The 52,378-nt window shown below is 35.2% G+C and overlaps 1 protein-coding gene and 1 non-coding gene across 2 annotated transcripts; both read left to right on the plus strand.

Annotated features, from left to right (window-relative positions):
- The first annotated feature begins 4,689 nt into the window (after nt 1–4,689).
- Nucleotides 4,690–4,761, plus strand: TRNAA-UGC (transfer RNA alanine (anticodon UGC)). Its single transcript has one exon. It is a non-coding gene; the product is annotated as a tRNA-Ala (tRNA).
- Nucleotides 4,762–6,929: 2,168 nt separating this feature from the next.
- On the plus strand, nt 6,930–47,634 carry Impbeta11 (importin beta11). The gene is made up of 26 exons (XM_089240147.1): nt 6,930–7,308; nt 11,280–11,380; nt 11,512–11,584; nt 12,928–13,131; nt 13,271–13,400; nt 13,638–13,745; nt 13,847–13,917; nt 15,366–15,465; nt 16,551–16,643; nt 18,406–18,561; nt 18,756–18,796; nt 18,917–19,052; nt 19,845–19,950; nt 24,928–25,091; nt 26,567–26,613; nt 27,018–27,083; nt 31,049–31,213; nt 31,502–31,694; nt 31,986–32,065; nt 32,606–32,686; nt 34,003–34,098; nt 37,080–37,193; nt 41,626–41,747; nt 43,155–43,259; nt 43,350–43,434; nt 47,029–47,634. Exons 1-26 carry the CDS (start codon nt 7,174–7,176, stop codon nt 47,188–47,190), a joined length of 2,934 nt encoding a protein of 977 aa, XP_089096273.1. The 5' UTR covers nt 6,930–7,173; the 3' UTR covers nt 47,191–47,634.
- Nucleotides 47,635–52,378: the final 4,744 nt, after the last annotated feature.

The following is a 52,378-nucleotide window of genomic DNA, read 5'->3' on the forward strand; positions in this document are numbered from 1 at the left end:
TCGGTTCCTCTTCCCCATAATTTTGGCACCCCACTTCCAGTGCCGTCTTAAAGCATGGTCCTACCCGGGCGCCTCAAGGAAAGAAGAGGCCTGACAAAAATTAAATATGGTTGAAATTTTCGAGAATTTGCCTGGTAGGGCCTCAGAAATATCACTTGGCCCGGGGACCCCATGATGCTCTTAAGACGGCCCTGCCCACTTTCCCATAATTTTTGACGTAGAAGTGTAAACTCAGTGCCCTTCCTGGTTCATCATGCTGGGCATTGGACCCTCCCCTCCCCCGACTTGCTCTTTCTTAGTTGCAGCCCTGTACATCAGAAAGAACACAAACCTCTCGGTGAGTGTCTAAACCCCCAAAATGAAATAGCTCAGACCTGAAGATATCATAATAACGCGTCTTCGGAGAAAGGAAAGCAAATCCTATCGAATTTCTTAACTAATAAACACGATTGTATATTTTAATTGGTGCTGCCATCTATAATTGAATTTTTCACCTTCCAAAGAAATATGCAGCCCTCATTTTGATTCCTGAAATTGATCTCGATACTATTCGTTATACATTTTTTTCTAGGTGTGGCTGGATGCTCTTCAAACTTCTCTGATTATGAATACTGTATTATCAGGGCTTGATATAGGCAAGTGTGAAGGGTAAGGGTGCAGCCGCACCGGGCCGCAAAACAGCATAAAATACTTTGATTACATTTTGACATTCTCAACGTTTCACTGACTTGACATCAAGGCCGTAGCGTGCCTTCTCGGGAGGGGCCCCGCGGGCCGGCATTTTCTTGGGGCACTCTTGAAAGGGTAATTATTATGAAAAATAAGTGTACATTATTTTGTGAAGCCCCATCGGGCCCTGGTGGGTTCTCCTGTTGCTCAGTCTAGTTACGGGCTCACTTGACATTAAAAAAAAACAAATAGCTCTTAAAATTTTGTCCAAACCTGTAAAATCCAGACATCGAACCACAGGCGGAGATAGACTTGGAAGTCTGGGGGGGGGGGGGACACACGATGTATATATACATATATACATTAGATCGGTCGATTCCACCTTTGACGATGGGGGGAGGGCAATGTCCCCCACGCCCCCCCCCCCGTATCTCCGTCCATGCATCGAACACTCTGGCCTTGAGTTTTCACAGAACCCTGCTCCCCAAGCCAAATCAAGAGAATGCTGGTGGATATAGTGCCCCGAGCGTTGGACCAGTGAGGGCGCTAAATTCATTTTTTTTAAGTTATTCAAAATTACACGAGGGAGGCATAAAGCAGGCTTGTCCGGCTGATGAAAGAGTATTTAGTTGCGGCCTTAGTTCTCTAGTCTCGACAGTCACCCCAACCTTTAAGTGATCTGGTGCATGGCCCTCCATAAGGTCGGGACAGACAGCGCTCCCCATAAGGATGAGGCTGATGCATGGCCCCCCACAAAGGGGGGGGGCTGACAGGGCTCTAGTCCTGGGGCTCGGGACAGTTCTGATCATTTTTTGCTTTTTCACGCTATAAATTAACTACAGAAGGGCTAGTGAAAAGTCTAACCGGGGGGCAGAGTGCCGTCTTAAGGCATGGGCCCACCTGGACACGGCCCGGGAGCCTCAAGAGAAAAGGGGGCCTCACAAACATTAGATCTGGTTGAAATTTTCAAAAATTTTCCTGATAGGGCCTCAGAAAAATCACTTCGCCCGAGGGCTCATGATGCTCATAAGACGGTCCTGCCGGGGGACCCGAGAAAGATCCCAGCCTAGGGGCCTCGCTCCAGGATGTGGGGACCATGGCTGGAACGCTCGTGAAAAGTATTGTGAAAAAAATTCTCTTCATTTTTTGGATTTTCCCGCGTTCATTTCGATCAAATAATACATATGCTGCCATCTATACATATATTATGCACTTGAAAACTCTTATGTTTTGTAGTCGTGTCACTAGATAGCAGCAGCACCCGTGAAGATCTTTCTGTGTCAATCATTTTCGTAACTGCTTGAAAAGTTTCGATTTTTTGTTATCACGGAACAGCGAAAGTCTGGCTATAAACTCAGAGAATGAACTAACTGACCATATATAGTACAGAAAATTACGGGACATTGAAATCCCAAAAACGATTAAGTTCAAAACATCGCTAATTAACACTAAAAAAAAGGTGCCAATTGTGCTCAAAAATACTAAAAAATTAGCCAATGGGCGATAAATAGAGAGCTCCACGAATCACGCAGCGATAATCCCGAGAATACGTCAAACAAGACGAATATGTGAGAGCACTGCAACGGAGTAATGATATTTACAGTTGTTGTCATCATAATATTATTGATAATTTAACCCTTTATAGGTCTCTGAGAAAATAATTTCCCACCATTGAAAATTAAAGTAATTATTGTGAAATTTATTATTTTTTCTTGTGAAGTTGGATGAATTTGGGAATGTTCTTAAAAGTAGGAAGATTTTATTGATATGAGATGCATTTCCCGCCTATAATGAAGTTTTTTCATGAAAGTGCAAAGTATATTTCCAGCACCTCCTAGAGATAGGCCTCCACACGCTGGTCGTGATGCCAGCAAGTAGTCCACCCTCACTCAGAATATTCAGAGAAAGAAATTCCGCTACACGTGCCAGTATCATCGTTGTACGGTAAAGAAACGATCGGGCTCAGAATTGGCGATTTCTATTCCCCCACATCCAATCATGCGGTATTTGTGAGCCAACCAGGAAGATTCTACGCCAAAATAAGAAGAAACTAAATAGGATGCTGTGGTTCAAAATGTGGCAAACTTGCTAGGTAGTCATAATGACGTTACATATGAACTTGGCAACCCGTGCGGAGGCCTTCTATATAGAACAGTGGTTCCCAACCTTGTTTAGGCCCCGTCCCACCTCCAAAGCATTTCTGAAATCCTGATGTCCCCTTTTGTCGGGGGGTCCCCCACCCTGTGGTAAAACTTCATAGGCTCCATAACAAAGTTTTTTTTCCAAATGTAAGAAACGTCACTTTTTGCTTTGGCCTCCTTAAATTTTAAAACCACGGGGTCTTCACTGCAGGGGCGTAGCCATATATTTCGTTCGGGGGGGGGGGGGAAGACCAAAGTGACAGAACAATGGATTTGGCCATCTTTTTCCCTTTTTTCGGTCATTTTCTCACATTTCGGGGGAAGACCAGACCCCCAAGTCCTCCCCCTTCGCGACGCCCTTGCTTCACCGCCCTATTTCTGTCTACTTTTACTTAGGTCGGGATTATAATATAAAAGTTTGGTACACAACTTGTTACATTTGGTCGACTGTTATCGATACATTTATTGGTTGCATTTTTAAGTTTTATAAAAGAACTTTTCTAAAACTTCTATATAGTGTAATCCGGCCTAAGTCAAAAGCAATGGGCCTTAATCAGGGGGTCCTCGGAGGGACTTCGGGGAAGAGGGGGCACTCCTTGAGCATTTTACTCATTGTTTCTGCATTATTGCTGTATACAGAATATTATTTTTTTAAAGGAGTTCTTGGAGTTAATTTTTCTTCATTTTATTCGCGCGGGGGGCGGGTCCATATACTTAACCTAACTGACACAAATTTTCATGGGCGGAGATGCGGGGAGGCATTGCCCCCCCCTCCCCCCTCAGCTAATGAGTGAGGGGGGTTAGTGACCATATGAATAGTTGAGTAAGTGACCATATGAATGATCGAGCGAGTGACCATATGAATGATCGAGTGACTGAGTGGGTGAATTACAAAGTGAATGAGCAATTCCGTGAGTGACCGTGACTCACTCATTTGCTCACCTGCTCAATCACCACCTAACTCACTTGATCAATCACTTACTGATACCCTCACCTGCTCACGTTCCATCACTCATATGTCACGTTGCCGATAAATTGTTTGACGGTGAATTTTTCTAGCGATGAATCGTTGTGTCAGTGAATTGCGAGGTGGCGAATTTTCTTCTCGGTGAATAGCGTGGCGGTGACTTGTTAGCGATGAATTTTTCTTCATAGGTTTTCTTCATATCGAACGTAGAAGTTTCTGTATTATGGGACTTTATCCGCGTGTCTTGATGTAGTTAGCGTGTTTCAGAGTGTGTAAGCAGGACGTTCATGCCAATGTTAGTCTGCTGCATTTGCACAGGATGGGTTGCATAAATCATGTGAGTGTCAGACGGAAAGGAGTTTGGACATTTCAAATGGTAGAGATAGTGTTAATGAAGTTACTCACATGTCACACAGCACTCTCAAGAGTATTTATTGGCAATAAAGGTGAACACATTTATCATCAAACAGATTGAAATTACGGTCTAAAGGCAAATCTTCACAGACATCACCAAGTATAGTACCTAACTAGCGCATCGAAACCATGGGCGGAGATACGGGGGGGGGGTGACGTGAGGGGCAATGCCGCGCCCCCCCCCCAGTGTCAAAGGTGGAGTCGACTGATCTAATGTATATATATGACATGAATGTCGCTCTCCACTTGTTAATACAAGATATACAGAAGACTGGATGTTGTGAAGATATTTATTATTTCAGATGTTAATTTTTTAAGGAAGGAAAAAACTCATCTCTGCCTCTACCGGGAGTCGAACCCGGGTCCCTCGATACGTTCGGCATATATACGCTCTAGCGAAGGAAAATCCCTATCTCCTCTGTAGCTTAGTGGTCAGAGCACTCGTCCGGCATTTTTTCGTTCGGCATATATACGCTCTAGCGAAGGAAAATCCCTATCTCCTCTGTAGCTTAGTGGTCAGAGCACTCGTCTTGCAATCGAGGGACCCGGGTTCGACTCCCGGTAGAGGCAGAGATGAGTTTTTTCCTTCCTTAAAAAATTAACATCTGAAATAATAAATATCTTCACAACATCCAGTCTTCTGTATATCTTGTAATGTATATATGAATATATGAGCTGACATCATCATCATCGTGCCCCCCCCAGACTTCCAAGTCAATCTCCGCCTATGCATATTTTCCATGGAACACAAAACATTAAGAACCCTTGGTCCAACCCCTTACACTTAAATAGAAAAATAAAAGAAATCATCAAGAAACTATAAAAATCAAAAATTTGAACTGATATAAAAAATGAAGGGGGAGTTCTGAAGTTTTCAAGCCTTCATAGAAAAACTCAAAATGCCCCCCTAGTGTTCTCCTGAAAGAGTGAGTGAGCAAATGAGCAAGTGAGTGTGCAGCACATCACTCACTCAATCGCTCAATCATTCAATTGCTCACCCACTGACTCGGTGGTTACTCATCCACTCTGTCATTCAACCACACACTTGATTATTCATACTTCAGTAGCACACTGGTATAGAACGACGTAGAAACGGCATTCATTGGTCGACGTAGTTCGACGTAAAGAGAAATTTGGATCATTTCAAAAGAGACTAATTATCGTACAAGATATTTTCCTTCGAAACGAAATGCTCTAAAAATCAGAGTAAAACCATTTTAAAAGAAAAAAGAAAATATTTTGGCGTTGATTGAGTGAATAAAGTTTTACTATATTCTTCGCTATCGGATACGTAAAAATTTCCAACCTCTTTCCGACGTTCCGACGTCGGACCGATATCGATACAATATCCTAACGATATCGTTGCGCTACTAGGGTTGATCAGTCATACAGTCACTCACCCGTTCACTCATGCGGTCACTACTCTCTCTCAGTCAATCGGAAAGTTAATCACTCACTAGTTTATTCACTAGGTGATTCACCAACTCATTCGGTCGCTCCAGTGCCATCTTAACGCATGGGCCCCACCGGGCACTGCACGGGGCCTCAGAAAAACGAGAAGAACTTTAATTTTTCGAGAATTTGTCAGGTAGGGTCTCGAAAAAATCACTTGGCCCGGGAGCCCATGATGCTCTTAAGACAGCCCCGGGTCGCTCTCTCGTTCATACATCCAGTGACTTGCCCAATCACTCCGTCACCAGCACACTGATGATGAACTGTTGTCGGTGAATTTTTTCAGTGGTAATTTTTCCGTCAGTGGATTGTTTGTCGGTGATTTTTCCGCAGGTGGATTGATTGTCGGTGATTTTCCGTCGTTTGATAGTTTGTCGGCTAGTTTTCCCTCGGTCGATTTTTTGTCGGTGATTTTCCGTCGTTTGATTGTTTGTTGGCGAATTTTCCCTTGGTGGATTGTTTGTCGGGGATTTTTCCGCAGGTTGATTGATTTTTGTCATTTGATTATTTGTCGGCGAGTTTTCCCTCGGTGGATTGTTTGTTGGCGAATTTTTCCTCGGTGGATTGTTTGTCGGGGATTTTTCCGCAGGTGGATTGATTGTCGGTGATTTTCGTCATTTGATTGTTTGTCGGGGATTTTTCCGCAGGTGGATTGATTGTCGGTGATTTTCGTCATTTGATTGTTTGTCGGCGAGTTTTCCCTCGGTGGATTGTTTGTCGGGGATTTTTCCGCAGGTGGATTGATTGTCGGTGATTTTCGTCATTTGATTGTTCGTCGGCGAGTTTTCCCTCGGTGGATTGTTTGTTGGCGAATTTTTCCTCGGTGGATTGTTTGCCGGGGATTTTTCCGCAGGTGGATTGATTGTCGGTGATTTTCGTCATCTGATTGTTTGTCGGCGAGTTTTCCCTCGGTGGATTATTTGTCGGGGATTTCTCCACAGGTGGATTGATTGTCTGTGATTTTCGTCATTTGATTCTTTGTCGGCAAGTTTTCCCTCGGTCGATTTTTTGTCGGTGATTTTCCGTCGTTTGATTATTTGTCGGCGAATTTCCACTTGGTGGTTTGTTTGGCGGTGATGTTCTGTCGTTTGATTGTTTGTCGGCGAGTTTTCCCTCGGTGGATTGTTTGTCGGCAAATTTTCTGTCGTTTGATTGTTTGTCGGTGATTTTACGTTGACATATATATCACTTATATCGTCAGGACGATAATATCAATTCCCTGTCCTTCTGATAACTTTCTTCAGGAATGAAACCACGATCACATCACATCCTCATCAGCAAAACCCAAACCGGGATTATAGAAAGTAAATAAAAAACCGCTAGAATAATATATATTTACGTTTGTTAATTTTTTTTTTCCACCCCCGTGCGTCGTGAATAAAAATGAAAGAAAGGAAAAAATAATATCACAATTGATGAATTACGCGATAAATTAATTGATTCATAGTTTGTACATTTTTTGTTTTGGACTCTCGAGATTGTCATTGTTTTTTTGTTTTTTTGTTTGATTGTTTCTCGGGACTCGTAGGCATGGATAGGTATTACTTGCTGGTAGTGGATGCCTTGACCAAAGCCTCCAGTCAAAATCCGGAGTTGATAAAGTCGGCCGAGGAGCAGCTCAAGTGTTTGGAGGCGGAGAGCGGAGGCTATTACTCCACTCTTATGGTGAGTGAGTGACACTCGAGTGATCTAAAATTCTCTTTGAGAATGCTAGCCATGTGTGTGCGGGGTTCGAGTACCAGCATGGGTATTTAATAGCCCTTCCCCCCCCTCCCTTCTACGTTTAAATGGCTCCCCTTACAAATGGGGAATGGTCATAATGTGTGATTATGATTGTGTCCGTGGCTGTAACGGATATACATACGTTGATCTAACTGGTGATCACTTTTACGATAATGTATATACTGATGTGGGTACCGACATCATTATATTGCATATTATTATATATCAAATTATTGTGAAGGGAAACTCCCAACAACAGCCACTAATGGGGGTGCCGTTATTGGGAGGTGGCTGTCATTGGGAATGACCGTTTAATTTCTGGTTAAGAAAAACAACTAAAATTTATGATCTGTATAATATGTAAAATGATAATACATTCTGTAATTGAGTACTATAATTATATAATTGATTATATTAGAAAACGTGGTTATAATTCTGGGATATAATAATTGCGTGATCAAGGACAGGGCCGTGACTAAAGGGGAATCAGTCAGGGCTGGTGCACCGGATACAGGACCAGAGAAGAGTGCGAATGAAAACATCAGTTCTTTAACATCACAAATTGGGGGCTCCATAATGTGTGTTTGCTCCGGCTGACCAAGCATCTAGTTGTAGTCCTGTTAATTGATCTACAGCGCTATTTTGGCATCCTGAAATTTAGGCTTGCAGTGCGGAGATAGAACACAACAGAAATGACTTGGCGAGCAAAACTGATGTGGACCAAGACATTGTACCCTGAAAATAGTTCTTTATTCCCACCCACGGTCAACTCAACCATACAGGCTCAATCCATGACACATGGGCCCTCAGAGTCATCTGATGTGGCCTGAGATCTCAAACCTAATTTTGTAAGAATGAACTAAAGCGGCACATTCTCAGATCACTTCAGTGAGCCGCAACGCATTTATAGATCACTCAAGTAACCTAGAAGCACTGTTCTAGATCATTGAAGTGATCCATAGCACATTACCACCAATGGTATTTACCATTGATGGGTTTTCACCGTCATAGTAAAAACATAGTAAGAACTTTTTGAATTTTTTTACCCAAAGAAAAAGGGCCAAAATAATATTTTTTGACTTTTTCTAGGCATAGTTACCCTCTTTCATGTTGGCAGATATGTTGCGATAAATTCCAAATATTTTGTGCTGCTCTCAGCCTGCAATTCAGTTACTATACAAAGAAAATGTTGGACACCAATACCTATTTCTTAATTGCCTTGGCAACCTGTCGTCTGGAATTTGTTCAGCCCTGGTTCACCCATGACAGTAATGAACATATATATATATGTTTATTTAATCAGTGTGTGTGTGTGCACTCAAATTATAGTTGAAATAATACACAGGGATCATAATTAAAGTAGTTTGGAACTTTGAGGCGAGAATTCGAGGCAGTCTTCATTCAAAGAAGTCTCTCTGCAGAGAAATTTCAACAAGATGCTGTAGCTTGATGCAAAAATGGATGAGATATCATTAGGTAACAAAAACATTTGATAACAGAAGACATGGTGTTTAAATTGCATTCACACGAGTAAAAAAATACACTGCAAGCACATGAACCACACATGGCCACCTTGGTCAGCTATTCACGGCAAACGCTCCGAAAAACATGTGAATTTCTCTTTCCTCCATTTTAGATGATAGTTCATTCTCGCAGTTCCATCAGTGTCTTAAAATATTATAATACTTACACAACATGAAAATTCAGGCATTTGCAATCTTTGTTTAATAATATCTTATTTTATTATGGAAGAATGAATACAGATAGAACCTTTCTCTTTAGTGTTTCTTTCAAAGTAAGTACCCTGTGCAGTTATGCATTTTTGCCATTGTTCATACAAAGATGTAAATGCAGATTGCAACTTTTGTTTTGTCACATCCTCCAGTGCCTTTGTCGCTGTTCTTCTTCAGAACCTTAGAGTTGTTGCCCTTTAAGCAAATTTTTTACCTGAGGAAAAAGGAAAATGTTACATGGAGCAAGGTCAGGGAAAATGCGATGTTTTGACAAGTAATCTGACACAAGGAAGGACCTGTGAGTCCTTAAATGTCTGATTCAGTGAGATGCAAGTGACCAGATCTTTCGAAGGCCAAGTCGTGCCTTCACGTTCAGCGCATTGTCATCAGGACAATGCACTGGCTCACAGGTCTTGTCTGGTATCAGATTATTTGTCAAAACATCACATTCCAATACTTCCACAACAAGCTTATTTCCCAGATCTTGCTCCATGTGAACTTTTCCCCACATGAAGAACTAGTTTAAAGGAGCAACTAATCTCAGGTTCTGAAGAAGTGCAGCAAGCAATGACAAAGGCACTCACATGGGTGTGACAAAAAAAAAAAAAACTTGCAATCCGCATTTGCATCTTTGTATGAACTATGACAAAAACCACATAACTGCATAGAGTAGTTACTTTGAAAGAAACACCAAATACAATAACATACTTATAAACAGGTTGTACTTGTATTCATTCTCTTCAATAAAATAAGTTGCTGAACTTTTTGAAGATAGCGGTATGTTGATCTGATTGTGTGATCATTTTTGGAATAATGGATATATGGAATAATGGTGATCAAATTATTTATCTCTAGTGCAATAATAGACACCAGGATTGTAAACAAACTAGTTGTGAACTTTAAGTTGTATATACGAGCCGGTCTGTCAGGAAAAAAAAGTCTTTCCACAGAGAGCAAGCAAACATTCAACAATATACAGTAAAACTCATTATAGCAAATTAACAGGAGCTGTGAAAGTCGTCCGTTTTAATGAAAGTCCATTTTATAATAAATAATTCTTTTTAGGATGTAATGGAACAGGCTATACATCAATTGAAGTACAGTAGTTAGGCATTAAAAGTGTTTATAGGCCTATTACATACAGTAGAGTCTCAATAATCTGAGGTGAACAGGACTGAGACTACCTTGGATTACTGAAATTTATCTTCGGGGGGGGGGGGGTTGCTTTAGGCCTTTATATTCTTACCTGTTTTGTTCTTAATTCAATGTCGTAGTTAATTAAGATTGGCTAATATTGTCAATTATTGAGAAATTACTTTAATGAAAATGACACTAGTGAAGAGCAAACTTGGGGGGGGGGGAAAGGATTCCCTTTCATTGTTCTGCAGGAAGATGAAAAATAATGCTAAAAAAATATGATAATATGCCTTAAATTCTGAAAATCATGGAAAAAGTTTCAAAATTACTTAAAAATCATGAAAAAAAAAAGCTCTATCACGTAAAAATTGAGAAATACAAAAAATCATAAAAAATATGCAAAGTCATAAAAATCCGAGCCTTACTAATAAGAATTGCATGTTGGGGGTTCCATGTGACTAAATCACCTAACTATAAATGTTACACTAGTCCCACATTTTCCAATTGGGTTAGTGGGTGCCCTGAAAATTATGAGACAAGCAACGATTTGGTCGCTCAAGAGTTCTGATGTCGGTGCGTCAATAAGATTTGCCTCATGCCTTCTAAATCATACTTGGTGTCAAGTTGTGTGTGCCTGTGAGGGCAATGAACCAAAATTTCGACATGGGGATTTTGTCTGGTTATCTATCTCTTTGATGGTGGCAAGCTGTGGTGCAGCAGTGTCAGTGCATTATTAAAGAAGAGGGGACATAAGTCATTGTCATTAGTGGATGAGTGATGAATCTTTCCAGGAAGAAAGTCCAGCTTTGGGTTGTGTGGATACACTTTCCCATAGTAGGAAGGAAAATCTTGGATCAAAATATCCAGTGACTACAATCAAGTAATCTGGGACGTTTTGACCATTCCTATGATGGGCCCTCTAAAATCCTATGTCTAATTCAAAATGCAGTTTAACCATATTCAGAATTAATTTGAAAGAAATAACATACGTAGGCTCAAATTTTCATCGTGTTTTCATTTCTGGCTGTTTTAAAATTATTTCAGAATGTTGTTCTAGACAAATCTGTTGATGTAAATATTCGATGGCTGGCATCTGTCTGTCTGAAGAATGGTGTGGATCGTTTCTGGAGGCCCAGTGCTCCAAAGTAAATATAAACATCTCTCATTGTTCAAACTTGTGATTTATCAGATTAATTTTATTGTGTTATTTTATACTTTTTATTCTGTCCAGAATATTCTGAATATTAATAATCATATTTTTTTGTTGTATTTATAGCTCTATATCAGTTGATGAAAAAAGAATTATCAAAGAAAAACTATTGACATGCTTCTACGAACCAGTTAATCAGGTATGTTATTAATGTGTCCTTGCATTCACACTATGCATCTTCATGAATTATCATTTTTCTTTTATATAGACTTTTACTTTATTGAACCAGGTGTTTTTCCCCGTTCACTGTGAATTTGGTTAGTTTCAGAATATATATTACACAGTTCCCCCCTCCCCACGTTCCTATCCTTTCTTATCTACTCTGAGTTTCAATTGCATCATCGAACAAATTAGATTAATTAGAATACTACCATTACAGACATGCTTCCATAACATGAAACCGAAGCGATAAATTCCATTATCTCCACTAACAAAATTTCAAGTTATGAACTTGAAATATGAAATTTGGAGGGTGGGTATGGGGGACTGTGCCCCCCTCCAAAAAGATCAAAAATTAAAAATATTTTTGCAGAAAATTAAATTATATTGGAGGGAAAAAATAACTTCTTATACTATCTGTTAATTTCAAATTGTTTTTGAGTGTTGGCGACCCAAACTTTCTGTGAAGAGTTAGATCCTTGTCCCCTCCAAAAGCCGATTCTGCATACACACCTGTGATTTTCACAATGTGAAACGGTGGCTACCGCATAGCAACTAAATGACAAAACTGTGGATATTCAATGTAGAGTTTTTACAAATTCAGGGGTTTTTTTTTCTCAACGATCAAGGGAAAATTTAAAAAATTTGAATGGGTATTCCAGTCCTTTACAATTTTTCAAAAAATGTGCATTCACAATCTTGTAGGAACAAATCGAATTTATGACATGTAGATGCTGTCTTTGAATGGCGGTAGATAGCCAGGAAAGTACATAATTTCCGGTATGTAATCAGGGGGAAAAAACCCACAGGGGAATACAACTCTGAAATTTGAAAATTTGATATATGGCCTCTAATTCAAAGACTCAACCAGATATGAATTATCTTATTCTTCAAGAACCTGCATGTATATCAATACAATACAGTACAGTAAAATGCTTCATTTGTACTTTAAACTAGTAAAACAACTTTTTCAATGTTGCACGATCATAATAGATGGTAGAAAGGAAAAAAAAGGGGAAAAGAGTTGGGATAGGATTTTTCTTTCCGCTTTTTTCTTCTTCGAACTAAGAAAGGACGCGTTCCGAGGGACGGATGAACCAAATTTTTATGCGTCCTTTTCCGAAATTCCGGGTATTTGACGCTGATACTAGCACGTGAGTGCCATCTCTGTCTATGCTATTGTCATAGGCTCTTCTATATAGAAAAGGCTGCTACTACAATGTTGCTTGACTGCCATTTTAAGCTAGTGTTTTAGGTAACTGCTGTAAATGTTTTTTTTTCGACATGTGATAGTAACTATCAATGCATCTGTAAATTCTACAGGTGGCAGCACAGATAGCTCTTATTATTTCCAAAGTTGCCAGAATCGATTGTCCTGATAATTGGCCAGAGCTTTTCCAATCATTGTCGACCGTACTCCAGTTGCCGGAAGATCTACCCCAACAGCGCGGTTTGTTGGTGATGCATCATGTTGTGAAGACACTATCAAGTAAACGACTTCCGAATGATAGGAGAACTTTCCAGATGGTGACTTGAATATTTTTCTTTTATCATAAGTCTATTTTTTTATTGCTTAGTATTCCAATAGTAATGTGCTTTTTTCGATAGGTGAATTATATTTTGACACTATACAAACTACAATATTATTATTATTCTTTTTACACAGTTGACAGGAAATATATTCTCAAATGCCCTGCAACTGTGGATCAATTATAGCACAGTCTTTCTACAAGAAGCAAAAAATGTGCACACAAATCATAAGCTTCTTTTGGAAAAGTGCTTCTTCTGTCTCAAAAGTATGTTTTTTATTTTTAAAAAGTATGATTACTTAATGAAGGAAAATTTTTTTTCTATGTTATGTAAAAAGTAATCTTTTCACAAATGACGATATATATTAGCTGAATTTAGCAAAATTGATCACCATTATTACAATTGATTACATTTTGTCACTCGTATGCCAGAAACATGAAAGTGCAAATTATGAACATTTATGAAACTGGAGTGTGCTTGCACTCATCATTTTATTTTTGCAGTACTTAGAAAACTTGTGGTTTATGGTTTCAAGGATCCCTCAAAGGAACAAGATGCTGTGAATTTTTTATCATTAATTTTTCAACAGTTCAGGCCGTTTTTAGAATGTAGTAAGTGGTGTCATTTTTCAAAAAACAAAGTTATTGATTTTTTTCGATTCTTATGCATTGGTTAATATAAATTTTCTAAATAATTTTGTTCTTCTTTTCAGGAAGACATATGTTAGAACAAGAGAGTTTGCTAGAAACATGTGAAAAGTATCTGATACTCCTTGCAAAAGTGGTAGGTACTAGAAATTCAATAACAATATTAAAAAAATTCTTTGCATTCCAATGCACGGAAACACCAATTTATCTGAAGTTCGTGACCATGCTTCAAGAACACAAAAAGCCATATTTGAAATTAATTTTCTGGGTTCCATGCTTATTCTTTTGTGTTTTAAATGTAATTTAAAACAAGGAATGTTATTATGGTGTCGTCTTAATCCTTACTTTTCAGTCAGGATTTCGCTGGCATGATTATGCAATGCAAAAACTTAACAAACTTCAAAGAAATGAACATTTTTGGGAAATAGACATTTTTTGGGCATTTTGCAGGCATGAACTCATAAAGAAAAGCCATCTGGTCTCTATTGGGGGATCAAACCTAGCTCCTTTTGCAAACCAGGCAAGCATGCTACCATGTACATTGTACACAACTGAAGACATTGTACATCACGCAGGACACAATGACCCTGCCTTCTTTATTTCATGCATTGTTTCCTGAAATAAAGAAGGCAGGGTCTTCGGTGGTGAAAATGGTGATGCGCGCGCACACACACACAACTTTTTTTCTTTCTGAGTCCACCTCGGCGGCATAAGATCTAAAAGAATGTCTATTTCTTTGATGTATTGGGCTGAAAAAAAGCTGTCTCAATGAACATTTGGTTTTTAGAGGTTCATTATAGTATATCTAATCGTATAAGAAAACATCCTATGGGATAAGGTAAAAAAAATTTTGTTCAGTTTATCTAGAAGTTCATTGTAAGTAAAGGTTGCTATAGCTGGGTTTGACTATCAGCTACATCATAACATTGAGACCTGATACATAAGCATCACCATTCCCTGATTTAATAAATACCTTATATAGAATTCCTGAAACCCACTCTATGCAGTTTCTTGTGTTATACAATAGATATATTTTTCTTCTCTCCACTCAACTTGATTTCTCAGGCTTTCATATTTTTTGAGCATGTGGGAAACAAAGAAAATTATTTTATTTAGCCTTGTACAGTCAATGCTTAATTTCACGAACCTTCAACTTAGGAACTAGTTTTCTGGTCCCAAACAATGTACCATTCTTTTGAACGTCTTTCTTATTTATGAACTAATTATCCAAGTCTGTATGGGTTTATAGAAACCAGCATTGACTGTATTTACAATCAAGTTGTTGTATGTTTTTGATAGAAAGAACCACCTTTGTAGACATTTTATTCATGTTTGGGTTAGAGTTTTACAAAAGCTTATAAAGAAATGTACTATTTGAGAACACATACAATTGCATATTTGTGTATGCGCACATTTGTGATTGTAAACATAAATTTTCTGCATGTGGGAACTTTGAAATAATTTAAAAAATATGCATATTCACATACACATCAATTTTTTTTCTACAATATTCATGCATGTTTTGACTATTTAATTCCTTAACACTAAGCTGATATAAAATTGAGTTTTTTTTTTCTCATCAAGCTGAGAGATGTTCTAGAATTGCATCCATTTGCTTTTGTGCAGTTCATCAGATCTACCTTAGAGTGTGCTGTAACATTCTGCTTCACGGAAGAATGGAAAGGTAAGTATAATATATTATCTTGCTGACCAGTTTTTTCATCTATGCATATTTATTTTCCAAGATAAAATCAAGAAAATTTTTCCCTCATTGATTTAGCTTTGCATCAATGTTTGATTTTATTCTGGCTTTTTTGGGAAAAGAAAGGGTTAGGAATAGCAAATATTTGATTATGTTGGTAAAAAAAATTGTCCAAAATACTGGTGATAGGATTCTTACATAATGGTTTCTTCACAAAGTTCTGAAGATATTAGATTCAGTGAAGCTTGAGCACATGAAATAAGAAAATAGCATTTATCTAAAATAGAAATATAGTATTGTATATATTAACTAATATACAAGGTGTCCTGTATGTGCTAATGCACAGCCTTTATCTCATGAACCACTCATCATAGAGGTGTGATTCAATTCAAAATAATAAAAATATGTTAAAAAATCACCCAGTACTAGTTTCATAGAGTAGGAATACACCATGTCACAAAATTAAAACTCAAAATTTTTATACTGTCTCCTTGTCCTCTAACTTTTAATTAGAAAGTTGTTGCCCTGTTTCTTCTGAGCACAACAACAAAAATCCTATGCTTTTAAGTACAATATTGGCTGAGATATTCAAATTCAAAAATCAGAAAAAAGTTGGGGAAAAAACAAGAACATCATAAATGGGTGAAGGAAGAGTTGTCTGTTAGTTTTTGCTGTTTTTTCTGAACTTTTCTCAAAATTTTTAATTCAAATATCTTAGTGAATATTGCTGTTAAAAACATAGAATTATTTTTGCTAGCCTCAGAAAAGACAGAACAACAAATTTCTAATTAAAAATTAAAGGATGGGGGCATATAAAAATTTAGATTTTTTTAAATTTTGTGACATACCGTATTTCAACTCTCAAAACTGGAACAAGGTAACTTTGAATGCATTTTGAACATTTATGCAACTGGAATCATATGTCTATGACAGATGGATCATGAGATAAAGGCTGCATTAGTACTTGCAGACATCCTGTATAATAACTATATGTAATCTACGAATTCTCTAGAAGTTTCCTTATTATTTGGTCATTAAGTTTTTTTGTTTACGTAATTTCTTAACAGAAGCGATGTTCGAACGTCTGGCGGTCCAGCTTTTAAATCTCATTAAAGCAATTTTATTATGCCAAGAGTACAGGATTCCTTACAGAAATGAAAGTAAGTACTCATATCATCATTACTGCCTGTTATTTCCACTTATAATTGTAAAAAAAAAGTATTTATGCGTAGAAATAATTGGATACACACTCAAGTGTCCATACTTGACAAGTTAATTTTTGTTAAATTAAGCACAGCTACCCCTAACTTGGTACAGTATAGTTCTTGTGTGTTGTCTCATGTTTAAGTGTCTTACTTTAAACTTTGGGACAGGCTGAATCTTTTTCTTTTTTTTGTAAAGTTATAGTCCAATACTAGACTGAAAACAGTTCTAAGGGAAATTCTTTTTAATCATCAAAAATAACTTCACAACCTTCATGAAAAAATTCATGAAGTTCTCTGGTAAGAAAGTCTCACACATTCTAAAAAAGAGCAAACGAACTTAGAAAGTAGAAAACTCTTGAAAACTTGAAGAATATTAATGTGTGTAGCGATTTTGGCTGACACAAATGAACAGAGAACAAAATATTTAAATGTTTGAAAAAAAAAGTTTTTATATACTGAGGAATTGGATTATACATGATGTACGACATGTAAATATCAAAAAAAAAAAAAAATCATTTTCCATCTTTGAACAACAGTGTCGAACATGAGACTGTCCAAAGTTTAAGCAAACTTGATTTTTTCTACTCAAGCTAGACTGTACTTAATAATAATGGCAATAAAAATTGAATGAACATTCTATAGGGAAAACCTTACCTAACATTGTCCTAAATAAGAGAAACCCAATGTCCAAACTTAACTGGTGCAAATCTTAGTAGTTCACTAAAAAAATTTACAGATTTTCAGGAAAACACACGCAAAACTTTCTCTCAACCAAAACATGTTTTACACTACTGAAACTATCATTAAAATTTAACACAACAACAAACAAACGTGATGACCTGCTTTAAACGTAACCTGCAGCAACCGTCAGGGCTACCAACTTATTAAAACAAAAAGTCCCAAATTTTCCCAAGTAAGGCTGCTGTCCCAAGTATTGAAACCTGACTGTACCTTGTTTCAAATTTTACTTCAATTGAGTTTTCAGAGAGAAAACAATATTGCACCATATGTTCTGTTTCGATCATATAATTATAAGCTGCAATATTAATGAATATAAAATTGTCTGAGCTAATTAATGAGTAGAAGATTTTTGCACAGAAAAAATACAGAACTAACCCGATCCATCTTGAAATACTGTGGTAATTTAAATTTTTCATCTTGTATTTTAAATACAAGTAGGAGATGTATTTGTAGTCAAGACCAAAATATAGGGTCAAACACTGCCATAGCAAACTCTGTATATAACAGACCTCCAGACGTGATGTTTAAAAAATTTTGCCTTGTCTCATGGGGTGTTCCCCTGTTAAACAGAATAAAACAAACCTCTGGACATTAAACTCAGTTTTTGGTCTCTTAAAGTTATTTAAAATTTTGATGGGTTTTGACAGTAGTAGGAAAGATATTCAGCGGAGACTCTGTGTAACAAAATAACTTTGCTCCCGCAATAAATTTGTTGGATAAAAAATTTTTTTCCAACATATAATTAGTAAATTAACGAAATCTTGTTAAAAGAAAAATTTGTTTATCAATATCTGTTATCTACTTATATGGTAGAGTAGAACTATTTTGTATATATATATATATACATCTACTGTATATTCATTGAAAATTCTCATGTTTATATTTATCTATATTTTTATAGTATCAAATATTTCATTAATCAGCAATTAGATGAGATATAAAAAAAATTAATTCAAAATTTTTTTTTTCGAAATAGATATAAAAAACCCATTATCATTAGAAGCTTACACCATAACTGCAGAGTTCTTCTCAAATCCAGTACTCAAAGAAATATCTCACCTACTTGTGACTCGTTATTTTGTGTTATCTGATGAAGATATCAAGAACTGGGAAGAAAACCCCGAAGAATTTGGTAATTTTTTAATGAATTACAAATGAATCACTGAAGTTGAATTTGAATGTTTGTCTTGTTCATGATACATCATTTTTTCCTTTTAATTGCCCAATCGCCTTGGAAATGTATTTTTTTAAGTAAAATCCTATCCATTTTGTGAACGCTCCTATTATATTACAGTAATCTATTTTCTTACATCCCACTTTTTGCAGCTACTGATGAAGTTGGGGAATCATGGAAGTTCAGCCTTAGGGTGAGTTTTGAATATTTTTGTAATTGGGAATTTTTCAGTCGTAAAAAATAGTAAAAACATATAAAATGTATTAAAACCATTGAAGATATATATATATATATATATTGGGTTTTTTTTCAGCCCTGTACCGAGGTTCTTTTCGTGTCCCTCTGTCGTAAATTTAAAGCCACAATGTGTGCACTCATAATGGATATGATTCGGGAAATGGAGAGCTATAAATCTGTAGATTTCTCAACTATTCTCAAGAAGGAAGCCAGTATGTATTCATTTATATTTCTATAAGGTGTAGACCTAGTCTTGGAATCAGAAAAATTAAATCTTAAAAATTATAAATTCTAATACGCGCATGTATATATTATCCATATGTGGCTAAAAGCTGGACCTTAGGAAACTCAGTAGCTTTGCACTATAGGAGCTCGATGTGAGTACATGTGGGTGCAGAGTTTGTTTTATATGTATGTCACACATTTGAGGTTACAGCAGACATTCATATTTTGTACTGTGCCCAAAACCATCAAGCATTCTATTCAAGCCAAATTTCATACCTTGCAGATAATGTATACAAAGATATTTATGCATTGATAAGTCAATAAAAAAGAAACAAGTCAATTTTATTTATTTTGAAATTGAGTATTACATATATATGTTACGGCCAAAGCCCAAAATTGGCCAATTCGCGACAAGGCTGGCCACTTCGTGAATTGGCCAATTTTGTTAAATATTGACTCATCAATGTGTCTGAATCATTTCTGCAATTCAGACTTTGGCCAAAACTCTTGACCGCACTTCGGGCTCTGGCAGCAATGTATACCAAAACTACTCAGACCTATGTAGCATCTGTTCTGGTAGACATATTCCATTGAAACTTGGTATACATGCTATATGGACCATGGGGAAATGTAAAATGCAATTTCACTTGGCAGTCGGAAATTGAAATATTAGATATTTTAATAACAATTCAAGAATAAATTTCTATCTTATTAATAACTGCTTGAATGTGAGAAAACGTGTAATTGCTGAAATTCGATATTTTTTTAATATAATTCAGTATACAATGCTGTGGGATTAGGATCATTTGAGCTGTATGACGATATCGATTTTGATAAATGGTTCACCGATGTGCTGATTCCAGAGCTAAGGCTTAATGAAAGAAAGTAGGTGTTTTTCCCCTTCCTGTAATTTTTATTAGATTGTATTTACTCTGTTTTCTGTGTGTACATATTCAAGAGGTTAAAAAAAAAAGAGGTCAAATGCTAGAAATTCATGTTTCATTAATCTCTTGTATAAGAGAACTTTTCACTTTTTCTGTTGTCTGAGTGTTATAAGATGAGTTATGAGTATTAATCAAAGGTGAAACTTTGAACTTTTCCACCATTTGGCTCTTAGAAGGTTGAAGAAAGAACTTTCTCTGTTTATAAATTTACACTAAATATTTTATTGTTTTTTTAATATTTACAGTTGGCAATTTTTTTAGTATTAATGTATAGTAACTACAATAACATTAATTTGTACCCAAAATCTAAGATTTACCTGTACACATAAACTATTTTTTGCATATTATGCCAAGGTGAACTTGGGAAAAAATTTATATTTTCTCTACAGGGAGTCAAACCAAGGACTTCTTGCTGACCGGGCAAGTGTGCTGACCATTATACCATGGAAATTATGATACATCGACTTGGTAGCTGTCTTAATGTAGAGAATGACTTGAGTGATTTGATTTGATACTTGCCAGCACTGGGAGGGGGGGGGGGACACTGCTATAAATCTTTGCTAAATTTTTCCGACGCACCCCTGCCTCATTTGAGGTAATGGAAGTAAGTTGCTTTTTGCATCAGTCCAGGGTTGTGAGTGGTTCTATCTATCTACCATGGAGATGAGATTGTCCCCCCCCCCCCCCTGAAAAATACAGATCAGCATGAATTGCTGAGTAGAGACATTGCAGCCTCTCTTAACTCAGTGAATGGCCCCCAGGTGGCAGCAGTAAAGATGGATAATGATTTTTTTTCTGCCGACAATACATCAAATCATGTTGATATGCATTGTTCAAGGGGGGAAAAGACCTTGTCTCCGTAGTATGATGATTGGTGTGCTTTCCTGGTTAGCATGAGGTCCTGGGCTCAATTCTCAGTAGAGACAACAGAACTTTTTCCCCAAGTTCACCCCGTCATAATATCCAAAAAGTGTACTGATTTAATGTATTGTGGGCAGAGAAAAAATCATTATCCTTAAACTCTTTTATTCTCTAACTCAGCATTCTATTTGACCCTCATAGAAACCTTGTACAACCTTAGTTCAATAACTTCGGATTAGAAGTAACTCGGTTTACAAGTGATTCACAATAGAAGCAAAATTTTTCACACAAATTTTGACTTCATAAACAAGCAATGTCTTGCAAGACAAGCAAAAATTTTGAACTGATTTTAACTCCACAAACAAGATATTTTTACTAATATGAGTAGTAGAGATACCAAAATCTCCTAGATGAGGACTAGTCTATAAAATGCTTTGTGTATTAGCATTGTCTGTCTTAACAAGTCAGGGGTGAGCCCAAGCAAAGTTAAACATTCCAGCAGGAATTTCAAAGTAAAGCCCTGTTTCTTTGTACCACTCTGAAAATTACTCGAGCCTTCAGTATGAGATAAATAAAATAAAACCCCTCTCGCTCTTTTGTGGACACCAGTATGACAAAAAAAATTGTCCATGAAAGAGGGGTGACCTTAATCAGGGGTTTGAGAAACATAGCTTTGTTATACACAGGGAAAATTATTATTCTGTCATAAAAAAAGGAATGACCACATTTGAGAAGTGTCCATTTAAGAGAGGTTTTACTGTATTTAAAATAAATCAACCAGCACTTTATCTTCTAAAAGAAATTGTGATAGGAGTAAGGGAGACAGATGTGGGACAAATTGAGTTCCCATCGAAAGGATAGACTACTTATGGAAAAGTTTGCTTCAATATGCAGTTTTTTAATTTATGATCACATTTACAGAATAACAGTGCTCATAAAATTATGCTCTAAGTTTCCCTGTAATGAATATTACTGTGAAACTTTGGTTTAAAACTTTGGTTTAAAACTTTGGTAATATTATAATATTCATATCCTACAGGTAAACAGATTTAAACTTCAACTCCATTGCAACATTTATATAATAATATGATACAGACACTTGACACTTTCATGTGGTACAGTAAAATCCCTCTCAATGGTCACCCCCTGTTTTATGACCAAGTAAAAATATCCCAGCAAAAATCCTGTTTAAATAAAGTATTTTGAACCCCTGCTTAACGGTCCACCCTCAGATATGGTCACATACACAATTTTCATCATTCATTCCATTGGACTAAAACTCCTGCATGGACACCAGTAGTTGCAATTTTGGTTCAAATTATGCTCACTAAATGGCAGTGCACGTTACGATATTTTATTCACTTTTTTGCTACTTTCCAATGCAATTTTGACTTGAACTTTGTTAATTTTTGGCAACGCTGAAATGAATCTGGTGGTTGTGCTTCTAAAGTCTATATCAGCAGTTCTCAATCTTTTTTGACTCGCAGAGCCCTTTTCAGTACATAATTTTTATATCGGAGCCCTATTTGATTCCTTTTTGTATATAATTTTTATGGCGGAACCCCATAGGCCACTTTTTTTCATTTATCTGTCAAATTTACTTAGTTATTTTATTTTCCTTGAGTCACAGCGGAGCCCCTGGGAAGTGCACACGAAGTACCGGTTGAAAATCGCTGGTCTATATGATTTCACACTATTTAATATTGTCAGCTCTAGCAGTTGTCGCTCTTTACCACTGAGAGGAGAGATTTCGAAGAAAAACAAATTTTTGTCATTGAATGCAATGAAAAACATAAAATGAGAGTTTGTGCTCTTGCAAATGAACTCAATGTTGGGAGAATACAGATATGTTCCATTTTGAAACAAAAGAAACAGTGGCAAGAAGAATGACTGGGGAATGGAAATCAAGCTTGGGAAAATAAAATCTGAAGACAGAAAAACTTGCCATAGACACAGTTCTGTATGATTGGTTTGTTTCAGCAAAAACAAGAATTTACCTGTCTCCACTAAGCTATAAGGAAAGTGGAGTGAGGACTTGGCGAGCTGTTCCTATGCGACCACATCACACCCTTATGGAGCAAAGCGGGCAAAACATTTCCTGAATGTGTTAACGCAATGGGGAAATTCCAAATACGAGACCTATACATTCCATTTTTTTTTTCACTTTTTGGCCAATAATTATGCATTCTTCATCTTATAAAAATTAATCAAAATGAATACTTACTTTTGTACAAGAAAAATACTTTTTTAAAAGCTTAAGAGGAACTATTTTTTTTTAAATAAAAAAAACCATACATTTCTAACATTATGTTTTGTAATTTGGTGAAGGCTTCCACTTTGAAAATTTGTAGAAGTGAATATTTCTGCAAATTAACTTCTGAAAAAGAACTTTTAATGCAAGAAATGAAATAAAAATTGGAGAAAAAATGTCTTTAATATTTTTTTCCAACATTAATTATATACAACAATGTACATATACAAGTTTTTCAATAAACAATTTACAAACAGATCCACAGAGCATAATTTGGAACATTAGAATCACAATTCACTTATATGCTTGCTATCAAATAATTACTTAGTTACAATGCAAACCTTTGTCTAGTATTTTATACAAATTGTAAATTTGAAGGGATTTTTTTCCCTCCAACATATGCATATGAGAAATCATTTAACATTTTCATTAGATTTATTTTCATTACTCGACAACTGTCATGTTTTCTTTCTTTCCTACAACTGTCCTTTGTTTCTTTGATTTACATGGGATAATTTTAGTTCTTTAAGGCATTATCAGTTTTTTAGGACATACATCCAATTTTTAATGAAGCACATTTGGTCAGTTTTTCCGTCATAAAAATTCTAACCAAATAAGCAATTTCTACAAGATTTCAAAAAATATTTACGAAGTTTAAAATTCATGTGAAATTGATTTGTTATTTTGAATTATGCTCATTAAACATAAATTGAATGTGAAATGTAAACTACATGCATTCAATTTTACAATTGTAGTATAAAAATCAATGCATCTTTTTATATAAAACCATGTGCACTTACCTATGAAACTGAAGTTTATTTCTATCTTCCTTTAATTTTCCCCACCGGTTGGTGCAATTAGAGGCAGAACACGATATCGCTATTTGTGTACGGGCAGTTGGACTACTAATGCAATTATATGAAAACAACTGAAAAAAATTTTGAAGACGTAAGTTTTCCCATAGTTTAAATGCTGGAATGCTCAATGTTTTGCCCGGCTCACTCCATCACGCCCACTTTTTTATTCCTCCTCGTTGGCTCATGCACATCTTTGTTATTGTATCGGGAGTCTTACTCCAGTTTCCCTATAGTTCAGTGTCTATCTCCAACCAAATTCTATAAGAAAAAGCTCGAGAAGCTGTAGAACTCGGACTCAACTTCAAAGCTTTAATGCATCGTTGGATCGTTTTTGGGTGCATCTCACAAAACTGTAAAGGGACTGTGTGATGAATCTGCTGATATCAGTAATAAAGTGTGTGACGAATGGAGTAAAAAATTGCCAAAAATTATCAAGAAATATTCAGTCAATGCTTTATACCAGGGTTGGCTGACAGCTGGCCCACAGGCCACGTGTTACCAATCTTTGAGGAGGAGATAGAATGCTCAGCAAAACCCATCAAATATTGATTGATCAGTTTTCCAAAGGGTGTATATTCAGTATATAAACTTTGTACAATATTTCTTTTGTAATTTTAATTGTTCATCATTGCAATAATTATATACTTTTGTGAATTCAAGCGCATCTTATGTTGTCAGAATTTTGTTCATTTGCAAACAAAGAGCCATTTCAGTTATTGTTTATACTGTATTTTACCATTTCAACAGGAACCCCCTCTGATGCTGTTAAACCCTCTTTTATGTGTCTGCAAAAGAGAAGTTTTATACTGTATTTACCTTCAATAAAATTTCATGAATGAGATCATTATAATTAATGCATGTGTTCAAAATATTTTTGTTGCTAGGAAAACTGTTAAAATTTAAAAATAGCATGTGTTATATATGTTTTTTATTTTCATTATTATTGCAGCTATTATATAATTCGAAGAAGGGTCATGTGGGTGATTGGTCAGTGGGTTGGGGAGAAAATGTCTGCTGAATTCAGGACTATACTTTATGAGCTAATTCTTCAAATGTTAAGAACTGAAGAGAACTTAGTAGTACGACTGGCAGCAGCTAATACCTTGAAGTGTGATATCCTTTTCATCTAATTTGTAGGATTATGTATTTTCTTTTACTATTTTCTCTCCAACAGTTACCTAATGGTTGAAAGACAAATTATATTTCTGATAGAGGGGAAAAAATTGCTAAAGAGTGTTATAATTTTAGTCAAACCCAGTTATAAGGACATTAAAGATTCAATGATATTTTGTTATTATAACAGAGATGTTAAAAATGAAGCTATAATGTTTTCAAGAACTTTTTCAAGTATGAAAAATATAATCAGATGCAATTAAATATTATATTACGCAGTCAAAGTTTCATTACAATTAGGATGACCATAATATACCAAAACATAAAACATAAACAAACCATAGGAAATTGCTTATTGTCAGCAAAATCGCTTGTTATTGCTTTTAGCAGCTTTAGCACCGATAGAGTGCTAAATCAAGTCTACGGTGAACTAAAACGTATTGACACGAAAATAATATTTAACATGACACATTTGTTTGATGAATGTTTGTGTCTATGCATAGTCAAATGCATTATAATGCAACTTATAAATCATGCAAATTATCTTTGTCCCTAATTTTAGTGAAGATTATAAATTATAAAATATGCTTTGTTGAAAAAAAACTCCCAAAAATGGGACATTTTTATTTTAAAAAGTCAGAAGGAGCAAAAATACAGGATTTCCCTGTTCACACGGGTCATATCAATGTCAAAGCATGACAAATAATTAATCTTTTTTTCATTGTTAGGTATCAATAGAATGACAAACACAAACATTCCCTGAATGCAATCAGAAATTCAAAACTAACTCTAGGAATTTCTCAAGCAAATGCCATAGAAACAGAAGCAAAAGTAACATAAAAATACAAATACAAAGCCACAACAGGCAAAATACTCAACAAGATGAAAAAAATACACGATGGTTTAAATGTATCACTATATGTGAGGTTGTTACATTTTTATCAACATTATAAGCAAAGTTCATTAACATTAATTTCTATGGGAATCAGCTGCAACCGCCACTTATTGATCTTATAGCCGAGGTGTCATTACAGCTGAGGTTGTTACAACCGAGTTTTACTGTATTTGATCTCTATTATTATGCAAATCAACTGGAAAAATATTTATCCATTTTTTTTTTTGTATTAACTTTTTCACCAGTGGTTGATGAAAGGTGAATAAATTATTTACTGGTCGTAAATTTCCAACAAGTTTGAAAAATTTCATGATTTATTGTGTTGGGATGAAAAATAATTTATCATATTATTTGTCATTTAACTGATTTCATGAAATTTTTATTTCTTCATAATCTTGATGCATGTTTCAACCCCTGCAAAACTTATCATGAATACTTGAATATCTTGAGACATATCAACTCAATTATGTCAATTTTTTTACTTGGTATTGATTGTACCATTGTGGGCTGCTACAGGAATCTATTTTTTGAGTATCACTGCTATATATATTTTAATTTGTTTTCCTTGACCTTTATTCACCTGTTTATGTTGAAGATTCCGAATTTAATATAGATAGTTTTCTGCCGGTGAGTTTTCAGTTTTTCTTTTTGTTTTGAATTTATAAACATCTGGCACTCTGTCATTCAATAAATTTATTTTACCGATTTCATTTTCTCATATTCCAAATTACCTCTGTATTGACCACTCAGGAGATCGTTTTACGCTATTATATAATCAAGAATTTGACTTCTTAAATTTACAAATTATGTATAGTATTACTTCTCTCTCGTATTTGACATGCAAGTACATCAATCGGAAAAATCAATTAAGATATATCAATCGGAATTGGATGAAATTGAAAAATATGCTCTTTTAGCATTAAACATTTTGATAATTTTCCGAGTTCATTTTGCATTTATTCCTTATGTTTCCAAATCCCACAAGACTTTTCTTCATTGATATGTTGACTAATTTTTCATTTAATTCTTAGTTTCTTGGAGGATGTTACACGGAACTGTTTAATTTACTAAAAGAAGTCAAAGAATGTGATTTAAAAGTGAGTGAAATTAACATTGTTTCCTATTCCAACAGGTTCATCTTGATTAAAATTCCATTTTAGATATGGTTGTATTTATCCAATTCTTTAAAATCAGGGTGTGCTCTGCTTGGTGCAACATTTTTTGAACATAGTTTAGCATTGTAACAGGGTTTGGTGTAACTGGCTTTGAGAATAATTAAATTAGTTTGTGCCCTGAAGCTCATGATATGACTGTAATGGCACAAAATGAACAAAAATTAATAATTTTTTTTTCATTAGTTTTTTCCTAAACAGTACCATTCCATAAACAAATTTTATGGAATTATTATTGTATATACTAAAAATTGCTCAAAATTTTCAGCTTTTATAATTTTGATTCTTACAATCTATAATGTCATACTGATTATATCCAATGTTTTAATTTCCATCTTTCAAATAATATACACTGCTGGCCACCGTAAATGCAACACCCTGAAGGAAGCATGCAAATAATATGAAATTTACAACATGCATTAGCGGAAGTGAGATATGCAAATGATTAGAATTTCAGCGCAGACGCACATCACGCGCGCCTGTGGCGCCACTTCAAAGCGCTATTTAAGGCTTGGAGATTTCGACGATTTGAAGTACGCAATTGTGTTTTTCTTGTGGTTTTTTCAAAAAAACGATCAATTATGCCTCGTAGAAAACAGCGATCATCTTTTGATCAAGTATCCGAGTTCGACAGAGGAAGGATAGCGGCCTACAGAGATTGTGGATTATCTTTCAGGGAAATCGGTAGTCGTGTTGGACGAAACCAAACAACTGTAATGCGGATATGTGATTGTTGGATGCAGGAGGATACGACGAACCGACGTGTTCGATCGCATCCACCTCAGTGCACCACTTCACGTGATGACAGGCGTATTGTGCGTATGGCAGTGACGGATCGCTCAGCCACATCACGAACCATAGCACAGCACATTCAGTCTCTACCGCATCATCCAGTGTCTGCGCGTACCATTCGACACCGTTTACAGCAGAGTGGTCTGTCCGCAAGACGTCCATTGCTTCGTCTACCCTTGACGCAGAACCACAGACGTCTCCGCCGCCAATGGTGCGATGAAAGAAGGATGTGGACAGCACAATGGAATGAAATTGTCTTTACTGACGAGTCACTCTTCTGTCTGCAACACCACGATGGTCGGATTCGAGTCTGGAGACACCGTGGAGAGAGGATGCTGAACAGCTGCGTTATGCACCGCCACACTGGTCCTGCACCGGGTATTATGGTATGGGGCAGTATTGGATATCACTCTCGCACTCCTCTAGTACGCATTGCCGGTACTTTAAAAAACCAGCGCTACATCTCCGAGGTGTTGGAGCCAGTTGTCCTTCCTTACCTTCAGGGCTTGCCGACAGCCATATTTCAACAGGATAATGCGCGACCACACGTGGCACGCATTATCCAAAGGTTCTTCGTCAATCGCCAGATTGAATTGCTTCCCTGGCCAGCTCGCTCTCCGGATCTTTCGCCGATAGAAAACATGTGGTCCATGGTTGCTCAACGATTGACCCAGATTACATCCCCAGCTGCCACACCAGATCAACTTTGGCAACGTGTGGAAGCTGCTTGGTCTGCTGTACCCCAAGAACACATCCAAAGTCTCTTTGAATCAATGCCGAGGCGTGTGGCAGCAGTGATCTCCAACAATGGCGGCTACTCTGGCCACTGATTTTGGCAGGAACCACACTTCACAGAAGTCTATAAATTTAATCATTTGATGCTTGGTCAACATGTTATCTACAAAATAAATATTGTTGCGATATCTCTTGTCTTTCTTGGTGTTGCAATTTGGGTGGCCAGCAGTGTATTTCATGTGCTTAAGACACTTTTTTTTTTCTTTTAAAAATAAATTATTCTACTATTTAATTTTTCTATGGAATTTTTTGACATACAAATTATCTCATAATTCTTTAGAAATATCTCATTGCTTAGGCACTTTGTGTCATATACAACAATTACTTTGTCTTTCTTTACTTCATTTTAATCTGTAAATTACATGTCACTGTGAAATATCTTTTTGAATCTTATTGTTTTTTCCTTTTATATCATATATATATATCACGATAAATGTGATATCGTAATACGATATTGCTATATTGATAATTGGTTATTATGCACAATCACCAATCATCCCAGTAAATTTAATAAATTTATCACTGTAACTGAGGATTATGCATAATTCTCAAGCATCATTGGTGAATTTGATAAATACTAAAGAATTATCACTTTTATATATATATCTCTGAGGTTTATGCATAATATTCAAGTGTTATTGGTAAATTTGGTAAATGCCAAAAAAATTATATGTGATGATATATATATATATAATTTCATGAAACGATACATAATATCAAGGTTCAATCATAGAATTTACCAAATAGGGATAAAGTATATCAGGTCCGATTGTAAAATCTGTTAAATGGAGATAAATTACAACCTCTGACAATAAAGTTTGGTGAATAGTCCTGTAACATTAACGTAGATGAAATGTTAACGAAAGTTACCTTACTGTCCTTCAAAATAGTCACCTCCCATTACTATGCACCGCTGAGATCTCCTATACATGTCCTGGAAACTTTGCAGGAAGTCTTCTTTTGGGATGCAGTTCAAAAGCCTCGTCACGTTTCGTTGGATGTCAGGAATATCGTCAAATCTCTTTTCTTTCAAAGCAAGTTTGAGTCGTGGGAATAGGAAGAAGTCTGGAGGATTGAGATCTGGCGAGTATGGTAGATGTTAAATTTTCACCGCCCCCCTTTTTTGCCAGGAACTGTTTGACGATATTCGCTGTGTGAGGGCGAGCATTGTCGTGAACAAGAAACCATGAACCTTGTTGTGCGTACTGAGGTCATACCCTGCGTAGACATTTCATGAAACAGGTCAAAATTTCAATGTACCTTGCAGCATTCATCATCGTTCCCTCAGGTAGAAATTCCTTGTGGATAATGCTTTGACTATCAAAAAAGGTGATTAGCATCATTTTGATGCGTGATATTTCTGCTCTGACCTTTTTCCGACAAGGTGATGCAGAAGAACGCCATTCCATGCTTTGCCGTTTCGTTTCAGGGTCGTACCTGAGACACCAGGAATCATCCTCAGTGATCTTTTGTTTGTTCATTTTCCTGTTCTCAGTTAAGAACCAACGCACTAAACAAGCACTTTGTAAAACAAGTCTTTCACGGAACACAAACGACGCTCAACTGAACAACGGTGGCGGCGGATGGTCAACACCTGCTGCTACACATGTGCAGCATTTTGCTTCACAAGTGTTGCCAGATCGGCCGTTCTGACTTCATTCACCGAACTTTATTGCCAGAGGTTGTATATTAAGTCCAATTGTAAAATTCATTAAATAGGAGTTATATTGGGGTCTGATTGTGTATGCACAAAAGTTTGTTAAATGGAAGAATTTATTGAATACAAGTTCGTTATATCAGGGTATGATCTTAGAATTTGTTAAATAGGAATTTGTTATATTGAGGTGTGATTTCAGAATTTGTTGAATTCAGAGTTATTTCGGAAATGTTCGAAAAAATTTGTTAAATCAAAATTCATTATATCTGGTTCAGACACTGGCTCACAAGTATGGTCATCTAAATCAGTGATCTGATCACAGTAATGGGACCAATTAATCATGTTTACCAATGCAAAGTAGGGATTATGCATGCTAACCAGCAAATGTGATAAATTGAGTAGAATTTATCATGTTTACCAATGGTTCTTAAGTATTATACATAATCGCCAGTGAAAGTGATAATTTTTTTATAATTTGTTAAATTTTTTCCAATGATGCGTAATTGTTGCAAAAAGCATTGTTTTGGGTAATTTATCAAACTTACCAAAATGGCTGGCAGTTATGTATATTCACTGGTTAATATGCATAATAACCAGATTGTCCACATTTACCTTAGTATATATTTATTTTCAATTTAATTTTCAGATGTCTGTCTTACATGTGATGTCTTTTGTTATTGAACGAGTTGGTTTCAAAATGAGGCCGCACGTCAATTCTTTGATGCATTATTTACCTCTGCTATGGGATACTTGTGGAGAGCATAACTTGTTGCGCTGTGCCATTATTTCATGTTTTGTACAAATAGTTCAGGTAAATTTGTAATAAAATTTTCAAACTTATATGGACTTTTTCCCTCTTCTTATTTTAGGGTTAATTTAACTAAAGAATGATATTTTTTGAGCGCCATTTAAATATTTTCGTTCATTATTGGCCATAATTGTGAAAGTTTATAAAATATTTATTGATAAGTTAAACTCAAAAATACTATGTTATTAACTAAGACTGTTCTTATTAATTTATCGATCCGTTTGTCATAGGCACACATCTGCTACAGGTTGTCCTGCATTAGAGAGTTGAGTAAAATTTAATTCTTTTTAGTGTCTAGGAGCAGTTAGTGAGAATTTGCAGCCATTCCTGTTGCCTATGATTGCTTTCAGCACAGATGTCTCACTCCCACCTCATGTTTACCTGTTGGAAGATGGACTAGAGCTATGGTCTGCTGTGATAGAAAACACATCAAAGTGCAGCTCTGCACTTCTCGATCTTGCTCAGAACCTCTTGCCTATATTAGGTAAACAATAGCTTAACCATCAATGAAATTTACTGATTTTTTCACTCTAAATTCTGTAAAAGCCTCATTGTAAAGACTTCATGGTTGTTGCATGCGTATATGCATTGTACATTATATTTTCCATTTTGCAATTTTTATTCTAAAACAATATGAAATGGCCATATTTTTGCAGAGTTGAAGAATTTTTGAAGTACATATAAAGCACGAGGGTATTTTAGATTTTAGAGTAAAAACATTGCTGCAGTAGCAATTTGAAAAAAAAATTGTATGACTTTTTCATTTGCATTTTAGAATTTGGTTCGGAGAATCTAAAGAAATGCCTTCAGATTGTGGATGCGTACATTCTATTATCACCCACTGCATTCCTCGGAGTAAGATTATTTTCTTTTATTGCTTGTTAAACAGAATTTGCTTGGTAATATTGGGGCAATAGAAATATTAGCTTTTGAAAATGCTTTTATTTAGCCTGATTTTATGCATATATTTTATTTTTTCATCCAAACACAATCTTATAAGTAGTTTATTCCTTTATTTTTTAAATTATTATACAGTGAAACCTGTCTAAAACAGACACTGTAGGAGACGAAAACCTATCTTAAAGACATCAAAATATAGTCTGTTCTGTTATTATTGCTTTGATTTGCATCTTTATGAAACAGGAAATCTATCTAAATTGAAATACTATTTCAGTCTCTTGACGCTCCTTTTTATACAGATTTCACTATATATATATAAAGGATTATACACAGAGATTATTTAAAATGGCACAAATCTAATTAGATATTTTGACAGTTTTCTTTAAAGCAAAATTCTAATTTTTCTTAACATTTTTATTTTTTTTTTCATTAGTGAAATCTTTTGCAACATGTTTCAACATTTCACATTTTCACAATGTTACTATTTTCTTGTAGAGGTATGGCCAAAGTCTTGTAAAGATGTTCACTACCATAATGACTGACCTGAACTGGGAAGGAATCACTAAAATCATGAAAGTAAGTTCTTGAATCATACACACTGACACTTTTGATGCCATTGTTCTTTCACTTGATATTAGTATTGGTTTTCTGAATGCATTCAGTGATATTCCTTAATAAACCTTTGCTTTTCCTGGCATGTGCTGTGAAAAGATGAGAGGCTTCAACATTCACAAAACTGGTGTCCTTCAATTTTTGTGTAATGCTGGCGAATATGCAAGGAATAAATGGAATACAATAGAACCCCAATTATATGGATCAATTGGGACCAGAACCACATCTGTTAATAATCAAATATCTATATAATTGGCTTATTCGCAAAAAAAAAAAAAAAACTCTTAGTAGAAATACTGAATTTTGCTTTATGAAAACAGTTGTTTAAATTCTGTACTTACAAACTGTATTAAAATATATCATTGCTTGATCCTACTAGCTTTGCAGTCTTTATTCATTTCTGTGCAGCCAGGTCTCTCATCCGCCTGACCATGAGTAGCTGCAATTGGTTGCACTCAGGCTGTCGCTCCATACATTTTAGCATTGTGTTAAGGCGCTCAAACACCTTACTAGCTAATGGCCCCACATCTGGTTGAGTAGCAATGCCGTCATTTTTTGATTCATCATGAGAGTTCATCATAAGAGTTCATGAGTCCATTGTCACTTTAAAATTTGGAATCTAGGGAGCAAAGAATCACACATCAGCCACTTGTGTACATCCTCTACATTATCTTCAGACATCCAGGAAATTTCACTGATGTTATGTCCTCATTTCTTATGTCCTCATCTATGTATCAATTATCACTGCACTAGTTTACTTTTACCAACCTCTCGATGAGTATAAAAAACTAGCCTGCCGTTTGGAATTGACAATAAATTGTAGGTCCCGGTCTAATTAGCCCTCGTGTGCAGAAAATGACCGTGGTGTGGCAAAAACGATCAAAACGAACGAACGATAGTTTACTTTTGTATCATTCACTGATAAGAAACCTTTAAAATGCCGATTTTTTTTTATCACAAGGATCTAGATAATTGGCGATCCGAATAACTGGAGTTTGGATAATTAGAGTTCTACTTTATTTTATTATTGTAAAATGGAAGAAGTTATCCAAGATTTTTGCATTTATCAAATTGAGGATCATTCTACTAATTGTGAATCCATTATTATAGTCAGGTTTTTATAAATTATAGTTGAGACTGGAAAAAAAAAGTTCAGTGGAAGTTATATTAAAAGTTTAGTAAACCAAATTTTTTGGATGATTGGATAAAATATCAATTTATGTTTTTTTTTTAATGCCATGCATCCTTATTACCTGATCTATGAATTTTCTTACTTTCAGGTTGTCGAAAGTGGTCTTATAGTTTTTCCAATGGAATCACCTATCTTGTTCAAGCCAATTTTGTCATTTGCCTTATCCCTAGTCTTAGAAAACGAAGTAAGTTTCAGCCTAACCATTCATAAACGTTAATTGCTACAGCTATATGATGATTAGGAAATATTTTTTTCTCAAAATACTTCCAACTATTTTGATGAAATTTTGGTAGTTTGATGAAATCTATCGCCACAAAATGAAATTTTATGTGCTTAAAACTTCAGTTTTTAAGGTTGTCCAGAGTATTGAGTTTCAATTTCTTTTTTTTTCACTTAACTGTCTTAGATATTTTCTAGAGATGTGAGCCGTTTTCAATTGCAATTTAGGAGGCAAATGACAATACTTGTACAAAACATGCATACTTTACATCATAAGTATATCAAGGAATACATATCGTCATCTTATAATGAAAACCTTGTGCATAATTTTTTTTTCGAAAATGATTTGTGACAGTTTTAGATTGGGAATGTATCTGTTACAGTTTTTTTTTTGAAAAAAAATTGGCAATGTGTGATCTGCTCCCTATATAGAGAAAAAATTAATCTCCCTTGTCTGTTATTTCTGTAAAGTTAGGAATTTTCGATTTTATAAGGTTTTTAGTATAAGGTGACGATATACTGTACATACACTATTTCCTGGCATGAATCAACTTGTCAAGAACTCCTTAAAGGAGTGTTTACAAACTACTACTACTTAATGATACATGCACCTCATACACATTCCTCAGTGGAATTTCTAATGAATATGAACATGCAGCAATGTGCTTGTTTCATGTTCTGTCTGGCGCTGCCATCCGTCTTCTATATTTTGAAGTGAAGATGGTATGTGTTTGTGAAGTTTCATGAAATGTAAGTATCATGTTCTGAAGTCTGCCTTCCCTCTGTGAGTGTCTACAATTTACATAAAATCAGCTTAGTATGAATGTCAAACGTTATCGGTTTATTAGTTTTCTTCGTTCAGACGCCAAAGTTTGTGAAAAAAGATTCTAAAAGGTGTTTTAAGATGTTTTTTTTAAAGTCTAAAAATAAATACATATTGGTTTAGGTGAAAGCTATAATGTATGTAAATAATGGAGTTACAGCATGGGTGCACAACCTGTGGCCCGTCAAGGGGTTTCATCCTGTCTGTGTGTGTGTGTCCATGTTGTTGTTCCGGTAGTACACAAAGCACGATAAATATCTAGGCAACCATATTTTTTTCATAAAATTATGAGATATTGCCAAAAAATTTGTGAAGGCATGTAAAGTTGCCAGTTACAAACAAAAAATAGTCAACGCAAAGTTGCCATTTCGAGCTAACAAAATGGTCAAAGGCCAATAAAGTTGTCAACTGCAGCCAAAAATTGTCTAAGACAAGTTGTCAACTACCACTAAAATTGTTGAAAAATTGCCAATCACAGAAAATAATGGGCACTGCAAGTCAAAATGGGAATTCCCCAAAAAATATGTACTTTTGACAAACACATGTGAGATGAATATATATACAGGGTGTTCTGTTAATGACCAGAAAAACTCGGAGGGTTGTTAGTAGGCATCGAAAGGAACAAAAATTACAATGGAACATGGTGTCACAAATTACGTTGAGAGGGTGAAAAACGCATGCAGGCTCTGAGTTCAAAGGAGATGAAAGGTGGATGTCAGTGGATCGCTGAATGCATTTGTTGGTTTGCTCACTATATCTGACGTAAGCAGCATCACAAAACGCTGCTTACTCTCATAACGTGGATTGTCGTCGCTGCAGCAGACATCAAAAGCTTACCTGGTATCTTCGAGTGTGTCCTGGAATCTTTTTTACATTGTTGTAGACAGTGCAATGATGTCAGCTGCCGCCACTTCCCACAACTATTGTAATAATTAATACAATTTCGGCGATAGTTTCATTTCATGATGTAAGAATGTGCTAAGAACTGGTTTTTCAAAATTTGACACTTAAAGGGTGTCATAAGGGGGGTTCATAGGTTATGTAGAGAAATCATGCTGAGCTAAAACAGCTGAAGCTGTAAATATAAAATTTGGTTAATAGTTTTATTTCATGATGTAAAGACTCACTAAGAAGGGGATTTTCCAAATTTGATCCCTAAGGGGGTTGGGGGGGGGGGTTCAAAGACTACATAGAGAAATCATGCTGAGCGAAAACCTCTGAAGCCATAAATATGAAATTTGGTTAGTTTTCTTTTGTAATGTAAGGACTCACTAAAAAGGGAGGGTTCAAAGATTGTTATATGGGGCAATTATTGCTTAGCCCGAACCACTGAAATATTAAGTTTGTGGTCAGTATTATGTTTTATAAAATAAGACCAAGATATGATTTCTGAAAATTGAATCCCCAAGGGAGTTATGAGTGGTTTAAATTGTATATGGGAGAAATCATCGCTGAGCAATTTTCCGATTACCAAAGTCACGCGAGTAAAGCCATGGGTTAAAATAACCATAAGCCATGGTTATTTAAAATAATTAGATCCATAATTATCATGATATAATTTATAAGTTATGAAAATAATCTTTTAATTCTTGATTCAAAAATTCAGCTAAGTCTTTTTGAAAATAAGGGGGAAAAATGGAACATTTCATTTAAAGAAATTGACGGAAAAATAGAAAAGGACGGCAAAAATTACAAGAATGCTTCATAAAATACAGGTCATATAGCAACCTTTTAGTCCTGTTTACATGGGAAATAGAAAAAGCTAGTTCAAAACAAGCTTCAAGAATTTTCACCAATGACTGCTCTTCATTTCTTTCCTTATGAAGGAAAAAAGTTTTCGAGCGGGTGCCACAACTCCCAATGTTACCGCAATATTGCACATGTACACAGGGCTTTAATGTACGGGTTTCTGACCTACAGATTGAGAAGGTTGTGCCCCCTTAAATTGCAGTATTTGCACCAATGTAAAATCTTTGTAGGTATTGTCAGTTATCTTCTGAAATCATCTTTAAAAATAAGTTTTATTTATTGCAATTTTTATATCCCTATATCTATTTTTGTAAGACATAAATTATATACATACATACTTACTGTATATTATAACTAATTAATATTTAACGAAGGATATGCCAGCAGTACTCTCAGTATACCTGTCAGTTTTGTCTCGAGTCATACTTCATAATCAAAACTGTTTCTGTGGTCTGTTGCAAGAAAAAGCCGAACAGTTTAAAGAAGACGTAAGTACATTTTCTGTTTATGAATTTCAGTCATATAGAAAAAGAAAGTGTTCCTTTGAATTTGGAAAAAGTAAATAAAGATTAAAATGTTAATTATATGGCATATTTAAAAAGTGAAGAACTCACTTTTGTTAACCCTCAGAATGCTCCCATCATCCATAGATGATCAGCATAGTGGACTTCACAATCATCCTGTGATAATCCAAATTGTTTTTTCTTTTAATATGATGTTCTTAAAAGGATGTATAGATGGCGTACCTATATGTATTCCAGTTTTCTTTTTATTAAAGTATTTCTCTATTTTCTAACAGATTTTCTTGTACTAAATAGGATGGGTGCACATTGTTGAGTACTTGTGAAGTGCCGGATTTCCTGCCACCGATCACTATCTTATCAGTGGTTGTGGGTTTAAACCCAGATTCTATATTTGCATCACAAATTTTTTTTGACAAGATATAACGTCAAGAGACTGAACTAAATTCCAGTTTAGATAGGTTTCTGTTTTATAAAAGTGCACATAAAAGCATTAATCAATGAATGGACTGCTTTTTAATAAATAATTGGTTTCACTGTATTTGCAAGGTATGAGTTTGAGTGCTATCTATCTTTCACAAAAGACAACTGGCAAAAGGAAATTTTTCTGTGCAGCCATTTGAGGAAAGAATTTCTCCGTTATTATTCCTGCAGCCTAAGGGTTAAAGTAGATGTAATATACAGGATATATTTTTGCATAGTTTAGATTAATTACGATCTACCATGGTTTATACGTCAAAATACTCAGAGCCAGCCAAATTTGCGACTATAATAAATAAAACCAGAAACAACATTGCCATAATCAGACCTGCCAACTCTCCAGATTTAGGCGGAAGACTCCAGATTTTTAACTCTTTCTCCTGCTCTCCGGATTTATTGAAATTTTTCCGGATTTTGGAAGGAAATGAGATTTTCCGCAAGCTTGCACATTGTCGTGCTGTCAATGACTACCGTCATCGTTAGGGAAAACACCCATAGAGGGCAGCCATGGTCGTTTCTGTCGAGCAGCCATAAAAAAAGCATTGGTGATTGCATTTAAGCAACTGTGGCAAAGATGGAACTTTGTTTACGTAGCGTTTATTGGTAATCATTTATCAGGACCCTGGTTGCCTAAATTCCTGTATAATCATCATTGTATTTTATTAACAGCCATGCCGTAAACACAATAAGTTTTTTGTCAGCAGCTTTGTATTTTGAGGTTTTTAATTGTTTCCTGTGATTAAATATGTCGTCGGAAAAAAACTATAAAACTTCTTTTAAGAGTTTGTATACCCAAGATTATCAATCACTGACAGCATCCACAAAAGAAAACATTTATGTACAGTATGTAGATGCGATTTCCCTATTGTGCATGGAAAGACTGACACTGAATTATATTCTGCTCAGGGACAATGCGGAACCTGCCTCCTGGGGGGGGGGGCATTTTTTTTAATAGATGAAAAATACATTTTGTGAAGAATTTTGATCGGGTCTACGAGCGGCGGGGGTACTACCCCTCCCTCAGGAGAATCTCCGGATTCCAAAAGTTGGCACATCTGCATGATAAATTATAAAATAAAAATAATTAAAATCCCACATAGAATAAAAAGACTAAGAAGATGATGTTTACAATTTTTTCAGAACACTGAGCTGCATTCTCGATGAATTAAAAATTTTCAAACAAAGATGGTCTGAAAAATAATATAGTGCAGTGCAAAAGACCATTGAAGGTATGGGGTGGAAAAAACACATCAAATATGTGAAGAATCAGAAGTTGGGAAAATCTATAATTGCTTCCTATTGCTAGAATCAAAATCATGAATTGAATTCCTTTGAAGCTAGGGTTGTGCAAAAAAGTGGAATTTGCAGCATGTTTGGATTTCTATGGAGGAAGCAGACATGCCAACATTGGCTTAAAGCTTGTCAGTAGTGATGAATGTTCAGCTTTGTCACTGGGGGTAGGGTACCCCTCAGGCAACCTAATCATAGTATAATTTTAAAAAATCACTAAACATTTTTTTTTTACTTTTTTAATTGAAAGTTCATTAAATACAACACTTTATTTGCGCTGGAACCTAGAAAGCTCAGGCCACATGAGTCCCACCTCCCAAAGCAACTTGCAGAGGTCGCCAACTTCCTTAATAATCCATGAATATTCAATACAATCCCAACCTGCATATGCCCTTGTGAACCGTATATACGGATGTCTAGCAACCCTACATCCCTTCTCCCCATCCCTGTTTTCTTTGTATCAGAGCTGCTACGGAACCCACGACGAAACATTCTTTCAGACACAAGTTCTGTGAACTCAACCATGCACTATGCAAATGAAACCAGTTTCAGGCCCGCCAAGCTGAACCACTCAAAAACCTGTTTCTAGCCCACAGCTTGGAGTGGTTTTGACGAAAAACAGGTTTTTGCACGTTTGGGCATCGAGTAGAGCAACAGGCTTAGATGTAGCTTCATGGATTGCTTTCCACTCACAAACTAAACAGATTGGCTCCGAGGTAGTCTTCTCTCAAGTTCTCTCATATGCTTATAGGAATTCATCATTATAGTAAAGATTGATGCAATTTAAAAATAAATAAATAAATAAATAAAACACTGCAAGAAACTCAAAGACCTGATTTTTTTAAAAACAGATTCCTATAGTATTGAGAGTGTCTCCCATAACTCCATAATTTTTTGTGACTGTCCATAGAAACTATGGACAATCTGTAGCAGTTGGCAACTCTGAGGAAGTTAAAACGTATTAAATATTCAATTAACGATAAGAAACCAACTCCATCAATTCTTTACCCATGGAATAAATTTCTTGTATGAAAATACAGGGTCTTTATAATTAAAATTCCACTTTGAAATGGCCATAAAAGGAAAATTGCTGGACAAAATGTTATCAAATTTGGTAATACTTTTCAAGAGGTTATGGGATTCAATTTTCTGCAAAAGAAAAGGTTAAAAACTCATCACCAGCGTGGAATAGCACTGTATGCAATATTGTTAAACAAATTAAAACATCGGTTTAAAATGTTTTTAATAATTTCTAAAGTTAAACTGTTTGTGGGGTTATGCAAAATTGAGGTTATGCAATGCTAAGAGCTACTGTTGAGAATGCAGTAATGTGATTTAACTTGCTTTCAGAAAATGGTAGATGCCGCATTGAACATGCTTTGTAACACAGTTTAGAAACGATTAAAACATTTAAACCAATGTTTTCATGTCTTACTTTGTTTAACAATATTGCATACAGTGCTATTTCTCACTGGTGATGAGTTTTTGAACTTTTTTTTTCTTTTTTTGTGCAGAAAATTAAGTCCCACGACCGCCTGTAAACTATTACCAAGTTTGATAACATTTTGTCCAGTAGTTTTCCTTTCATGGCCATTTCAAAGTGGAACTTTAATTATAAAGGCCCTGTATGTTACATTACCAGTATATAAAAAAATCAGAAAATGATACCCTGGCAAATGCACTTACAAATGTTTTGACAGCGATTTTTGGATGTTTTTCTGCTGCGACTGATAAAAATGCTAGTTAATATGTGTGCGCTAATAATAAAACAGCCGCCTCGTGAGCTTAATTAATTTCTGTGCCATTCAAAATCATTCCAATGTGTAACAGTCAATCGAGCCAGATTAATTTATTTCCACCTCAGAATCACTTTCCAGATACACCTCTCTCTCTCTCTTTTCTAGAACAATTTTGAACCATTTCACATGAAATAAATGATTAAGATAAGTGAAAATGTATTTAAATAAAATGGAAAAAGCCTTGAACTTGAGCGGTTTTGGAGCATACAATAAGACTTAATACCAAACCGGAGAGTCTGGACATTCTAGAAATGCATATTTTCCATCTGCATGGGTGTGATACAGAAATGAGCTGACTATATGACATAGCGCACTCCTTGTACACTTTTTCTTTTTCACCATGGTTCATGAACTCGACTGCATAGCATAGAATAAAAAAGGTGTTCAGTTTTTCTTCCCCCTTTAAATTCTCCTTCATCCAATTGTGAAGTTGTATATCTCAGTCTTTGGTTAGTAATTGTCTTTTTCATAGTGCTTTTATAAACCTTACTTAGAAATTTTTATTCCTTGAATGAATTAATTTTACATAGAAAACTATAGAAAATCATGATTTGGCTAGCGAATTGATTCTGGAACAAATTATCTTCATTAGCTGAGGCATCATTGTATTGCAATGGAAGTGTTATGTTCATGTTGGGCTCTGTATATGCAAAATTTTATGAAGATTTGTCGAAAGCATGGTCTGAATTGAGATTATAAATACGAAATGAACTACCAATGTCCCTTCTCATCCATTTTTCATTCGAATTATCTGGTGAATGAATGGTAACAGATGCAGCTTTAATTGATATACAAAGATTCTTATTGACCACTATTTAATTTCATTTTAGGTGAGCAAGATTTTTGCTGATCTTCTCGACATATGGTTTGAGCTGATGCCTAATGTATCTCCTCAAGAGAACAGAAAACTCCTGGGCTTAGCACTGGCATGTTTATTGACCAGTGGGTCTGGGTAAGAAGTTGCTTTATTTTGAATCTCATTACAGATTGAATCAACCTTTTTTGAAATCATTTATGGAATCTTCAGATGTTTCTTTCTATTTAATGCCGTTAAGTGCCAGTGCTATTCTTTATTAAAGAAAGGATGAAATCACTCTTCGCTATCATACAAAGGTTTTTAACAACTGGCTGTTGCGAAGAGAGAGAGAGAGATGAATTTTCTTTCTTTCCAAAAATTCATCTTCGTACACAACAGCCAGTTGTTAAAAACCTTTGTATTCTTTATTACATAAGTGCCAATGCTTGATTTGATAAATGTGATTGATTTGATTCTATAGCTCTATCAAAATTTTCTGATTGGAAACCAGATTCTTCTGATTTGCTGTATCTTTATAGGAAAAACCTAAAATTATGCTTTGTAGAAATGAAAAAAACTCCCAACCCTTGCAATCCTGGCTTGACCATGTTGCCTTGAGAAAAAATATGGAAAATTGGGATTTCTCAAATATAGGAAATCCCCTTAATGTCATATATAATGCCAAAAATGAGTTAAATTGCCAACTATTGCTAAAGTTGCCGATTCGGATAGCAGGAAGTGGTGCTCTACTGCAAATCAGTAAACTGAATTAAAATGAGTTTAACAAAACAAAAGAAATAGGCGAGATAAAAAAATATTCATATTTATAGCCATAGTTATCATAATATAATTTATGAGTGGGAAAAATTATTTTAATTCTTGATTTTAGTGAAGAACAAGGTGGCTGAATAAGTAGGCTTTGTTGAAAAAATGGGAAATATTTATAAAAGAAAAATCAGGCTGCCAAAATTACAGGATAATACAGCATATAGTGGCCAAACATCTTAGAAAACTGGTCATATGGCCACTGTATGCAATCACTGTATTGGCAAACACAAAATATTTCGGGTTCTTAAAATGCTCTTATTCCTGCAATCCCAAAAACCATTATAAGGTTTTCTCCTGATAACATGTTTTCCTTCCCACTCATCCTGCCAATCAACTACCAGTAGGTGGAGTCAGCTTTTGTTCAAAGTCTGATTACAGAAGGGGAGGGAGACAATGTTTTTCCTTTTCCTTCGAGGTAGTATAGTATTATTGCGAACAGCATAAATAACAGAAAACAATCGTTTTTCACTTTCCTGGGGGAAAGAGAAGCATTTATCATCTCCTAATCTGAAAAAAAATCTTGAAAATAGGTGGAAATTTCTAGAAGGTTTAGTGATTTCTACTGTGGCAGTTATAATATGTATCAGAAAAAATTTTAAAAACTGCTTAAATGGTTAAAGAAAATCTCTATTTCCCCCTTCTCTTTGTATGGCATATTTTCATCTGCAGAGAAATATTTCATCTTCAGTCTTGAAATTCACACGTGTTATTATTATGTGTTACTTTTCTTTTCAGAGTCGTACAGTATCGCATAGCTGGTGTTACTCTAGCTGTTGTGGAGGTCCTAAATGATATCACTCATACCTTACCATTCGGAGATGATCCCACTAAAATTTTTGAGTAAGCGAACATTCACTAACGGTTATGTGTTTTTACTTCTTTTTTTTTTTAAAGAAAAGCATGTGATTAAAATTCATTCTGGATCTTTAGATCACTAGTCTTAGATGCTGGAGACGTGGAAGAGGATGAAGCGGGAGAAGAGGCTGTTACAGAGCATGATAAGAGAATTCGAGAGGTTTGTGTCCTAAAATATTTGAAATAATGCTGCTTTTTCATTGGAAAATGATGTCTTTGAGTGCACATATTCTGTAGATTATGTACACAAGTATCCCACATCTTATGGGATTAATTGGTTCTGTAAAATAATCATGTTAGATGAAATCGTGAATTGGGTTGATGTGAATATTTGGGTTCAATTTAACATGGGTAATACAGAAATAAAGGAGGGGTGGGGGTGTTCAGAATACAAAAATATGTTTAACTCTCGGCACAAAAATACATTTTTATGAATTAATTAACAATTCAAACCCATAAATAAATCTAGGCAATGTCTGCTATGTGGATGAATTTAATTAATGGTTTTTTCATTTCTGACTGTTTTCAATTGGATCATGAATCGACTGGTTCTGGTGAATCTGGGTCCTTGCTCTCCTGGGTGGGATGATTACGTTATTAGTGAAACAATCAAGATTTAGCTGGTGAGCAACATTCTTTAGTACTTGACAAAAACTTTTGTAGCAGGCTAAGGAACTGTGAATACCCTTTACCTTAAATCCGTGATGGGCAAACTTTTTCAGGAACGGGTCAAAAAGTGAAAAAATTTGGCAGACTGGATCCTTCTGGACATTGGCAATCCTTCTGACATTGATTCACAGTTGGGACTTTTATGCTTAGATTTAAAGCAGCGGAATTTGTTGTAGAATTTGAAGACTGCCATGGTTCATCCTTCACAACTGTGAAAATGAATAAGTATATTTTAATAAACTCGTGTTTATTTATTATTGCATGTTTCATATTTTTGCACGTGCAAAAGTTTTTAAATCAATTTTTATTTCAATTCTCACTGTTATATTTCGTGTATGCAAAAAATATAGAACACCCCTTGAATGAGTTTTTTTAAAACACTGAAATTGAAAATTTCTATAATCTTCTAGTTGGAAGGCTGGATGGAATCTGTAAGTGGGTGGCATCTGGCCTGCAGGCCATAGTTTGCCCCTACCTTAATTAGTAATTATAGACTCATTAGGATCATTTCTTTGATTACAGGGGGACATTTGATAAGTAAGGTTAAAAAAAAAAGAATATTCAAATACTTTCGGACAAATTGCATTTCATTTTTGAATATTGTCTCACAGTTTCTCTAATGAGTCTAAAATTTCTTTATCCTATCAGAAAATCATGCTTTCTCTAAACTCTCAAAGTAGTTATTTATAGCAGCAATGGCCTCTTCAATTTTATTTGAAAAAAAAAAAAAATCGACCGAGCCACATTTTTAAGTTTAGGAACCGAAAAGTGTCACATGGGACCAAATCTGTAGAATTCAGTGGATGACACATTGGTGCAAAGCCTAATTCACGTGATCTGTCAGATGAAATATTGTCTTAGTGAAATACCTGTTCTTTCAAATTCTCCAAAGATATGGTACAATGTTTTTTTTACTATATTCTGACCTGTCTGTAAGTAGCCTATGTAGACATCTGGGTGAGACGTATGAAAAAGAATATTGCCACTGCGTAGGGGTGTCAGTGCTGCTAATTTTTTAGATTTATAAAAATCTTCCTGTCAGAAACCAGATTCTTCTAAGTTTTTGTATCTTTATAGAAAAATCCCTGAAACCTTCAAATTGTTACTTTGCAAAAATTAAAAATTTCTAAAGAAAACCCCTCGGTCCAATGGTGCAATCTTATAGTGGCCATGGGAAAAATTGCCAATCGTTGCCAAATATGATACTAAAACTGAGCAAAGTTTCCAATTATTGCTAAAATCTCCAAAAAAAAAGTTGTTAATGGAGGGAAATGAAATGCTAATCCGAATCACAGTGAATTGAAATGAATTCTATGAAAAAAAGAACTATTTAAAATGACAAATATGTGAGATGAATATTCATAACCATATTAATCAGCTTGATTTCAGTGAAGAATAAAAATGCAAGTGGGCTTCATTGAAAATTTTGGAAGAAACAGGACAATTTTTATTTAAAAAAAATTGGGAAGGCCAAAATTACAGGAAGGTACAAGAATGTCCTGGAAAAAATAGCTCATATAGTCACCCTAAAATTCTCAAATTTTCCCTTTTATCGAAGTGACTTGTTTTCTTCAGAAGTGAAATTATTTCGTCATATGACAAACTACAGATTTTTCAAAGTGAATTGGCACCTATGCCGTTGGGAATAACTGAAGTTCCTACACAGGGGGAACGACTGTGGTATGACACAAATTATTAATGACTTTTCTTTGTATATATATGATGTTTTGAAACTTTCTCAACTGTTGAAAGAGTCCTTGGGTAAAATTGCTGTCATTGGTTTGATAAAATGAACTTATACTAATGGCGGCATTTAGCCTCGAAAAATTTTCTTTCAATTGACAACAGATGCAAAAACCTTATGAATTACAGTCAATTCATGATAAGTCGAACTCCAATAACTCAAATTTGTTTAAGTCGAAGTTTTCACTGAACCCTAGAACTTTTTCCATAATTTAGTGTTAAAAATTTCCCCTTAACTCTCTCAGTTTTTCCCTTTAAGTTGAATTTTTCGCGAACAATAGAAATTTAAAAATAGCATTTAGTAATAATTGCCAAAAATGACAAATTAATCGCTGCATTTTATAGAAATCTAGCTTACCCGTCGCACGTTGCTGCAATCTCAGAAGAAAGGAAATTCAAGTAAACTCATTATGTGTGTGATAACATTCAATTTACATTGTGTCATTTTTATTGAAACATTCATTTTCATATGGAAAACATTTCAAAGCGTCATTTTAATTCTATTTATTTATTAAAGTGCTTGAGGATACACAATATTTTTTGTTTTTCCGTCTGGTGCGTACATGAATAAATCAGAAGGTTTTCGGACGCGTGAGCTGGCTACATACAGTTGTCCATGGGAGAAGCACAGATTCCCCAAATCTAGCCCACAAACTTGCAGTGATTGTCCTTGTGCTTTGTTGATGGTCATTGAAAAAGCGAGTCACCGGAAAATGTAAGCATTTGAATTCAAATGGCATATCTGTTGGGATCATTGGAATACGTGGCAACAATACATCTTCTCCCTTGAATTTCCCATTCAAAATTGTAACTTCGATGACATTGTTCATCATATTTTTCACCGAAAGTCTTGTACCATTGCAAAGTTGTGGTGGATTGATGTTTCGGAGAAGAATGATAGGCACGGCAATTTTCAATGTTATCTCATACACACTTTATTTTTAATTGGTTTCATTTATACGAGTATCATGTGTATGCCCCCGTTTCCATAATAAAGTATGTACGTCTAGTTTATTTCTAAATATTCTCATTCAATATAATCAAATATGATTAAATTAGAATAACTTATCATTTCAAAGTTCTTTATTTCCATAGTTTGACATGGTTACAATATTTGCAAATAATGTTATTTTAATAAATCTCCCCCCCCCCCCCACTCCGAAATTGAAATTTCTGATAAGCGTAAGTTTTTTGTTGGCCGCTGCACATTCCTCTTATCAAGATTTGACTGTATTTTCTTGACTATTTTGCATTATTGATTTTACATTGCATGCATCAATGAAAGAAATTGAAAAAGTGTTTTTGTAATATTGAACACATGGTTCCGTCCAATCTCATGTAGCTTTCAAGGAAAAATCCTGTATACACTGTGGCATTATTGGACTATCTACGTTCGCAGTTAAATGCTCTTGAACAATCAGTCGGTTCAACCAAATTTCAAGATCTCATGTCAACAATAGATGTGGAGACCATGCATCAACTACGTAAATATTTACAGCATTAAGAGTGTGAGTGAGAGACAGGACAGACAGAGATGTATTTTATGTGAGAGCTTTTTTTTTCTGAATTGTACATTGGTTAATGCTCAAGTGTCTAGGATTGGAATACTGAAATATATGAACGGATATTATTGAGAAGATTTTTATTACAAAAAGTTTAGTTACTTCATGGAACATGGATTCATACATTTTTATATATGCCAAAAAAAAAGTGATTTTGCAACTGAGAAGAATGTCTGTTGATTATCGTTGATCATTTTTTTCCTCTTCAGAGTAGGAATTATCAAATTATAGTAAATTTCACGATTATATATAGATATTATATTTGTAAATAGCGTATCCGTGAGAGATTTTTTGTTCATTTTTTAATCATCATGCATTTATGTTAATTGTAAGCTCATCAGAAAAGCCCTCTTTATTTTATCGAACCAACACGGGACGCCTTTATCAAAATTATATCTGAGTCAATGATTTTTAAAGTCAAATTATTGTGTTTGAGCGAAAGTAATGTTTGATAGCATGTCGAATGGGTTGTAAATATCAACTGATGAATGAATGTACTGGAAAAGAAGGCTATTTTGTTGTCTTCTTTTGTTGCGCATCTTGATGTGCAATTGCTATTTCATATTACTGTCTAAATGAGTTTTTAAAAGATAACTCTCATTAGCATTCCCATGCCAATCCTAAGTTCTGATGGTTATGAACTTGAATGAGTCTTTGGTGCTAGGGTTACCAGGTGTCCTCCTACATTTGTGAAATTTCACCCATTTGTCCTCATTTTCAGGTTTCCTGAATTATTTCTCTTTAAAAAAAACATTGAACTGCATAACGGATATCTCTCTATCAGTGTGTTTATATATACACAATGAAACCTGTCTAAGACGAACACTGTATGAGACGTAAATCTGTTTTAAACTGAACAAATATATATTCTTGTGAATACTTTTTCAATCATAGGAAACGTCTTTAAGACAGAAGCTGTCCAATGCGGAAATGGAAAGCATATTCAGTCTATTTACTATTCAAAATTTACTAAAAGCTTGTTTAGCATTTCATTTATGATGGAAATGGTGACTTTTGTTAGAAAACACTCCTATTTCTTGGAAAAAGTTTGATAATTTTGGGGGAGTTTGATAATTTTGGGGGAGTTTGATAATTACGCAAGGAAGACTAACTGTTGTTCACGATTTAGCGATACCCTGTTTTGGTTACTGAAGAGATTTTCACTTAGTGTAGAGATGGCCACCAGCAACAAGAAACACGTATTGACTTTGAGCACAAGTGTAGAGTTCGTAGAAGTGTAAAAAAGCAAAATTTTTGTGTTAGAGATACGTAAAATCTTTCTTTCATAAGCATTAGTGGTTGTTGATCTCATTATCACTGTTTTTTTCAAAAAGTATGCAATTTCTCAATTTTTATTTTACATACAGTCAAACCTCGCTACAACAATACTCAGTATAACAATATTCTTTACTATGATAAATCCCTCTATAATGTTATTTTTGGGAGATTTTTGAAACAGCTGTAACAATATTTTTTTATATTTTTCTCAAAATTGTTTTGAATTTCATTCTAACTTCGTCACTTGTTTTCTTTCTTCGGAAGGCATCTGATAACATCAATATTTTGCACTAAAAAAAATCACAGAAAGCTAAAGTAAGTTATTGGTATTGCTACTTTTTGTGTAAGACACGAAAGTGCAATGTGGTAAACTTCTTTACAAGGGCAATGCATCTTAGTGAATTTTTATAATAAATTGATCAAAATTACAATTTTTTGCGGAGAATAAATACATAAAAGCACATTTTCTGATGGTGTTAACAGTGTCGATGTAGAAAAGATTAAAACAACAGCATAAATTTGATCTCGCGTAAGGATAATTTTGCCTCTTGATATAATGATAATCCCTCTACAACGATATTTTTCTTGGTCTGCAGAATATCATTATATTGAGGTTTCACTGTATTAAAAAAATTTCATTTTTGACAACAGTAAGAGTTCATTCTATTTAGGAGAACGTTTTATATTTAAATTTAACTATTAGCGCATTAAATATGAAATTTCAAATGTATATTTATTTGAAACAGCAAACATGAAAAAAAATATATATATGCATGTCCCTTTAACACTAGTTGGTTTATGGAAGTTAGGGTGATGTTCTCAAATCTTAAGTTTTGTAAGCGATAGAAATAAATCTCGGCATATATTTTTATATGCATTTTTATAAAACGGAAACCTGTCTGGAACGGAAAATAATTTGTCTCTTGACCTTCCGTTTGTTTTGTACAGGTTTCACTGTATATTTTCCTCCCACGCTTTGACCAATTGCTGTCAAAATTAACAGAAAACAAGAACCCAAGTTGTCTCTCCAGCAGGGTAGATGCTATTCTCAAGGCTGTAGCGGGGAAGCGGGGGTTGTCTGCTTTTCCCTGAAATGTTAGAAAATGACTGATTTTTCTATGGAATAACATGGTTAAATATATTGTATCACTTTGGTCCTCCCCAAGATACTGTTATGCCAGATATGACCCAGGCTCTGTCTCATAAGGGATATAAGCACATCACCCCTAGGGGTTGGGTCACACTGGAGAGAACAAGATACTGGTTGTTCTTGCCAAAATAAATTTCTAGCTAAGACCCTGCATGCCTTATTTTCTAGTATGAAGAAGACAGCCTGCAAAAAGCTCTGGAAGAAGAAAACTATAACATTCATCTAGAGAATAAGACTACTACTTTGCTGTACAATGCACCTCATACACCTCTACTGAATTTCTAACCAGTTGATACATGCGGAAGTATGTGTTCTGTTACATGTAGCCCCTTACGTATTTATGTTATCAGAGTTGTGCTTGTTACGTGTTCTTGCTGGTGCTGCCATCTGACTTCCATATTTTGAAGTGAAGGTAGTAAATGCTTTAATAAATAAAATTTTTTACTCAGCAGTGCCATGCACTGAGAGAAGGTTACCCAGGGCTTTCTCAACAGCATCATTGGCAACCGGGCAAAGCAATATTCAGGGCCTCTTCTGGAAATGACAACGTACCAATTTGCATACTTTTCAAAATCATAACACCAGATCTCATAATTGTGGAGTCACCCAAGGGCCCCCAAAACAGAATGTTTTACATTCTGCAACGAGCACTGGGCTGACTGAAAATATTCTGTGATCGATTTCCCATAATGGTGTGGAGTTTTTCTTAAAACTCTTCCAGAGATTGTTCTGTAATATTCTTCTTTGAGGCCTTAGGAGGGGGGGGGGGGGTTTCTCTTTCTTTATCCATTCAGAAATAAACAAAATGGTTGAAACAACACTTGGTGCCTAATCTCATGATAAATACCTTTTTGCTAAAAAGCACCCTATAAAAATAACGCTGGAGTGATTCTGTTTCAGTTTGAGAATGGTTCTTTTTTGTGTGTGGGTATAGTGTCATCATCTGTTGTAAACATCCTTGCAAGGGTGTGTATGCATGCGTCCTCATTCCTGAGCTTCAGAATCTGGTAACCCTACTGAATGCAATAACATTTTTGATGAGATGTTCTACCTGGATTAAGGTTTATTTGTCGGCACCCAACAGTTGTGGTTCGTCTGTTCTGAAAGATCTGTCTCAACATAACATATTAAGATTGGATGTCTGACGAATGTGATTGAATATCTTAGTAGAGAGAGAATATATTTTTTTCTTGAAAACTGAGACTAGAGCATTTGGAGCTGAAACAGGTTGTGAATAATGGGTGTGAATATACTTTCAAGCTGGAATGAAATTGAAAAAAGCTGGGGCTTGCTTACTGCCTGGTACTATTGGGTTGCTTTGGAAGTTCTGAGCTAAGCACTGGTTTTTTTCCTTCAAGGAAAAAACAGTTACAAATAATTCTTCTTTGAACTTTATACTTGACTTCGGATAAATCAAACCAAATATTCGGTTCTTTGAAATTAACCGGGTCGAGTATATTATGCAATTTAAGAACAGACAACTTTGCTTTTGAGGAAGACTTACAGGAAATATGAATTGTATCAATGGAAGACTATTTTTGCAAATACTCATTGATGGCTCATGTTGTGTCTTTACTTTGTTGTATTTGTTATTTGCATAATCTGTCGAAAAAAAATGCCTGTACATTGTATGTGGCCAGAATATGTGATATATTTTGTACATAACCCAAGGCTTGACAAATGCATAGCAACTAAAAAAATCAGCATTGGTGCCTAACATTCTCTGCATTTTTTGTGATTGCTAGATTGGAACTAAGGATAACAAAAAATTTCCTGTTTCATTGCAGTCTGTTTTTTAACATGAGATGTCATTATGCCCTGGAAAAATTAAAAAAAAAAATTACTTAGACAGCTTTCCTTGAGCAAAAACCATGCTTGGTTCCAAAACATTTTGCCTGAGGCCTAAATTTTTTTCATTTGTCAAGCCCTGATGTAACCAATGACAATTCTGCAGTGGAATGCAAAAATTAGTAAATGTCTGTTTTTATGGTTGCACGAAGATTGGAAAGAAAATGATGGTAACACATATCAATAACTTTATTGTATCATTTGCAATTTTTTTGATGTAATCTCCAGCCATATTTTGGACCCGTCATAATTGTGAAAGACATTGGATTTCAATGACAATACAGTTACAGTTCTTATTGATATTTCTGAAGGGGGATCTTTAAGTTTGTATAAATAGGACAAGTCCCTCATGATGAAACAATGTTATCTCAACGGCTTCTTGAACTTATAAAAATAGATAGAGTCATAGGGGCTTACAAGGGAGGAAAAATAAGACTTATTGAAATAACTGGCGTCATATCAAAGTTTTACCAATATATGGGCCAACTATAAACCAGGCTTGAAAAATTGCAAGGACTATAGTGACTAAAACATTAGAATCGGTGCTGGTTTTTTGAGTGGGCGATTCTCATGAAATTGGCTTAAATGTATCTCCAGCAGTTTACAATGAATATATATTAGACACACAAATTTTTTTTCCATCACTTTCTATTTATATTGGAAAATATTGGTTCAAATCCTACAACACCAGTTGCTACCTATTAAATTTTATGTTGAGAAGAATGCAGCCATCACTTGAACATCCTCTTCAATCAGAATTTTGAATTAATTTACAAGTTAGGTTTATTCAGGGGAGGGGGGAAGGAGTGTCTATTAAATGTCCTTCTCCTAGCTTTTTTTTGGGAGAAATATAT

The sequence above is a fragment of the Pholcus phalangioides genome, unplaced genomic scaffold (genome assembly GCF_987345545.1).
Source record: "Pholcus phalangioides strain wild (caught in Gottingen) unplaced genomic scaffold, Ppha-v1.0 ptg000012l_1, whole genome shotgun sequence".
Lineage (NCBI taxonomy): Eukaryota > Metazoa > Arthropoda > Arachnida > Araneae > Pholcidae > Pholcus > Pholcus phalangioides.

Excerpts from the sequence above, each read along its gene's own strand:
- Impbeta11 (XM_089240147.1), top strand. The coding sequence starts at position 7,174 with ATGGATAGGTATTACTTGCTGGTAGTGGATGCCTTGACCAAAGCCTCC. Across the intron at positions 13,746-13,846 it reads CAGGCCGTTTTTAGAATGTA|GAAGACATATGTTAGAACAA; the intron begins GTAAGTGGTGTC and ends TCTTCTTTTCAG. Across the intron at positions 32,687-34,002 it reads GAATCACTAAAATCATGAAA|GTTGTCGAAAGTGGTCTTAT; the intron begins GTAAGTTCTTGA and ends TCTTACTTTCAG.